This window comes from Miscanthus floridulus, chromosome 2 (genome assembly GCF_019320115.1).
Source record: "Miscanthus floridulus cultivar M001 chromosome 2, ASM1932011v1, whole genome shotgun sequence".
Classification (NCBI taxonomy): domain Eukaryota; kingdom Viridiplantae; phylum Streptophyta; class Magnoliopsida; order Poales; family Poaceae; genus Miscanthus; species Miscanthus floridulus.
The window spans coordinates 115,912,935-115,984,566 of record NC_089581.1 but is presented as its reverse complement, the minus strand read 5'-3'; the positions used below and the strand labels follow the sequence as shown (position 1 = coordinate 115,984,566).

Genomic DNA, 71,632 nt, shown 5'->3' with positions numbered 1-71,632 from the left:
GACTTTCTCCGGTGGATCTTCACTAGGCGAGCCTTGTTGGAGGGGAAGTTGCTTAGGGTCGTGCTGGTGGAGGGTTCCATGCCTATAGCCGCTCAGGTTGGCTAGTTCATAAAGTTTGATGAGATCTCTTCTAGCCATGGCGATCATACCTCGGTAGCAGCGTCCCTACCTAGGAGCTGCCTCGACTGCATGAGAAGGTCAAGAGCTCTATGTTCTGCTACTAAGCATCTATGGGTGTGATGCCCTTGAGGTACCCATTGCAACACCAAAGTCGAGGGAGTGGAATCGGGTGGGTCCCTAAAGGTACCCGTTGCACTCACCGAAGTCAAGGGAACGGAACTAGGTGGGCCCCACTGGTGGTGGTTATGTCCGGCGGCGTGTGCCATTGTTTCTCCTTTGGCATTCAGGAGATGTTGTTGAGCGACCGTAGTAGTATTTGAAGTAGTAGTAGAAAATGTAATGGTTGAGTTTGTGGGTGAGTCCCTATGTGAATAGTTTTTTGTATCAATGAATACATCAGTACTATTTTGTGATACAATCACAATTTCTGTTCCTTGTTTTTTATCTAGGCATAACTTTAGTTTTTTCCTTTTCTTTTTTGCACCTTCCCATTAGTACCATAGGCTACAACTTTTAAGAACCTAGGCATGGCCTATGGGCTTAGCTGTTTGTAACCGTAGGTCATGGCGGGGTGCGTTCGGTTGGGAGTAAGAATAGAGTTACATAGGGCAATCAAAGGAATGGAATGTTCTTCCATTTGGGGACAAAGTTGTTTACCATGTGATAGTAAAAAAGAGAGGTAATATTCAGTATTGTACCCTCATGGAGCCCCCGAGCAACCCGGGCTAAAAATGTTCGGGCTGGGGTGCTTTTACAGGAGCAAGTGTTGACTAAAAAGCGATAAGACCAATTTTAGGGGAAAAATGACGTAGCTGTTCAATGTTCCAAGTGTTGGTGAGGAGGTTGTCGTTGTTGTCCTCCAGTCGATAGGTGCTCGGTCAGATTACTTCGGTCACCGTATAGGGCCCTTCCCATGGTGGAGAGAGTTTGTGTTTTTTCTTCGTTGATTGGGTCCTCCAGAGTACAAGATCGCCAACTTCGAGTATCCTCCCCGTGATCCTCCTTTCATGGTACATGCATAGGGTTTGTTGGTAGCGAGTGGAGCGGATGATGGTCATCTTGCGGGCCTCTTTGAGCAGGTCAACTACGTCTTGCTGAGCCTCTATAGCTCGGTCATGGTCAAAAGCCTTCACTCTTGGCGTGCCATGGTCAAGGTTGGAGGGCAGCACTACCTCAGCTCTGTAGGCTAGGAAGAAGGATGTGAACCCTATGGATCGGTTTGGGGTCATTCTCAAGCTCCAGAGGATCATTGAGACCTCTGCAACCCATCACCCGACATACTTGTTGAGTCGGTCAAAGATGCATGATTTAAGTCCTTGGAGGACCATGTCATTGGCACGCTTGACCTGACCGTTAGTTCATGGATGTCTAACCGAGGCCTAGTCGGTCCTGATGTTGTATCTATCACTAAAGTCTAGGAACTTCTTTCTGGTGAAGTTAGTCCCGTGGTCAGTGATGATACAGTTAGGAACGCCAAATAGGTAGATGATGTTAAGGAAGAATTTGACCGCCTCTTCTGAGCGGATGTTGGTGAAGGGCTTGGCCTCTATCCACTTGGTGAACTTGTCGACTGCTATGAGTAGGTGAGTAAAACCACCTAGGCCCTTTTTGAGGGGTCTCACCATGTTGAGGCCCCAGACCATGAATGGCTAGGTGATGGGGACGATTCAGAGCTCATGTGCCGGCAAATGGGTTTGTCGAGCATAGAACTGGCATCCTTCACACCTACGGATGACCTCCTCTGCATCTCATAGTGCGATGGGCCAGCAAAAACCTTAGTGAAAGGCTTTTCTGACTAGCAACCTTAGGGCCGTGTGATGTTCGCAAATCCTGGCATGGACCTCGAGGAGGAGCTGCTTCCCCTAGTTGGTGGGGATGCACTTCATGAGCACCCCTGATGGACTCCATTTGTAGAGCTCACCATCAAACATGATGAAGGTCTTGGCGCATCGAGCGATCCATCAGGCTTTAGTCCTTTCATGTGGGAGAACCTCCTTGAGGAGGTAGGTGAGTGGTGGCGCTCGCCAGTCGGTTTCATTGAGTGCCAATATGGCAACGTTTGTGGGTGATGTCATCATGGAGGTACTAGGATCGGAGCCCTCGAGCGCTGGCTTGGCATTGGGATCAGAGCCCCCGAGCACCAGCTAGGCATCGAGGTGTGTCTAGATCGGACCTTCTAGGATGGCGGCAAACAGCTAGTGGACATCATTAATGAAGACCCCGCTTGGGGATGGATCCCGCCTGGTGGCCAACTTCGCAAGAAAATCGGTGGCACCATCATCCCTTCGAGGGACATGATGTAGCTCGATCCCCTAAAATTTGTCCTTGAGCTTACACACCTCTTGGCAGTATGCTGCCATAAGGGGGCTTTTGCAGGAGGACTCCTTCATGACCTAATCAATGACTAGCTCTGAGTCACCACGAATGTAGAGTCGCATAGCACCGAGCTCAATGGCAATGCATAGTCCATTGATGAGGGCCTCGTACTCTGTGGCATTGTTTGAGGCTGAAAAGTGGAGGCAGATGGTGTAGCGGAACCTACTCCCATTTGGGGAGATCAGAACCACTCTAGCCCCCGAGTCGAGCACCATTACGGACCCGTCGAAGTACATTGTCCAGTACTCGTGGGTGACGTCCAAGGTTGGTAGCTATACCTCTATCCATTCAGCGACAAAATTCACGAAAGCCTAAGATTTAATGGCAGTATGGGGGATGTACCTCATGTCGTGTCCTATGAGTTCAAGTGCCCACTTGGAGATCCATCCCATGGCGTTGTAGTTGTGGATGATGTCCCCGAGTGGGTATGAAGTGATGACCACGACTTCATGGTCGGTGAAGTAGTGTAGGAGCTTCCAGGTTGCCATCAGCATGGCGTATAGAAGTTTCTACACTTAGGGCTACCGGACCTTAGGGTTGGTGAGTACTTCCCCAACGAAGTACATGGGACGCTGGACCTTAAGTTGGTGTCTCGGCTATTCCCTTTGGACGACCAACGTGGCGCTTACCACATGGTTGCTGGCCACGATGTAGAGGAGAAGGGGTTCTCCCCGTTTAGGACCAATGAGGATCGGTGCTGACGTCAGGGATGCTTTGAGGCTCTAGAGGGCCTGCTGAGCTTCCTCAGTCTAGACGAAAGTGTCTATCTTTTTGAGGAGCTTGCAGGCATCCCTTGTTTGCCAAGCCAGGAGATGAACTGACTTAGGGCAACCAGATAGTCGGTGAGCCTTTGTACGCCCTTAACATTGTGTATAGGACCCATGTTGGAGATGGCCATGATCTTTTTGGGGCTAGCCTCGATGTTGTGCTCAAACACAATGTATCCTAGCAGCTTCCCCTTCGGAACCCCGAAAACACATTTTCAGGATTCAGCCTGATGTTGAACCTTTGGAGGTTCATGAACATTGTGGCCAAGTTTGTGATCAGGTTGCAAGCTTGAGTTGTTTTGACCACTATATCATCAACATAGATGGCGATCATTGGTCTTGGCCGCTCGGCTTGATCAGGCTAATCAAACGGGTCGATTTGGTCGGCGAAGCATTGCTGCATGCACCTTTGGTAGGTGGCACCAGTGTTCTTCAAGCCGAATGGCATGGTCACATAGCAGTATGAACCATATAGAGTGATGAACAAGGCTACGAGATGATCAGACTCTTTCATCATGATCTGGTGATAGCACGAGTAGGCATCTAGAAAGGAGAGAATCTCACAACCTGAGGTGGAGTCGACTATCTAGTCTATGTGCGGCAGAGGAAAGTGATCCTTTGGACACGCTTTGTTGAGGCCACTGTAATCAACACATATTCTCCACTTCCCGGTCTTCTTCTTAACAAGAACGGGATTGGCAAGCCAGTCGGAGTGGAATACCTCTCTAATGAATCCAGCTACCAGGAGTTTGGTGATCTCTTTGCCTATAGCCCTACGCCTCTCATCATCAAAGCGATGCAGGCGCTGCTTGGTGGGCTTTGAGCCTAGGATGAGGCACAGTGCGTGCTTGGTGACCTCCCATGATATGCTCGGCATGTCAGAAGGCTACCATGCAAAGACATCATGATTATCACATAGGAAGTCGACGAGCTCGCATTCCTATTTGGCCGGGAGTTGGGTCCCGATCTGAACCATCTTGGTTGGGTTGGTGGGGTCGATTCCCACTACCTTGGTTTTCTTGAGCGGATGATAGGCCACCGAGGAGGTTGGTTTGTTGCAGTCTAGGACTACTGGGGCCATCGATTCCCCAAGCCGTGGGAGCTCGGACGAGTTGACGACCATAGTGGCGAGCTTGTAGTGCTCACGGTCACACGTGAAGGTGTGCAAAAAGGCGCTGCTCACGGTGATGACACTGTTCAGTCCTGGTATCTTCAACTTGAGGTAGGTGTAGTTGGGGACTACCATGAATTTTGCATAGCACGGCCGCCCCAAGATGGCATGGTAGGACCCTAGAAAGTCTGCCACCTCGAAGGTGAGGACCTCCAAGCAGAAGTTGGCCCAGTTGCCAAACATGATGGGCAGGTCGATCTGCTCGAGCGGGTATGCCTGCGCTCCCGTGATTACCCCATGGAAGGGAGAGGCCACCAGGTGGAGCTCCGACCAAGGGATGCGCATGGCGTCGAGGGTGTCGATGTAGAGGATGTTGAGGCCGCTACCTTCATCCATCAGCACCTTGGTGAGGTGCTTCTTACAGACGATGGGGTCAATGATGAGCAGGTAGCATCCCTATCTTGCAATGTAGGAGGGCTAGTCCCTCTGATCGAAGGTGATCGAAGATTCTGACCAGCTGAGGAAGGAGGGGATGGCCATCTCGGCGACACATGCCTCTCTATAGCAAACCTTGTGCTGGTGCTTAGACCAAATGGCATCGGATCCACCGAAGATCATGATGCATTCATTAGTGTCGAGGAAACCATCCCCATCCTTGCCCGTCGTGCCTCCTTTCTTGGCTACCGCCTCTTTGTCGTCCCCTTCTTTCGGCCCACCGACCTGTCGTAGGAAATGTTTGAGGAGCTCACACTCCTTGTAGAGGTGTTTGATGGGGTAGGCAAGGTTGGTGCATAGACTATCCATGAGTTTGTTGAAGTGGTCAGGTAGTCCCTGTTGGGGCTGCTTGGCCGTGCGCTCAGCCACGGTGACCAACGCGGTGCTGTCCGACTAGCACCGATCTTTTTTGTTTTTCTTACCCCTCTGTGTGGAGGGGCACTCATCTTGGTCTGTGCGCTTGGCCTTGCCTTTGTCCTAGACCCCGTTGAAGACCGCTCCGATTGCCTCCTCATCGGAGGCATGGTTAGTGGCGACGTTGAGTAGGTCGTGGGTGGTACAGGGCTTCAGGCATCCAAGCTTGTGGATTAAGGACTCATAGATCATCCCAAAGAGGAATGCACTAATGATGTCCGTGTCGACAACATCAGGGAGGGAGTTGCATCATTGGGAGAACCTACGGATGTAATCCCATAGGGACTCGCTGGGCTCCTACTGGCAACTCTTGAGGTCCTAGGAGTTTCTAGGGCAGACATACATCCCCTAGAAGTTTCTAATGAAGACGCTCTTGAGGTCTACCTAGTTGCGAATGCTGTTGTGCGGGAGGAATTCGAGCCATGCCTGAACGTGTTCCCCCACGCAAATGGGGAGATACTAAATGATGAAATAGTCATCATCCACCCCTCCAGCTCGGTAGCAGAGTTGGAAATTTTCGAGCCAAATACCAGGGTTTGTCTCCCTAGTGTACTTAGTGATGTTGGTGGGTGGTCGGAAGCACTATGGGAATGGTGCTTTCTAGATACATCGATCAAAGGCCCATGGTCTTAGGCCCTTAGGGCTGGGACTCTGATCGTTCGACTAGTGACCGTACCTAGGGTGTGTTTCACTGCTCCCCTCGATGGTTTGGCTAGGATCTGTGTTACCTATTCTCGCCACCGCCCGATGGATGTCATCATCGTGCCAACCCTGATGTCGGTTGCTGATGACACTGCGAGTGTCCTGGTGCGGACCGGGCTAATCATGTATCGGTGGTCGATGTGGAGCAGGTGCTAGGTCGGACCGAGGCACGGCTACTGCCTCCCGAGCCACACCTAGCGGCTATAGCGGCGAGCGAATGGAGTGATCTGTCTAGCGCGTCCCTGTTCCCCTAGTGGGGAGAGAGGGCACGTGTCGAAGTCATGATGCGGAGCTTTCCGGCTATTGAACAATGGCGGCTTCTACCAGAACCCAGAGGTTTCAGTAGACTACCCGCTCCTAGGGGTCGATGGGCTCGAGAATGCCACGCAGAAGCATTGCGGCAGCAGCAATGTTCTAACTGGCCCGAGTGAACTGTGGGAGAACATTCCCCTCATTTATGATGTCGTGTGGGACTAGACGAGTGCGACCCCGAGCGCCGCCTGCTAGGCCATGTGCATGGGGCACAATGTGCTGTACCAAATGCACCGGCGCAGGCGGCGGCTGGTTTTGTCACAATTATCGTAATTCCTCGGCGTGCGCTCACGCAGACATAAGGGCCCCCGCATGTAGGTCCAGAGGGGTGTGAGTTTGCATAGATTCCACAACCATCGGCGGCTGTCCTGGAGCGTCCGCCATAGCGCACTCCCAGGACAGACGGTGGTGAGGTGCTATGTCGCTGATGCAGGAGCCATCGCTCTCACCCTTATCATTTGGGAGTTCGTGGAGAATGGCGGGAGCGTAGCTTGCCATCCCCACAAATTCAGATGTGACGGGGATGGCACCAGCATCCTTCGGAGCCCCCAAGCATACGCATCCATGGGGGACATGAGGCCATACTGGAACCAATCATATGGTGTTTGTGGCGCGGGCAGTACGGTCCCTCCGGATGATCGGAGGGAGATAGTAGATAAAGAGTAAATAGTACACATATTACTTACAGCGGGGCTTGAGCAGAGAGTTTGCTCGGAATGAAGCGTAGGTGCCGCGTCATCGAAGTCGTGCATCCCAGAGTCGATGGAGGGCGCCCCTCCAATGGGTGCTGAAATGTGAGCCTCCTTGCGGAGGTGTACTACGTTGAGCCAGTCAGCGACGAGGCCTAGGCTTCTGAAGAGGAAGGGCTGGGATCGCTCGAAGACAGGTGGAACCCACATCTCAATAGGTGAGAGTGCAGGAAATTCCTATGAGCCAAAGCGAATCGTATCGCCTAAGCCCACCACAGCGAGGGTGGTGGAAAAGTGGGCCATCTGATGACCAAAAAGTGTTGAACGTACAACGTCTTCCCCATGGACGGCGCCAACTGTCGGTGCAGAAAGTGACCAATAAGTAAATATTTTTAGTTTTGCCATATGTTGTGATCGGAGGTGGCCTAGAACTCAATGACATAGGGTTTATACTGGTTCAGGCAACATGCCCTATGTCTAGTTTGAGTCGGTCGGTGACTTTATTCCTGAGCCTAGGTGCTCGAAGTTTGTAGTGGGGTTACAAATGAGAAGGAGAAAGATGGGGGGTACAAGAGGTTCGATCGGCTATGGTCGAAAGGGCCAAGAGCAATAAGAGCTCTGTTATGAGATAAGTGTTCAAGCGTGTGCTTGAGGTTCGAACCTGGTGGTCCTATGGTTGTGAACTAGTGAACTTGATCGATCTAGTGAAAATGGAATGACTTTGATCAACTTGGATCAACTGAGTTTCTTGGGAGAGAGCGCATTCCCTTTTATAGATGAAGAGGAGGGCTTTACAAGTGAGAGGGAGAGAGTATGTACACTTCTAAACCTTGTTGCCCACGCTAGCAGGTACGGGATGATGGTAGGTGCCCACAACACTATTGGATGTTGGAAGCACGTGGGAGGTTACGTCGTCTTGTTCAGGTATGGCAGATGTCGATACCTGCTATACTGTTGATGCCTAGAGGCATGTGAGGAGTTTCACCATGTTCACTCGGTACGGTAAATGCCGGAGCCCACAACACAGTCGATGCCTAGAGGCATGTGGGGGGCCTGACCATATGGGAGTTTATGGCGCCCACAATACTATAGAGAAAAAATGTTGGCACCTACAATACTGTTTGTATTGGGGCGGTTGCAGAGTACTATTCCTACAGGTGTACAGGGTATGGTCCCTGGTATCATGGTTTGACTTGTGCACCTTGCCTTGCTTTTCTCCGCTCATCCCCTAGTCCTTTTCGGCTGGGCATCCCCGGTCGGTTGGTTCCAGTTGGCTCTGGTTGCGCTAGTCGGAGAAGAGCAGTGAGCAGGGTTTTTGCATACCCCGGTCGGAGATGTGGGGTCAGAGTCAGAAGTAGTGCTCTTTCTAGGCCTTTCGGTTAGAGAGGCCATCTGGAGGTGAGCTTGAGACCAAAGCGAGTGCTTCGGTCAGAGAGATGGGCCAGAGTCAGAAAGTAGGTGTTGTTCCTCCTCGATCAGGCCTTCTGGTCGGTGATTGGATCGCCGTTCTAGCTTGTTGTCCGGATATTTGGGCCGGCCCAAAAGTTGTGTGTTTTCTACTTGGGCCGAGCCCTTGCGGGGAAGCCGGTCTATGAGGGACCCTGGGTTTATGAACCCGACACATTCCATCACCGATCAGTGCATAGAGTGTGCTTCATCGTCACTGTCTATTGCCATTAGATTAAACAGCTACAATGCACCTCTTTGTTTTTGAAACAGATACTTAACTAGGCCCTTAGTATCTAGAAATCATAGGCTTTCCCATAAACTCATGTCGACTATGTGTTCTATGAACACACTAGGTGGTTAGCCTTTGGTAAGCGGATCCACAAGTACTTACTCGATACTTATGTGCTTAATGCTTTTCAAAATGATTCTAGATTTTCTCTTTTACAACATATACCTTAGTGTCAATATGTTTGGTAGCACACTTGACTTGTTGTCTTAGGAGTGAACTTACTTTAAATGGTTATTGATGTTGTCTACCATTTTAAATCCGGGTACAAATTCTCTTATCCTCCTTTTGCCAGTTCCTTAAGCCTCATGACAAGCTATACTATGGTATGCATCATGGATGACACCACAACTATTTCTTTAGAGCTTTTCCACAATAATACTTCAACTGCGATTGTTAGCAACTGTTGTGGATTTCACTACATATCTCGCCAAGATTTAACATTTGTACCCTCAACTATTTTAGGGTACTTGTTCTTTCTTACTCAGCATGAGGCCTATGATACTTTGCAAAATTGCAAGACATTCTCAACTCCATTCTAGCGATCTATATGTGGACTGGACTTCTGCCAAAATATCCTGGATACGTAAACTACGTCAGGGTAAGTTCTTACTTGTACTTGTACACTCATCAAGCTTCCAACAACTGAAGCATATGGAACCATGTTCATTTGATCGATCTCATATTGGTTCTAGGAACACTTAAAGTTTCCAAAACTATTACCCTTGACTATAGGAGCAGACGTAGGTTTACTCACATGCATACTTTACTTCTTTAGAATCTTTTCTAAGTATGCCTTTGCGATAGTCCTAATACCCCATTTTCTTCTATCTTGGTGAATTTCAATTCCTAGAATCAATGACGCTTCACCAATATCATTCACATTGAAACTTGAGGACAAAACTTCTTCTTCTCCAATGACAGATTAACATCACTACTAGTGAGTGAAATGTTATCTATTCATAGGATGTGGAAAAAGAATTTTCCATTCTTGAACTTCACATAAACGCTATTGTTCTTCTCATTTTTCTTAAAACTGAAACTTTCTTATCATTTCATCAACATCAAATACTACTGTTTAGAGACTTATTTTAACCCATAAATGGATTTCTATAGGTGGCATCCCATACATTCTTTTCTTCCACGACAAAACCTTTTGGGTTGTGCCATGTAATCGTTTTCTTATAAATCCCCATTGAGGAATGTTGTCTTTACATCCATCTAATGTAACTCTAAATCATAATGTGCCATTAACACTATTATAATTCTAAAAGAATTCTTACATAAAATAGGAGAGAAAACTCTCATTGTAATCTATTCATTCTCTTTACGTAAAGCATATTGCCATAAGTCATGCTTTATATCTTTCTACATTCCCTTTGAAGTCAAATTTTGTCTTGTAGACCCATTAATAGCCTACTGTTTTGGCTCTATTAGGAATTTCTTCTAAATCCCAAACATCATTGCTATTCTTCGAATTCATTTCAACTTCCATACCTTCTTGCCATTTAAATGAGTAAACGCTTCTCATGGCTTCTTCAAGTGAGGTGGGATCACCCTTCATTTGAATTTCTTTATTAACATTGACTTCATTGTCCTTAGAAAAACTGGTTTACTAATTCTTTGAGACCTTCTGGAGGCCTCAACAACTGGCACTTTCATATGGGGCTATTGTTGCCCTTCATTGCCAAGAGGCAATTGATTCTACAGGCTCCTATATCACAAGATCCTTGTTTACATTATTCATCTTCTTCGAAGAGACAACAACAGGTGTTGTATAAGTCATACATCATCAACAGGTATTGAGAAATTCATTGTTTTGAATAACTGAAGTGGGCATGCAGTCCCGCTTCTCTTCAAGTCTTAGGTCTCTACATACCATGCTCCCCTAGATCTTCCTATCTTTTCTAAAGATAGTGTATCTTCAAATATCTTATTTTGGGTTTAATCTATTAAAACCTCATATGGCGCTTTAAGCACCACCTTAACATCATTGAGGCTGACTACGCTATCTTTCTATTGAAATTTTAAAAGGTCTAGGAATTTAACTATTTTTCTGCTTAGGGGTATTATTGTTGTGACCATTTTACTCCTCCGACAGTCACATTCATCTTAATTAATCTTTGTCTCACTCTTAATGAAGAGTATCTTTCTTAATTAATCTTTATCTCACTCTTAATGAAGAGTATTTTTCTTAATTGATCTTAATATTCTCCTCCTCGAAATATGGCATGAACTTTACTGCCATAATTTCTAGAACTATTCACAAAACCTATGAACTAGGAGTCACTTATAACTTACTTCATTCACATGATTATGTCATATAAACAAAGTTATTTCTTGATCCGTTTAAGAGTATACTTTCCTTATTTCATTTCAAGAACTCAACGAGGTCTTTTATTAGTAGTACTTTTGCAAGTCACGCTTGCATCTTTTCTTATCTTTAAGTTAGTATTGACCATGATGATGCATTTCTAATGTGCCACGGACAGCATAAGAGCTACCCAAACTTCTCTTGCTATGCGAGATACAAATCATGTGAATCATCATAAAACTTCTCCCGCCATGCAGAATTGACTAGCATAAGTACTATGTCAAAACTTCTCTCCATGCGGGATAAATCTACACAAAATCTTAGTCATGACGACTAAAACATTCACTTATACTTCATTTTTCAATTAAATCTTTCCGTTGGTTCCAATTTAATCAGAAAAAAATAGTAAACTAACAAAAAACTATCCTGAATTGGCTTGACTCAAGCATGTCCATTCACATACCCGGCATCGTAGCCCGTTGGCACACAGCCGAATGATCTCATTGGTTAAAAAATAAAATATACAATATGCTTCTGCATCAATTCTACATCACCGTTGGGCGAAAAATAGAATTAATGCATAAAACTCATAAATTAACTTGAAATCCATATAACTACTCTTCAAAATTAAATTCTCCCGTTGGTTTGAATTTAATTGAAAGATCATCATCTTCATTGTAGTGGAAACTTGATAATGAAATACATTCTTTTAGTTCAGGAGCATTTCTTGGTCCTTAACTACTCTCTAAAAAATTGACCACGTTGGTGTAAAATTTATTAAAGATTTAAATGTAAACCTTAAATTTATTATAATATTGTCATCATCAACGTTGGTCAGAAAAAGACAATACCATAATCTTATTTAAACTTCAAACTTAAGTTAATTATAATATTGTCATCGTCAACGTTGGTCAGAAAATGACAATACCATAATCTTACTTAAACAACACCGGACTACTCCTCTAATTTAAATTTTCCTGTTCGTTCTAATTTAATTAGAGGATAAACTCAATCATAGTTTACTAAATATAACTGCTCTTCGAATTAAATTCTCCCATTAGTTCAAATTTAATTAGAAGATAATAAACATTAAACTTTGCAACAGAAACTTAAACATAATTTAGGAATTTAACCCACAGGAGAAATTCTTTTGCTAATTTTCTTGAGCGATTAATCATTTTCTAGGAAATAAACATTTACTGAAAAAAACAAAAAAAAATTGATTCATTCTTTACTGTATGCTCGGCCCAGCAGCAAAAACCGCCCCGACATGCTCTGCTTGCGCGCGCTGTGCCTCCTAGGCCGTAACCTGGGCCTGGGCCGGCAAAGCCGCCCACCTGCTTGCGCCCGCCTAGGCTGGCCTATGGTCCATTGCTTCTATGCTGTTCGATGGAGATCAACGGCTGAGCGCGCATTTCGGATGAACAAAACCCGACGACGGCATCATCACCCCCAAACCCTAAGTCATTTGCTCTCTCTCCCTTGCCTTCTTCTCCCAATGCAGCCGAGCGGTAGCAGTGACCAAAAGGTGCCCACGATGGAGGAATGGCGCCGTCATCGGCCCCCTCGCCGACGCGCGCACTCCCCAATGGGTGAGTGCACCGTCATCGAGCGGCCTGGCGACGGTGCCCTAGCACAGCATGGAGCCATGCCCTAGCGAAGCGTGGAGCCCTTCCCGAAGTACTCTAGTGAGTTGAGGCCGGCAAGGTAGGCCGCCTCCCTAGCCCTTCCCTTTTCCCCTTTCTTCTTCTCTCTATTTGAATCTTCTTTTCTCTTCTTCCCGGAGCAAGTCCGATCTAGGGTTAGGGTTTCGGTCGGGTCAGGTTAGGGTTAGGGTTCAATGCGAAACCTCTGCTACTATTTTTCTTCCCCGAATGGATCTACATGGGTTAGGGTTCAAGTAAGAGTCAATTAGGGTTTGGCCGAACCCACTGCTACTCTTTTCTTCAGTTGTTCTTCCCCTTCTTTCTGTAAGGTCTAAATATGGCTAGAGGAGGGTGAATAGCCTATTTAAAAAATCTACAAACAACTAGAGCAATTTGATTAGTATAACAAATACCAAAATGCAAACTTGCTCTAGTTCTACAACGGTTGCAAGCCACCTATCCAACAATTCTAGGTACTATGATCACTAGACATTCAATTTGCTAAGTCACTACTCACTAAGAGCTCTCACACTTGCTACACTAAAGAGCTCCACTAGATGAACTCAAAACAACAAAGCAAGCTCTCAATTCTAACTACACTAAAGAGCTTGCTACAACTAATTTGCAAGAATATAAATGAGCGAGTAGGGTGATTATACCGCCATGTAGAGGAGTGAACCAATCACAAGATGAACACTAAATCAATCATCAGGAGAATACCAAAGGGCAAGAGACAACCAATTTTCTCCCGAGGTTCACGTGCTTACCAACACTTGGTGGTTCGGCGGCTAAGAGGTGTTGCACGAACCTCGTCCACATAATTGGACACCACAAGAACCTACCCACAAGTGAGGTAACTCAATGACATGAGCAATCCACTAGGGTTACCTTTCGGTGCTCTGCCAGGGAAGGTATAAGTACCCTCACAATCATCGGGAGATGGCCACGAATAATCATCAACTCATGCCAATCCTCCTCCACTGCACCAAGCCGTCTAGGTGGTGGCAACCTCCAAGAGCAACAAGTGAATCCGACAGCAAAACACGAACACCAAGTGCCTCTAGATGCAATCACTCAAGCAATGCACTTGGATTCTCTCCCAATCTCACAAAGATGATGAATCAATGATGGAGATGAGTGGGAAGGCTGAAGGGTCGAGATGGCGACTAGAGGGGGGGTGAATAGTCTTTTCTAAAACTTAATCGCGTCGGCTAACCGAAACAAATGCGGAATTAAAACTATTGGTCTAGCCAAGACTATACCCCACTATATATGTTCACTAGCACCTTGCAAAGATAACAATTATGCAACAAAGGTGCCGGGCTAGTTAGAGCTCTCCTAAACAATTCTAGGAGCAAGGTTACACAAACCTATGCCACTAGTACTTTAAGCAACAAGGGAGCTCCTACACATGCTAGTAAGCAAAAGCACAAAGCTAACTAAGCTCACTAGCAATGCTTAATAACAAGGCAACCAATGCCTAATTAGAGAGCGCAAAGACTTAGCTACACAAACTAAGCAATGTGACTAACAAGGTTACTAAAACCAAATTAGCCACGCAAGGGAGCTACTTCTATGCTACACAAGCAATAAGGTAATTAGCAAGCTACACAAGCTATCTAATTACAAGAGCAACTACACAAGCTTAATATGTATAAAAGTAATTGCAAGCTTGTATAATGGGGATGCAAACCAACGGGAAGAACAAGGTTGACACGATGATTTTTCTCCTGAGGTTCACGTGTTTGCCAACACGCTAGTCCCCGTTGTGTCGACCGCTCACTTGGTGGTTCAGCGGCTAATTAGCATCACCGCTAAGCCCGCACATCGGGCGCCGCAAGAACCTACCCCTTGAGTGAGGGTAGCTCAATGACACGCTTTACTAGAGTTGCTCTTCACGGCTCCCGCGGGGCGAGCACAATGCCCCTCACAAGCACTTCTCTGGAGCGCCGCACAAGCTTCTTGCGCGCTTCAACGGAGACCACCACCAAGCCGTCTAGGAGGTGGCAACCTCCAAGAGTAACAAGCACCACCGGCTTGCAACTCGATCAGCTAGTGCCACTCGATGCAACCTCACGATGCAATCGCACTAGAATCGCTCACTCACATAATCGAATGATCACTATCAAGTATGTGTGTGATGGAGGACTCCCAAGCACTCTCAAGCATGGACACAAAGTCCCCCAAGGTGCTCAGCACCAGCCATGGCCGAGGGCCACTTCTATTTATAGCCCCAAGGGCTAAACTAGCCGTTACCCCTTCACTGGGCAACGGTCGGGCCGACCAGATGCTCCGGTCGTGTTGACCGGACGCTGGACCTTAGCGTCCGATCGCTCGTAGACGACCATGTGTCCCGATTCTAACGGTCACTTGACTTGACTGGACGCAGCAGCTTCAACTGACTGGACGCTGAACCCCCAGCGTCCAGTCGTTTCTAGTAAGCTCCCGAGCATGACCGGACGCGTCCGGTCGAACGCGATCGGACGCAGCCAGCGTCCGGTCACTCTCCAGCTACTGCTACACTCCACGTCAGTGCGATCGGACGTAGCCTGCCAGCGTCCGGTGCATTCAGATCCAGCGTCCGGTCAGTTGACCGACGCCAGCATCTTCTCCATTCTCTTCACCCTTGCTCAAGTGTGCTAACCACAAGAATTTGCATCCGACGCAATAGAAAATAGGCATTCCATTTTTCCGAAAGCGCCGAATCCTTTGTAAATGTGCCAACACCACCAAGTGTACACCAACATGTGTATGTGTGTTATCATTTTCACAATCATTTCTCAAAGGATGTTAGCCACTCAACTTGCCACGCCACTCGATCCTAGCGACAATGCAAAGTTAGATTACTCGAGTGGCACTAGATGACCGATATGCAAACAAGTTTGCCCCTCTTGATAGTACGGCCATCTATCCTAAACCCGGTCATAAACTTCTCTACACACCTATGACCGGTGAAATGAAATGCCCTAGGTTATACCTTTGCCTTGCGCATTCCATTCCATCTCCTTCAACGTTGATGCAACACATGCACCAACACGATCAACAATGATATGATCCACTTCATATCATCACATGATCATATTGGTTCATCGATCTTGACTTCACTTGCTCTTCACCGTTGCCATCGTCCATTGGTGCCAAGTCTTGCTCAAGCTTCACCGCCACGCGGTCCATCACTCCAAAGCCTTCGACTTGCCCTTCATGCTTGCAACCGATCCATCAAGCCAAGTCTTGTCTTGATCTTCTCCACCTTGATCACATGACTCAATGTCATGTCTCATGTGCATTTAAGCTCCTTCATCATCACATGTGTGAGCTTCGCAACATCTCCAAGCCATTTTCACCTCCATGGCATATATTGCTCACACACATGTACCTGTGGACTAATCACCTGTGTATCTCACATAAACACAATTAGTCCACCTAAGTTGTCACTCAATTACCAAAACCAAACAAGGACCTTTCAAAGGCTTTGGCTAAGCTCACAAGGTTGTTATGTCAATGCAAATGGCCAAGAGAGTGAGCTTGAGCCAGCCATAGGGCTTAAATAGAAGCCCCTACGAAATAGAGCAATTGGTTCTCTGTTCTCTAAAAAGTTGGGGCGATCGAATGCGCCGATCATATCGACTGCACGTAGGACCCCAATGTCCGATCACGCGATGCACGCCACGTGGCCCCTGCTTCAAATGTTGATCGCCCGATCTCAACGGTCATCAATACATTTAAGTCATGACCGGACGCACTGCTCAAAGTGACCGGATGCAGGACCCCAGCGTTTGGTCATTTCAAGTAAGGTTCCACTCTCGATCGGATGTGTCAGTTTGATCTCGATTGGACGTAGGACCCCAGCATCCGATCACTTCCAGTAAGGTTCCACTCACGACCAGACACATCCGGTCAAGCCCGACTAGACTCACCCAGTGTCCGGTCACTCACCGTCTCCTCTGTGTGCTGCCACATCAGCACGACCGGACGCTGAACTATGTGAAAGCATCTAGGCCTCTAGTTGGGTTTTGGTGATTAATGACAATACAAGATTACTATGACTAATGTGTATTTTGCAGATACAATTAAGTTAGGTCATGGTAATGACAATTGATTGGGCAATCATGGTTGTCATGCCCCTACGATAGAAATCATTTCGGTTTTTAAAGGATGGACGACAAGGTTAAGGATGGACTAGTTCTAAGTGTCGTTTGGTGTTGAAGAGACACTTAGAGTAGTTTAGGACTTTGTTTTTCCTTTGGCCATACTATTAAGGGGGTATGGATGGGTAGCTTGACCTAGGTGAGTCTTCTGGATTAGGTGTGGTGCACACGTGTCAAATCTAGCACTAGGTAGCTCCTAAGTAGCCCTTAGATTAATTGGAGCAAACTTCATTCATATATGATTGCGAGTTGGAAGTGAATGGAGGGTCAAATGTTGACCAGACGCTGGTTCTGATGTGACCAGACGCTAGCGTAGAGTCTGGTCAGTTCATTTGATCAAGGTGAAGTCGTCTGGATGCGACCGGACGCTGAGTAAAATGTGACTGGACACTGGGTGCTAGAGTCCGGTCAACTCTAGTAAGGTTCTAGAGAGGGAGAATCCTGATTGGACACGTCCAGTTAGTGTTGATCGGACACTGGTCGGGTTTCAGCTACTGACCGGACGCTGAGCAGCAAAGTGACCGGACGCTGGGTTCTAGAGTCCGGTCAACATCAGTAAGGTTCTAGAGAGCAGTTTTTGTAACTAGACGTGTCCGGTCAGTGCTGACCGGATGCTGGTCAATGTCCGGTCACAACTTAACTGCTCGGTGGTGGGGAGAACTGACCGTAGCGTCCGGTCACCCCCACAGTGGCACATAACAGTTCATTTTGAAAGAGGGGTTATAAATACTTTCTCTATTCACTTAAGGGATCACTTTTACTCATTTCAACAACTGAGAAACACCCTTGAGAGTGCCAAGGAGAGCAAGGTCCTAGTGAGGTGATTGAGATTTGAGAATTCAAGAGAGAGGCCTCATTAGTGAAAAGAGAGTAGCAAGTGTGCATCCACCCTTTTCATTAGGCTTGTTGTGGTCAAGTGAAAGTTCTTGCTTGTTATTCTTGGTGATCGCCATCACCTAGATGACTTGGTGGTGATTGGGAGTTCGGTGATCATCCGATGGAGCTTGTGGATGACCCAACTCAAGTTGTGAGCGGTTGTGGGTGATTCACCGCGATGGAGTATTGAAGAATCAACCCATAGAGAGCACTTGATCCTTGTGCGGATCAAGGGGGGGCTACACCCTTGCGTGGGTGCTCCAACGAGGACTAGTGGGGAGTGGCGACTCTCTGATACCTTGGCAAAATATCGCCGCGTTCCTCCTTCTCTCTTTACTTTAAGCATTTACTTTGAGCAATTCAATTCTTGTCTTTACATTCATAGAATTGTCATACTAGAGTAGGATTGGAACTTAGGTTGTAAAACTTTTGTGCGGTAGAACATTAGAAACACATTCTAGGCACAAGGGGTGAAGTAGGCTAAGTGTAGGGTTTAATTATTGCAAAGAATTTTAGAATTAGCTCAATTCACCCCCCTACTGGGCATCTTGATCCTTTTATAGTGTTCAGCCAGATTCCGATCACCTGCATCTAGTCAAGAGACCGAGGGTGGCCTTCACTGCGCCATTGACTAGACGCAAGACCCTAGTGTTCGGTCACTCTGTGAAACCCTGTCTTTTCTGTATAAGGCGTCGGTGGCACCGTCGAACTGTCCGCACTCTACAGGCAGACACTCCGCCGGTGAAGTTTCGAACCCTTGCTCCTAAGTACTAAACACAATGTGTATCACCTTTGTACATGTGTGTTAGCATATTTTTACAAACATTTTTAAGGGTGTTAGCACTCCACTAGATTCTAAATGCATATGAAATAAGTTAGAGCATCTAGTGACACTTTGATAACCGCATTTCGATACGAGTTTCACCCCTCTTAATAGTATGGCTATCGATCCTAAATGTGATCACACTCTCTAAGTGTCTCGATCACTAAACCAAAAAGCTCCTATCAATTTTACCTTTGCCTTGAGCCTTTTATTTTTTTCTCCTTTTCCAAGTCCAAGCATTTGATCATCACCATGCCATCACCATCATCATGTCATGATCTTCACATGCTTAATCACTTGGAGTAGTGCTACCTATCTCATAATCACTTTGATAAATTAGGTTAGCACTTAGGGTTTTATCAATTCACCAAAACCAAACTAGAGCTTTCACTTTCTTTCTCTTACCCCACGCGCCCACGGCGGCTCGTGGTGGCTTCCTTCCCATACACCGTCGAAGCGGCGGTGCGATCTTCTTCCCGCGTGACGGCGGTCTTTATCCTTAGAGTTAGGGTTTCGGTTCTAATTCTATTTCACTTTTCTACTCAGATCTACAATCTATACAGTAGGATAACCTGGCTCTGGTACCATTGAAAGATCATAGTACCTCTAAAACATAGATCATGGGATATACTGCTCTTAGATGGGGAAAGTGGTTCCTGTACCTCGCCCTAGCACAATTGCGTCCATGGCGCCGCAGCGATGTGGACGCCAGTGTCGTGGCAGCGTAGGCGCGGTGGAGTCCAGAGTGCAGGGGGCTACCGGTGGCGCTTCCCGTCACTTGCAACGCTGCCGACGATCGGAGGGGATTCTAGGGTTCTTCGGTAGGGCCCAATGGCAGCGGCGAACCTCGTGTCTAGCGCTCCGGCCTCCACCTCTCTCTTATAGCGCTGTGTGACAGGGCCCGCCGACCAGTGGTTGGTTGTGTGTCCCCGATCAGGACACGGTCAACTTCTCGTGACAGGAGAAGCTATTCAATCAAATGGTTTGCTAAAACGACTTTGCTTCACCGGAGAATCTGCTCCACCAGAGCTATATCTGAAACTGTTTTAGTTGGAGCTAGAACTCTGCCCTGAGTGTGTCGTCTTCACAGTTCCCGTGTTCGATGATTAACAAAAAAAAAAGTTCACTTGCTTGCTCGGACACCAGTCGAGCTGAAGTCGAGCGACGCCCGAGTCCGGAGTATCAATTGGGCCTGCACGCCGCGTTTGTGTGACTTTGAACATGTCAAACTGGCCCTGCCGTGTTTGCGTGCGAAACGGCCAAAGGGAAGTCGATTAAGAAAAAATGCAGTGAGTTCGGTGGGAGAGCACATTGCGTCGACCATTTGTGCTAAAGTTGTGGCAGTGGCACAAACGCACAACGGTAGAAGTGTATAGGAGCAACACAGTGAACAATGATGGTACAAGTGCAAGCATAAACGTATATCGTTTTGGCTGATTTATTGTGAGAAAAAAATACAGTTTCAGTTGGTACTATGCTTTAAACTCCCTACTCACCTTGCGGTCCTGCTAGCCGTCTGAACGTATATCACGGGTGAGTCCATAGACACGAACCGCACGGGCACGGCGCGGAAACCCAAAATCCCGGCCCCAACAAACCAGGCCCAGCCCGGAGAATCAGAATCAGGGGCAACAAGTTAACAAAAACTGTCTCCTCTCTGCGCGAACCCAGCCGTGGCCGCACGCCTTTCACACTTGACGACTTGATGGGTTGCTGCCTCTCCTCGCTGCGGGCGGGGCCGGGGCCCCACGCGGCGGAGAAGCCGCCCCGCCACCGCCACCGCCACCGCCCGCCGCCGCCACCGCCGAACAACGGCCCGTCCTTCTCCCTGAACGCGAACCAGGCGGCCGCGCCGCCCCCGGCCCGGGCCGCCGGGGGGGACGTCCCGGTGTTCGCCGAGTTCTCGCTGGCGGAGCTCCACGCGGCCACGGCCGGGTTCGCGCCGGAGAACATCGTCTCCGAGAGCGGAGAGAAGGCGCCCAACCTCGTCTACAGGGGCCAGCTCAAGGCACCCCGCGGCGCCGGCGCCCCGCCGCGCGCAATTGCCGTGAAGAAGTTCGCCAAGCTCGCGTGGCCCGACCCCAAGCAGTTCGCGGTAGGCAAGCAAGCAAAAGTTCGATTGCTTACTTTTGGCCTCGTTCGCGTGGCCTTGGTGTGCCTGGGCTTTCAGTTTTCACAGGGACTAGTTGATTTGGCTGCAGGAGGAGGCGAAGGGGGTCGGAGGCCTCCGGCACCGGAGGATGGCCAGCCTGATCGGCTACTGCTGCGACGGCGACGAACGCCTGCTCGTCGCCGAGTTCATGCCCAACGATACCCTCGCCAAGCACCTTTTTCACTGTGAGCCCCGCTCGTGCTCTGCAATTCGTGTTACCAGTGTATGCACCATTTGATCATGTTCCAAAGACCGGGACTCACTACTATAGTACTATGCTAATGTCTTCTCTTTTTTTTGCGACTTAGTACTATGCTAATGTCGTGCAATTTTGGTAATGGTGAATAAGTTAGATATTTGGCAGAAAACAGGTGAAATGTTCTGCTTTGATTCTGATTATTACATCTGTTTTCTGTGCGAGCTGTTCTGATTCTGATCATTACATCAGTTCAGAGGGAAACTAAATTGAAATTCGTGAGTTTAGGAGTTGATTTGGAGTTTGATCGCTTATTTTATATTTATTTAGTAACATGAAGAATACTGATTGCATTTACCAGATGGTTTTACTTAATATACATGAAGAAGCAAATAATTGGAAACAACAATTGACTTCTTCTGATCTATTGGTCACTGTGGTTTTGCTCATGTGCAGGGGAAAATCAGACTATTGAATGGGCTATGCGTCTGAGGGTTGCATACTACATTTCGCAAGCATTGGAATACTGTAGTATCAAGGGGCGGCCTTTATATCATGACCTAAATGCATACAGGGTCCTCTTTGATGAGGTAAATGGGCAACCTGTGCACCTTGTTTGAATATAGGGTACTGCAAGTGGTGCATAAAGCCTGATTAATGCGCTGGGTTGATGACCATTTGGCACATGTCCTTGATAATTATATCCACGACATTTTTACTAGTTATATTTATTGTGTCTGGCAATACCATTAGTATTAAACTGGGATTGGCAGAACTTATATTGGACTCATATCATGGCATGTATTGTGTTATTTTGTAAACAGTTTTGAAAATTATGTTTTATAAATTGATACTCCTAATTGCATCCAGCAGTTGAATATGTCATTTTGTACTAATTGTCTTATTTTCAAACGAAATTTTGTAGTTATAATGAACTTTCTGATTGCAGAATGGTGACCCTCGTCTGTCATGCTTTGGTCTGATGAAAAACAGCAGGGATGGAAAAAGCTATAGCACAAACCTAGCATATACACCTCCAGAATATCTGAGAAATGGTGCCTATCTCTTCACTTTCATCCCTTTTTTTTTCTGCAAGCAATTTTTAGTTTCATCTTAAGTAACGAAATATTTCACCTTTTTAAGTATCTCAGTGGTTTCTCTTATTAAACTTAGTTATGTTTATAACACTGTCTTTCTGATTGCCATTATTCTACTGCACTTACCAGTGGAAAATATCTTTTTCAACACTTGCTCAATGCTGAGTATAACTGATAGATTCCGGCAAACAAACATTTTTTTGTTGTTACTATTATAGTGACATGATTTCTGAAAGTTGAGTTCCATAATTGTAGTGTTGATTTTTTTCTTTTAAAAGACAAAATAGCGTACATCTGGAATTTAGCTTTTTGGTAGGACCAGTGACTCAGTTCATGGTTTTCTGATTCCCCTGTATGTGCTGTTTAAATTGAGTATATTGCGCCCTTGGTAAGGTAGTTACCAGGTGCTTTGAGATGGTCTGGTACTCTGGTTAGTGGGTCCTTGGTCTCTGTATGTTATTGAAATCAATAAGTAATGACCAAACAAAACAGCAAGAAACGCTTCAAGTGTATATTTTTCTGAGGAAAGTTTTGTTCTTGCAGGCAGGGTTACTCCAGAAAGTGTCATATTCAGTTTTGGCACTGTACTCCTTGACCTTCTCAGTGGGAAACGCATACCGCCTTCACATGTAAATTTCTTGCTAGAAATGTCTTATGCTTCGTTAGATATGAGGCCTGTTTCAAAAAATATAGAAATACACATGCCTGTTGGATACAGGCAGAACACCCATGCTTGCAGATTGCAGTGATTTTTTTTTCTCAAACTGAATCTCTGGCACATCTTGAGCTCATATAATTTGAGCACAATCTGCACTGTGGAAATGACACCCTGCACAATTTGTTATCCAAGCATAAAACTAAACACACATACATTACATGTATGCACGCTGTTTTTTTTTTCTCGATGTATGCATGCTGGTAATAATGCATGTATGCGTTTGTTGCACGCAGGCACTTGATATCATGAGAGGCAGAAACATCCAAGCAGTTATGGATTCACATTTGGAGGGGAACTACTCAACTGAGGTGGCTACTACATTGGTGAACCTTGCTTCTCAGTGTCTACAATATGAGCCAAGAGATCGGCCTGACATAAAAAAATTGGTTTCCATTCTGGAGCCTTTGCAAACAAAATTAGAGGTAACTCAGTCTTTGTGAAAGGAGTATATTTAATGTCCTAGCATCACACTGGTTCATGCATTCGGTCAAAAAAAAAAAACACTGGTTCATGGTAATAACTGTAACTTCCACAGGTACTATGTGATATTGCTCCATTCCTTGCCTTGTATAGCAGTAACTTAATACTTGGCATGAGACAGTAAACGTTAAAACTGAACTGAAATCCTCACTACTGTGTGATATTGCTTCACTCCTTCCCCTGTGCTGCAGCAACCTAATACTTTGCATGGTATAATAGTAAAGGTTAAAACAGAACAGTGAAATCCTCATTGTGTTCACTTTGTTAGACTGTGTATAGTAGATGTTTTTCTGCATTACTGCACAGATAGATTATGTTACCATGTTGTCTTTGAATGCTATCTTTGCAAAATATTCAGATAAACATAAGCAAATACCTGTCTTACTAGTATGTTTGTTAGATATATTATATCTCTTACAAAAGCGTATGGTTTACCACAAAATTCTAAACACACTACATGGACACGGGTGTGGGTGTCTGTGTCCGGGTCGGGCTCGGGTGTCCAATTCGGCAGATCTTTTGGGGATACGCCATGACGCCAAATACCATTTGGAATCCAAAATGGGTGTGGGTGTTTAACATAGCTGAATAATTAGGACATGGGTGTCTAGATAACACCAAAACAACCCTGATGATTCCTGCTGTTTACCTTGAAAAATATGGAACAGGTACCGTCCTGTGTGATGCTTGGAATTCCAAAGCCAGTGGAAGAACCACAGGCACCTCCTACTCCACAGCACCCTCTTTCTCCCATGGGAGAAGCCTGTTCCAGAATGGACCTAACTGCCATCCATCAAATCCTATTTACAACACATTACAGAGATGATGAAGGGAACAATGAGGTAAAATAAATGAGTGCATTCTGGTTCCAATCTTTCTGTTTTGTAGGATCTGTGAAACCAGCATCATTCTCCATTCTGCAGCTATCTTTTCAAGAATGGACACAGCAGATGAGGGATATGTTGGATGCAAGGAAACGTGGCGACTCTGCCTTCAAAGACAAAGATTTTAAGGCAGCAATCGATTGTTACAGCCAGGTGGGCATGCGTTTCTTGTTCATGAAAAGCCTTTAATAGCCCCTAGATAGAGACTGGGATAGTTTGGTTTATTCCATTTATCTAAAATAAAAAGAACACTCTAATGTAGCTGATTCTTCCTTCCCTGTGTCTGTTTCCAGTTTGTCGATGTGGGGACAATGGTGTCACCGACTGTATTCGCCAGACGAAGCTTGTGCTACCTTATGTGTGACCAACCTGATGCTGCCCTCCGTGATGCAATGCAAGCACAGATCGTCTACCCTGATTGGCCGACAGCATTCTACATGCAGGCAGTTGCACTATCCAAGCTAAACATGCAGAGTGATGCCGTGGACATGCTGAACGAGGCATCACAGCTAGAAGAGAAGAGGCAAAAGAGCACAAGAGTTCCTTGAATGACATCGTTAGCTCAGTGAAGTGGCACCCCTTCTATATATAACATAGATTTGCAGTCTGTAGTACAGTAGTATATTCACCGACCTTTCCCACCCTGTAAAAAGTGCTTAGTATACTGCGTGTTTAGAATTAGAAGTTAGGAAAAGTGAAAACTGCAGAGGAGATGCTCTTTGATCTCTGGACTCTGGAGCCATGTGTTGGAAATCCATTTGGTTTGGCACTTCTGTGAGAGGTTCTTCATTTTTTGGGCCCATGTATATAACATCCGTTGTATGGGAGTTCAGAACTTCATATAGGTTGCTGGTTGTTCAGGAGGGCCCCTGTCGCCGAAGTGTTAATAAACATGTCTTTGTTTGTGAAAAACTATTTCTCTGGGCATTGTTTCCATTAATCATATCATATCATATTTTCTTCATTGGAGCCATTTTTCTGACCTGTTGGATTGCAACTCCGGGTCTGATGTATTTATTGTTCATTGTCGGCAACGAGTCATTCCCTGCTCACCGTGCTGTGCTCGCTGCCTGCTGACCAGTCTTCAGAGCAGACCTCTTCGGCTCAATGACAGAAGCCACGGTGCCATCCATCATGCAGCAGGACATCGACTTCGCCACTTTTAAAATTATGGTACGGTTCATGTACACAGATGCCTTGCCTGCTGAATTCATAGCTAAGTTGTACAAATGCCACGGTACCACCCAACTGAATTAGTATGCCCTATGGTCTGTGCCATCCAATACCTATATTCATAGCTAAGTTGTCTGTCCTTTTTGAAAACTCAAAACTATGGTGTCACCCCTGACTTCATCTGAAAACCTTTTTGTAGAGCACCCGCACCTACAAGGAATGTGCAACACATTCTCCGCTCTGTATTATTCTTACAATTTAAAGCAAACATGCCAACTTTCTTCTTTTGTATTAGAAATAGTTTGGATGGTTTTGATTGCGCAATTGTATTATCCCATTTTGGCTACGAATACCGAGAACTCTTATCTCTGTCCATACATTGGTTACATGACATTAGCTAAAGCTGCCTTCATCCAAGCATTCCCATTACAGAAAAAAATCTCCTCAAATATCTATAGCAAAAAAAAGGGCCAAGTATACTTTGATAGCTCAAATCTCTTATTCTCATTGTTTCTCACTAAACAAAAATAATATGTGTTCCTTACATCCTTTTCCCTACAATAAAATAATGTGACAAAGAAAGGTTCCTCTTTGCTGAATTATGTGTTCTCTATTTTTTTCCTTATATAAAACCATGTGATAGGTGTTTATAGCAGCCAAGAAAGCCATCAGCATGCGGCGAAGCGCGGGGCACCACTTAGTCAGCCTGTTCGCTTATTGGTTTCAGCCAGAGCTTATCAGTCATGGTACAGTGTTTTTCTCCCACAACAAACCAGCACCAACTGGGCTTATCAGCCCAGCGAATAGGGTGAGTATATAGGAGACGTTTATTAGAATAAAACATGCACAGACAGAACAATGCCATCGAAATAGTAGCCATAATAACCCTTTATTGCACTTTCAGTGATACAAGAAAGCATAAGCATATAGAAATACTACAATGCAAATACCGTACAATCAAACCGAATACAGAGTTTTCAGCCGTGTAAATCACTTTTCAGCGCATCTGTGACTGACGTGTCAGGCCTGCTGCCTCATGAGCTCCATGGCGGAGTCGACGAGCGAGGTGACGCTGACGGCGCGGCGGCTGAGCCCGACGCTGCCGGAGAACACGTTGAAGCACTCGAGGCCGGAGGTGGTTTCCGCGACGCGCCTCTGCTCGGCCTCCATCCCGAGCTCCACGAAGAGCGTCACGAAGCGCGCGTCCGACCGCATCAGCGCGATGGCGAGCTCCAGCGTGTACAGCCGGATACGCGGCACCAACAGGGACGGCCGGCTGTACTCCCGAAGGACCAGCACCAGCGTCCGCGCCAGAGCCGCGTCCGTGACGCCCGCCGTGGCGAGGCTCGCGCGGAGCTCCCCAGGCTGCATGAACCGGAGCATCTGCGCCGCGAGGCCGAGGGAGATGTTGAGGAGCTTCGTCTTCTCCACCATGATATTGCGCAGCACCTGTACGTCAGCCGTCAGGAAGAAGAAGAAAAGATTAGGAAATGGTTGATGGCCAAATCAATGACACCATAGCCGATGCACATGCACAGAAACTACCTTGGTGGCGCTGGCGGTGACTCCTCTCAGTGTAAGCTGCCACTCGTCCCCAGCGTAGGTGCACAGGTTGCGCAGGATCCTTGCGGCGCTAATGACGACGATGGGATCACTCAGCGCCTCGACGAGCCGCTCTACACCTCTTCCGAACGCCATGATGATCGCGCCGCAGTTCCTGCGGCTGCCCAGCGCCAACATTGCCAAAGCCTCGCCGGCCTCCACCCGAACCGCGTCCTTGTGCCGGTCGGGCGCTGCCTCCTGCTTTTCCGGCAAGAACATCGCCACCAGCGTGCTGATCACACCCCCTGTGGTGCCGATCATCTCCCTCGCCTCCTCGTCCATGGCGAGGTTCGTCAGTATCTCGATCGCCAGGCGGTGCAGCTCGGACACGTCCTTCTTGTCCTGCTGCTGCTGCTGCAGCACCTCCCTGACGTTGCTCACGGTGAACACAATGTCAGAGAGCTCCCTCCGAAGCAGCTTTCCGGTGGTCCCCGTCGTGCTCGCCAGCCTCTTCACAACGCGGAGCGACTGCTTCACCGCCTTGAGGCGCATGCCTGTCGGCGGCCCGTTTGCTACTATGCCCGAGTAGGAGATGATCCTGTCGAGAAGGCCCCTGGTCTTCCCGATCTTGTCGCAGTTGTCGTGGTCGCGCGCCAGCTTGTTGAGGATGGACAGACCGAGGAGGTTGAGCTCGTCGAGGTCGGCGTAGAGCAAGGAAGCCACAGACTCCATGGCGCCTGGAATGCGGGTGACGCGGAGCGCGTTGAGCTTCCTTCCGGTGAGCATGAACACGACGACCGCCGCGGAGCGGCGCACGTCCTTCTCCGAGGCGTTCTTCCAGCTGAGCATCTCGATGAGGCGCTCGATGCTTGGCCCGGACGTGCCGATCTTGCGGAGCGTAGCGTCAGCGAAGCGGTCGGACTCGACGAGCGCCGCGAGGATGCTGGCGCCGAGGCGCTGCTCGTCGTGCGAGCCCGCCGTGAGGAGGTCATCGGCGTAGAACACGAGGTCCATGTGCAGGCCGTCGAAGATGCTGCCGTTTAGGCACCGGGAGTAGGAGTCATAGAAGAAGCGGCGGACGGCGACGGCGCCGCAGTCGGTGGCGAGGTGGCAGTCGGCGGCGACGCGCTCCAGCAGGCGGTGGTGGCCCACCGTCCACTGCCACAGCGCCTTCTCGACGAGGAACAGCACCGCCTCGGCGAGCGCGAGGCCGTAGAATATGTCGAGCGCCGAGTGGCGGTTGACGCGGACCAGCTCGCTGCCGCCGTAGCGCTGGTGGACGAGGCGGAGTAGCGAGAGCGCGGCGCAGGAGGACGCGGACAGCAGCTGCAGCCAGTGGAAGACGCGGCCGACGGCCCACGACACGGGCGCGCGCCCCGTGGTCTCGTGCTGCCACTCCAGCTCGTGGCTGCGGCCCAGGATCCGGACGCCCTCCACCAGCAGCAGGGTGGTGATGCACCAGAAGTCGGTCTGCCCCAGCGTGATGGCAAAGCCGGCGAGCAGCACGACCGTGGCCCAGATGAAGCCCAGCGTGCCGAGCCGGCTGGCCGCCTTCTCGAGCACCGCGAGCTGGAGCGCCAGCATGGTCAGCCGGCGCTCCGGCGGCGCCGGGTTGTCTTCGTCGTCGACGACGCTCGCGCGGACGCGCGGGGGCGGGGTTATCACCGCCTTCTGCGGCTCGAACAGCGTCGGCAGCTGGTCGTGGTCGGGGATCAGCACGTTCACGCTCCCGGTGGCAAGGCTCACGCGGCGATCCATTGCCGACTGCTTTGCTAGCTCTGGACACGAGCTAGCTAGGCGTAAGAGCAGTGTGACGCGCTGACACGAGTCCACTAAGCTTGGTTTTGCACACTGGCATGTGCCGACCATTTATAGGCAAGTGCAGGTGCTGCGCAGCATGCGTGGAGATATTTGGAAGCGGGATGCATGATACGTTCATGGCGTACTTGCATTCTTGGAGTTTAATTTGAAGGAGATTCATGGCAGGCAGGACGCATGTCTCACGTTGACACGTGGTCGATTTCTTGCGTGTTATTTCAGACCTTGTGGGGAAGGAGATGCTCTCTCCTTTCTTCTTGTTACAGAACTCGGTTGCCGACTGGGGCAACAGCGCGCCAGACGCATGCTCTGGGCGTAGGGGATGCCTGGTCGTTGCAATCTCTTACGTGTTCTCTCTCTATTATTCCCGTTCCAAAAAAAGATGCACTTAATAATCAAATTGATTTATGTTTAACCGAATTTATAGAAAAAAATATCACACTAGCTTGTGGCTCTAAATAGTTGTATCATTATAAAAAATATATTCCGCAATAAATCTACCGGTACTTATTCAGCATACTAAAAGATTTATAGTTGTTTATATAGATTTGGTCAAATATTTGGGAACGTTTAAAATTAGTATTATTGTGGGGTTGCCTCTTTTTTTTTGGGACGGAGGTAGTATTTGTGTTGGTCCTTAGCTTGCTTGCGCAACCTGCTCTAGAAACAGCAGGATTTGTATTTTGGAACCGGGCAGAACATGTGAAGCTCGAGTAGGGGGGTGAGAACCAGGTGATATCATGCACTTGGATCGTCATTTCCAATGATCACCAGGCTGTACTCTGTAGCGGCCCAAGCAATGATGATCCAAAGGTTGGGTGAGAGGTTAGAGACCGTTGCACAGCCGCTGCAGATATTATTGCCTTCTTCTGCCCTTGCTTGCTGAGCTAGCCATCGCCTCTCCTTTCAGTCGTCCTTTCTGAGAACGGAAGTATGTTGAACCGAAACAGCAAGCATTATTGTTTTGGCAGAGCCGAGACATCATGCGATACAACGGCCTCGCAGCTGGCCGTGATGCTGTTACGAGTTAACGCGTAGCGGTGTGTTTCGTTATATATATTGATGTCAATTGCTTGGGAATTAGATCATCTATTCGATCAAGAATCCATTTAGACAAATAGGGCAGCAAATTAAAACACTAGTATAGATTGTTAGCACTCGAGCTGCCTGTCATTACTGGTGTCTGCATGTGTTGTCTCTGAGGATCAATGCTGCTGTGCAGATGCTGCGGCAATCTATGCAAGCCTGGACACACTCCTGTTAGAGCAACTCTGACAAACTATGTAAATATATTCGTGAAGCCATTTATAGCTATTTTGTTAAAAAAAACATTCTAACTTGTCTATATTGTTTTTCATTTTTCCTAGCTAGGTATCCCACCATTCTCGCTGGCCATATTTCCCTAGCGAGTCCTGCTTGCTATCTGTGTTTTTTAATTTAGCTAGGCTGTTGTAAAACTTTACATTTTAGATGGGCTTTCTATTTTACATAATGGCTAAATCTCATAATTTAGCATCTAATTTTACAAAGTCTCTTGAGCCAAAAAGAAAATATAGCTAGGGCGAGTTCTAACACGAAGATGAACAAAAAAGCTTATGGCGCAAATTGCACCGTATTCACCTACTAAGATTGCACAAATTATAGCGAAAAAACCAGAATCACATAAATTATGGTGAAAAGGTGGGCGAACAACACAAGATGTTACCCCAAATTTGCATAATAAAATGAGGTAACCGGCAGAGCTACTTCCTTGCTCTGCTGCTAACCTGTCTGCGGCCGGCCCCGGCGCCAAGTTCCTCTCCTCCTCCCTCCATCGCTCTTGGCACTGGCGGCGAGCGGACAGGCAGTGGGCCGCGCTGGCGCCTGGCGGCGGCCGGCGAGTGGGGTGGCGGTGAGCCGCGGCTGGCTCCTGACAGCGGGTGGCGGCGACCGGTGAGCAGGGTGGCAGCGAGCCGCGGGCGGCGCCTGGCAGTGGGCAGCGGTAGGGGCGGATCTGTCGGGGGGGGGGGGGGGGGGGCTGCCGGGGCTCAAGCCCCCCTACCCTGGCCGCGCCATTGGAGCCCCCCCCCCCCCTTAGCCCCTCCATAAAAATTTCAGCCATTAACCACTAGGAAGGAGGCGCTGGAGACGTTCCCGTCGCTGGTGACAAAGGTTGAAGACGAGTGGTGGAGTTGGTCTGCTTCATGTGCCAGAATGTGTATGTTTCACTTTCAGTGGCCCACTAATGAAGAGCCCATCAAGAAGACCAACATTTTTCCTTCGTTTCTCTTCTCATTCTGTCAGTCACGGGAGCAGAGGAGTCGCACTCGACTCGAGTGACTAGGCCGGCGAGTGGGCGAGCGGCGGTGGCTCCAGCTAGGGTTGGCTGGCTCCTGCCCAACGGCCGACGGACGCGCTGGGATCCCGGTGGGTGGAGGTAGCAGGCTGGCAGTAGCGGCGGCACCCACACAGCCGTGCATCGCAGGCTCGTAGCAGCCAGCAGGGGCGCAGGGCTGTCGGCTAAGGGCGACGCCGACGCAACGCGCGGCGGTGACTCCGATGAGGGGCGACGCGATGGCCGAGTAGGCGGCAGGCCGGCAGCAGGCACTGGGCGGCAGCACCACAGCACCAGCAGGGCAGCAGCCAGTAGGTATACTCTTTTTCTTTAGATTTGCCTTTTGAACTGTGTAATCGTTCAAAATTTGATTAGGATTTAATAAATTACAGATTATTCAAAATGTCCAAAAGAACATTGCACACATATTTTTCTGGTACAAGTAGTACATCAGCTCCAGGCACTAATGACCGCATAAATCAACCAATTCGGCGTAGAGTGGAGTTTAGTCAATCCGATGTAGTTGGTGATCCAGAAAATCGCATACCAATTGAAGAATATCCACCAGAAATTAGAGACCAAGTTAGAAGGGCATATGCTTTGAGATGTCCGACCCAACCTCGTAATCTTACCTTTTGGTCGTAAATGGCAAAATGGTCAATGGAGATTATTTCAGCAAACTTGGTTTGACGAGTTTGATTGGCTAGAGTATAGTGAGTCGAAGGATGCAGCTTATTGCTTATATTGTTATCTTTTCTTTGATCCGGGGAAGCCTAAAAAATTTGGTAGTTCTATCTTTGCAAAGGATGGTTATACTAACTGGAAAAAGCTAAGGACAATCTTAATCAGCACGGTACTTGCAAGACTCACAATAATGCTAGACTAAAGTGTAACGACTTTATGAACCAAAGAACAAATGTGGCTAGAAGAATTGATGTAATTAGCAAGAAGGAAGAGAAAAGATATGAGATTCTCTTGAACTCTTCTTTAGATGTAGCAAGATTTCTCATAATGCAAGGTGATGCTTTTCGTGGACATGATGAGTCCTCTACTTCCAACAACAAGGGTACATATAGAGAGATGGTTGATTGGTACAAAGATAAAGTTGAGATTGTTAAGGATGCATATGATAAAGGTGTAAAAAATTGCACAATGATATCTCATCATATACAGAAGGACCTTACAAAAGCTTATGCACAAGAAGTCATGTCAGTGATTATGGATGAGATTGGAGATAAAAATTCTCTGTATTGATTGATGAGTCCCGAGATGTATCAATAAAAGAACAGATGGCTGTAATTTTGAGGTTAGTAGATGACAACTCTATTTTTTTACCTCGACTTTTACTTGTACACTTGTACTAACATGAAAGAAAATATGGTTTGCAAGTTTGTGAATGATGAAGGGAAGGTGATGGAGAGGCTCCTTGGACTTCAGCATGTTGAGAGTTGTACAGCTGTTGCATTGAAAGAAGCTCTGGTCAAAATGCTTAACAGTCATAAGCTACCAATCTCTAGGCTTCGTGGGCAAGGTTATGATGGAGCTTCCAATATGAGAGGTGAATTTAATGGTGTGCAAAAATTGTTCGAGATGAAAATCCTTATGCATTCTATGTGCATTGTTTTGCCCATCAATTGCAATTAGTGGTTGTTACCGTTGTAACTTCTACTCTAGCCATTGCAGATTTCTTTAACTATGTTCCTCTAATAGTCAACACTATCGACGCATCATGTATGAGAAAGGATGCCTTGCTTGCAAAGCATCATGATGTGTTGTTAGAAAAGTTAAAGAGTGAGGAGATTATCACTGGAAAAGGTTTGAACCAGGAACGTAGCCTAGCAAGGCCTGGAGATACTAGATGGGGTTCACATCTTAAAACTTTACTTCATATTTTGGTGACGTGGGAAGCTATTATAGACATTCTTGAGATAGTAAAGAAAGACTCTGTTAAACCAGGAAATAATGGTGGAGCATTTGGTTTAATTGGTAAAATGGAGAGGTTTGATTTTGTATTCATAATGCATTTAATGATAGAATTGTTGAGCATCACAGACAGTCTGTCACATGCTTTGCAAAGGAAGGATTAAGACATTGTTGATGCAATGCAATTGATCATAGATGTCAAAGAGCAGTCGCAGGATATGAGGGACAATGGATGGGATCCCTTATTCAAAAGAGTGAAAACATTCTGTGATAAGAATGAGATTGAAGTGCTAGATATGGACAAGGAAATAAATGCTAAAGGGACATCTACACGTAGAAAGCAAAAGATACCAAACATGCACTTCTACCATGTTGAGGTTTTTCTTGCTGCCATAGATGCCATTTTGTCTGAGATAAATCATCGATTTGGTGAAGCTAGTTCAGAATTATTAGTTTGCATGGCTTGTCTTAACCCAAGGAACTCCTTCTCTAATTTTGATGTGGATAAGCTTGTGAGACTTGCTGAAATTTATGCTGCGGATTTTGACGTCGGTGACCTTCTTCTTTTGCCTGGTCAACTGAGAGGACTTGTTAGTCGTGCTAGAAGAACTCAAGACTTTCTTGGATGTACAGAGCTTGAAAAGGTTGCTGAAATTATGGTCAAGACTAAAATGAACACATCTTATGGATTGGTGTATCGGCTTATTGAATTAACATTAATTCTTCCGGTGGCAACAGCTTCAGTTGAGAGCATATTTTCTGCTATGTCTATTGTAAAGACAGATTTGCGTAATAAAATGGGTGATGAATGGCTCAATGACTTAATGATATGTTACACTGAGAAGAAGATATTTAGAAGCATCAAGAATGACAAAATCATAAAACGATTTGAAGACATGAAAACCCGACGTATGTTAGTGCCTCAGAACAATTTAGTGGTATGATACATGTTCTCTTCTACCTTCAAAACTTTGAAGTTAAATACTTGAAATTTGTGTCACTAATTTATTTTTTCTTGTATAGATTGCTTTTAATGATTCATGAAGAATACAACAGCGTGAATGCGTCATCATGTATCGATCTTTTGTTGGTTAGTTCTAAAAATCGTATCTTTTATTTTTTCTTATGCGTTTTATGATGCACTTTCGATTGTTTATCATAGTTATCATGTAAAAGATTTAAAACTGCTATATCTTAGCTTTGTATGGGATATAATTGAGTAAAGTTGATCTAGTTTTTTTTTTATCCAGTCCCTTCTAAATATTTTTTCTAGATCCGTCACATGGCGGCGGTGGCGGCGTCAATGCGGAATTGGGGGTTTGGGAAGCTGAGCGCGAGCGCCAGACGGTGTTGGTGGATTGGAGGTTTGGAGAGCCAAATTGGGCCCTTTATTGGGCACTTGGACTAATCTTTAATCTTTAAGTAAAAAAAAAGGCCCAGTTCCCACTGCCCAGCAGAACCGGTCATCTCCGTCTTTGCTTCTCGGTGCTCGCAGCTCACTCTCGCTCGGCGCCATGTCGGCTTATCCCGGCGGAGCGGCTTGCTTGGCATGTCGGCAGCCAGAGCTAAGGAAGAAGAGGGGGTCCGGGGGTCTCGGACGACGCCGACGGTAGCTGCGGCGGCCGCCCCAGCCCGCCCCTAGGGTGGCTCTATTTCGCTAATTCGCTGTGTCTGCGAGGTGGTAGCAAGGATATGCATGGAGTTCCACTTACACCGTAATTGGTCTGCATAGTGCATAGGCCCAACGACGGAACCACGCATTTGATTGTAGTTCAGTCATGGGTGGCCCGGCCCAAAGTTCAGAATTCCAGTAACCAGAACAAGAAATCAGATTTGGGTTGGGAAGTCGATACACACGGTCCGCACCACATTGCATTCAGCCTGTCATCAGCACCAGACGTGTCGGTTTGGGACTTCGGCTAGGTTAGATGTTGTCCATCTCGCGTGAAATGATCAACATTCCACGGCGAGCTGCGAGGCTTGCGGCTACGGACGAGGATGAGCCGATGAGATCAGTTTCATCAGTACAGCCGAACTGCAGAAGCTTATCTGAGCCGTGACCGAAATCGAGGACGAATCATCACAAGCGCACGCGCCAGGGAGGCACGGATACTCCTGGCTTCCAGCTTCCTGCCGGTGCCGGGCACGGCAGAGCAGCCTGGCTCCCTGCCGGGCACGGATATACTCCTGGCTATATATATGCCACTGCACGCTTCCAAGACAGTTAACAAAAAGGGAGCTGAGAAAATGGCGAAGCTTGCAGTTGTGTTGTGCGTGGCCGCGGCGCCGCTGCTGGCCGGTGGCGCGGTGGCGCGGCAGGGCGTGGGCTCGATCATCACGCGCTCGGTGTTCGACGACATGCTCAAGCAGCACAACAACCCGGCGTGCCCGGCAAAGGGGTTCTACACGTACGACGCCTTCATTGCCGCCGCCAAGACGTTCTCGGCGTTCGGGACCAGTGGACCACCGGCGACCTGCCCACCAGGAAGCGCTGTTAGATTGATCTCTATCAACTTGGCCCAACGGCCAATTGAGCCCTTTATCCGCGCCCTGATTGAGGGCGCCTAACCCTATCTATGGTTGGTGGGTCTCCGTCGCACAGCGCCATAAAAAAGGAGGTGGAGCCGGGGCACAAGGCACAAGGTTAACCTGAGCCGCCACAAACCCCACCTATATCCTAACCCTAAGCCGATCTAGAGAGGGAGCGCTCCAGCGATGGGAAGCCGCCACCGCCGCGTCTTTGTCGCCGCCTCTGCGACCGCGCCTCCACTGCGACGTCCACACCGTCGTCGGACTCCGCTGTTGCTCTACGCCTTCACCGCGTCACCGATATTGACGCCATGGCCAGCTTGTCTACCTCCAAGGCAACCGATGGTTTGTTAACACCGCATCCCTTTCTCTCTGTTTCCTAGCACTACTTCATGTTCTAGGGTTTACTATATCCTAAATGCAAGTTTATACCCGCTAGATCTACTGCTAGTCGATCTTAAATTCTATCAATGGTATCAGTCGCCTACACTTGCGTGTAGATCTAGATCGGGGTAGAAAGTAGAAGGAGGTGATTCGTTTTCGCGATTCAGATGAAACTCTAACCCTAGAGAAGGGACCGCGTGGGAAGGAACCTACCCGGGTTTCCAGCGCCACCGTGCCCACCACCGTCGCGCGGGAAGTTCACCTGAGCCACTGGCTCGCCGGCACTCCACCAAACCATGCACGTGCACTCCACCGAGTCGCGCACACGCGCTCAGGGTGTCGTCGCTAGACCGCTCGACGGCGGCGTGCTCACCCTACGGTGGGCACGCGCATCGGCGAGGGGACCGGCGGCGGCGCCACCATCTTCCCTCGGGGCGCCATGGTTTTGGGTGAGAAGGGGGGAGAGAGCTGGCCGCCGCGGCATAGAGAGAGAAGGGGGAGGAGCAAATGAGCTAGGATTCTGGGGGACCGCGGCTGGCTGGGGGGTTTTGATCTGGAGAAATGCGCGGAGGTCCGTCCCATCGCATCCAACGACTGGCAGCGATCGGACCGATTTCGGCCCAGGCGGGGAGGTGAAATCCCGGCCTAGGCCCAGGTTGTGGCCTAGGCGCAGGGGAGCGCGGTAGCGCGCGTTGGGCCACGGGCCGAAGCGCAGGCGCACGATCGAGTGGGCCACAGGCTAATGCACAGTAAATTCTCTGTTTAAGTTTTATTTTTTTCAGAAGCAGTTTTGATGAATTTTGTTAAATTTCGATGTTAAATCTCTGTCAAAATTTGAACCAACGAGATATTTTTTTCAGAGAGTAGATGAGTACAGTAAAATGCTTCTGAAAAATAGATAAATTATTTTTTCATGTTTTCGCTGCAAAGTAGATGTTTATTATCTTCTAATTAAATTCGAACCAATAGGAGGATTTAATTTGAAGAGCAGATAATTTTATTCAGTAAATTATGATATTATTATTTTTCTGACCAACATTGATAATAGCAATATTATAATCTTTTTTGTGAGTTTTTCCATGCATTAATTCTATTTCTGTCCAACGGTGATGTAGAATTAGTATAGAAGAATGTTATATGTTGTATGTTTTAATTTTGATCAACGTTAAATTAAGGCATGCAATTATTATGTTATATTTTCTCACTATCTCTGATGGTGTTTTTTAGGACTCAACCCTATGGTATTTATCTCGCACATACCGCATCTTGAAGGGGGCAACTATCGTGTATGGCGAGTGAAGTATGAATTAGCACTTGCGCTGTCCGAAAATGACCTCGCGCTTACCTCTCCGTGTCCTACTGAGCCAGTAGATCCGGTGAGAGAAGAAAATAAAACTGATGCTAATTTCACTGCTCGGCAATGAGATCTTGCAGAAGTGAGAATGAAATACAATCTCGAACGTAAGAAATGGGACATTTCGAACCGCAAGTGCTTGATGGTGGCTAAGTCCACTATTTCAGATGTAATAAGGTGGTCTATCCTAGATTGTGACACCGCCGTAGAGTATCTCAAGAAAGTGGAGAGTCGGTTTAATGGCTCTTCAAAGGCTTATACCAGTACCCTGATAAATAAATTATTTAATGAGAAATACTCTGGTGGAGGGATAAGAGAGCACATACTGAAAATGAGCAACACGGCTTTCAAGCTGAAGCTATTGGATTTGGGGCTCAAGGATGAGTTCCTGATTCATTTGGTTTTTGCTTCTTTGCCTAAAGAATATGAAACTTTTGTTGTAAATTACAACATCCAGTCCGATAAATGGGATATTGAGAAGCTCATTGCAATATGTGTGCAAGAAGAGAAGAGGCTGAAAAGCTCACATGGTGACTCTGCTAACCTTACGAAGGACAACAAGAAAAAGAACTTTAACAAGAATGCCAAATCTCAAAGGAAAACCCCCTCAGAATGACCACCATTAGAAGAACAATAATGCTCAAGTTAAAAAGGATCAGTGCAAATGGTGCAAGAAGCATGGACATTACCAGGATTATCTAGATTTCCTGAATAGCCTTTTGAAGAGAGGTGAGGACTTCATTACATTCATAGATGAGTCCTTGTATTTAAGTTATGCAAAATCTACTTGGTGGATTGATTCAGGTGCAACTATTTATGTTACAAATTCATTACAGAGATTCCATACGAGGAGGACCCTGCAAAGAGAAAAAAGAAGAATTAAAGTTGCAAATGGAGTTGAAGCCTTTGGAGACCTCTCTCTGGAATTAGATGATAGTTTTATACTTTAGCTTTCAGATATTCTTTATGTACCCTCTTTGCGTAGAAACTTGATAAGTGTTTCATGACTAGACGATGATGGATATGATTGCCATTTTGGTAATAGCAAATATCAGATTGTGTTTAATAATAAGTGTGTTGGTCTTGCCTTCCGACAAAATAAGCTTTATTTGTTATCACTTTCTGAGAATGTGAATGATGTGAGCACTGAGAATGAGAATGTTTCCTCGTCTATGAATGCAACAAATAAGCGAAAGAGAATTCATGATGTATCATCAAAATTATGGCACTGTCGTTTAGGCCATATTTCAAAGGGGGGAATAGAGCGATTGATTAAGAAATTAATTCTTTCGCCTTTAGAATTTTTAGATTTAGAACAATGCATTGATTGCATAAAAGAAAAGTATGTTAAGAAAATAAACAAAGATGCCAAACGAAGCGCAGGAATTTTAGAAATAGTTCACACAAACATCTGTGGTCCTTTTCCTGTGAAGAGTGTGGATGGTTATGATTCAGTTATAACATTCACAGATAATTATTCCTGCTTTGGCTATATTTATCCAATTAAAGAAAGATCAGAAGCATTGGATAAATTTAAGATTTTTAAGGCTGAAATAGAAAATCAACACAACTTAAAGATTAAAGTAGTAAGATCCGATCGTGGGGGAGAGTACTACGGTCGACACATCCCATATGGTCAAGTTTCTAGACCTTTTGCAAGGTTCTTATAGGAAAATTGTATAGTTGCCCAGTACTCTACACCGAACGAGCCTCAGCAGAATGGAGTAGCTGACGTAACCGTACCTTAATGGATATGGTGAGAAGTATGATAAGTCACTCTACTCTACCGATAAGTTTATGGATGGAGGCGTTAAAAACTGCCATTCATATTCTTAATCAAGTGCCAAGCAAGTCGGTGCCCAAAACACCATATGAGTTGTGGACAGGAAAGGAACCATCACTTAACTATTTACGCATGTGGGGTTGTTCAGCTGAGGCTAAAGTCTTTAATCCAAACATAGAAAAGCTAGACTTCAAGACAGTCAATTGCCATTTTGTTGGCTATCCAGAAAAGTCAAAAGGTTATCACTTCTATTGTCCTGACAGACATACAAAGTTTGTAGAAATAAGACACGTTGTGTTCTTGAAGGATGATATGGTCAGGGGGAGCATGGTAGCATAAGAAATTAATTTTGAAGAGAAGCAGATATACATGCCCACTCTGATGGTTCAGGAGCCATTCTTCACGCTACCTGTTATTGTTGTACCAACAGTGCAAGACACTATAGTGACAACACCTGTTGTTAGTCCTCCTGTGACAACAATGAATGAACATAAGGAACCTGTCGTTCAGGATCCCATAGAACCCATTGTCATACATGAGGAAGAGCAACAACAGCCTCATATAGAACAAGCGTCAACTAACGAGGTCCCTAGAAGGTCTTAAAAAGTCAGGAGATCAGCTATTCCTGATGACTACGAAGTCTATGAATATGAAGAATTTCAGATGAAGGGTGATCCCACCTCATTTGAAGAAGCCATGAGAAGCGCTCACTCATCAAAGTGGCTTGAAGTCATGCAAGATGAAATAAGATCAATGAATACCAACAGAGTTTGGGACTTAAAAACAATTCCTAAAGGAGCCAAGATAGTAGTCTATAAATGGGATTATAAAACTAAATATGACTCCAAAGGAAATGTAGATAGAGTTAAAGAGCGACTTGTGGTGAAAGGCTTCACGCAAAGAGAAGGCATAGATTATAATGAGATAGTTTCTCCAGTCTCATATAAGGATTCTTTTAGAATTATAATGGCACTTGTAGCACATTACGATTTAGAATTACATCATATGGATGTAAAGACGGCATTCCTAAACGAGGATTTGGAGGAAAATATTTACATGGCACAACCAAAAGGTTTTGTTGTGGAAGGAAAAAACGTATGTGATGCCGCTTGAAGAAATCCATTTATGGATTAAAATAAGCATCAAGACAGTGGTATTTAAAGTTTGATAGTACAATAAAAAAGTTTGTGTTTCAGAAAAATGTAGAGGACAATTGCGTTTATGCAAAGTTCAAGAATGTGAAATATATTTTCCTAATCTTGTATGTGGATGACATCTTACATGCTAATAGTGATGTTAATCTACTACTAGAAACGAAGAAGTTCTTGTCCTCAATGTTTGATACAAAGGATCTCGGTGAAGCTTCGTTCGTTCTAGAAATAGAGATTTACCGAGATAAAAAAAAGGGGTTTTTAGAACTATCACAAAAGGCATACTTAGAAAAGATTCTAAAAAAATACAGTATGCAAAATTGTAAGCCTTCACCTGCCCTCATAGTCAAGGGCAATAGATTTGGGGAATTTCAATATCTCAGGAACCAATATAAGATCGATCAAATAAAAGCGGTTACATATGCTTCAGCTGTCGGAAGTTTATAGTATGCTCAAGTGTGTACACGCCCTGACTTAAAATTTGTTACCGGGTTACTTGGCAGATATCAGAGTAATTCAGGAATAGAACACTGGAGACTAGTAAAGAAAGTTTTGCGTTACTTGCAAGGCACAAAAGGTCTCATACTAACATACAGAAGATCTGATTCCCTACACATAGAGGGGTATACAGATTCAGATTATGCGAGAGATGATAGAAAATCCACGTCAGAATATATATTAACTCTGGTAGGAGGAGCTATATCGTAGAAAAGCTCAAAGCAAACCATCATTACATCATCTACGATGTATGCCGAGTTTGTAGCGTGTTACGAGACCACAGGACATGTGAATTGGCTGAAGAAGTTTATGCCCGGATTGAAAGTGGTAGACGACATACATAAGCCACTCAAGTTATACTACGATAATAATCTAGCAGTATGTTATGCTCGTAACAATAAGTCAAGTGGTGCTGTCAAACACATTGACATAAAGTATTGTGTTGTGAAAGATAAAGTCCGAGATCATATATAAGTACAGAAAAGATGCTCGTAGATCCGCTTACAAAAGACTTACCACCCAACGTGTTCAGAGAACACATAGCCGACATGGGTTTAAGAGAAAGCCTATGATTCCTAGATAATAAGGACCTAGATGAGAATCTGTTTCAAAACAGAGAGGTGCATTGTAGCTGTTAATCTAATAGCAACTGACCGTGACAATGAGGCACGCTCTATGCACTTATCTGTGATGAAATAGAAAAAAGATAAAGTAAGTTAAGTTTAAGTCATAAGGTGAGATCAAGGGAGAGAATGTTAGATCGATCTCTACCAACTTAGCCCAACGACCAATTAGACCCTTAATTCGTGCCCTAATCGGGGGCGCCCAACCCTATCTATGGTTGGTGGGCCCCGTCGTACAGCACCATAAAAAAAAGGTGAGGGCCAGGGACAAAGCACGAGGTTAACCTGAGCCGCCACAAACCCCACCTACATCCTAACCCTAAGCCGATCTAGAGAGGGGGCGCTACCAGCGACGGGAAGCCGCCACCGCCGTATCTTCATCGCTGCCTCTGCGACCGCGCCTCCACTGCGACGTCCACACCGTCACCGAACTCCACTGCTGCTCTACGCCTTCACTGCGTCACCGACACCGACGCCATGGCCAGCTCGTCTACCTCCGAGGCGACCGATGGTTTGCTAACACCGCATCTCTCTCTCTGTTTCCAAGCACTAGTTCATGTTTTAGGATTTACTATATCATAAATGTAAGTTTATACCCGCTAGATCTACTGCTAGTCGATCTTAAATTTCGATCTTAAGTTCTATCGCGAGCTCGCCGCCTTCTTCGGGGTGACCTTTGACAAGACCACCGGTCAGCAACTAATTAACACGCTTCGAAGCAAGAAAATTTGGTTCAGCGCGTCAGTTTTGGAAGAAATAAGCATGATCAGTTTGCTGACGGAGCTGTCTTCACGTGCAGGAGGAACAAGAGGCTGTCCCAGTGGGGTTACTGCTTCAAGGAAGAGCAGTCCAAGACGGATCCTCCCTTCTATTCTATGGACGGGGACCTATTCAGCTGACCCAGTAAGCACAGTTTTCTCCAAACTAAACCTTCGTCCATAAGCAAAACCATAGACCCATCGCCATCAGCAGTTCAGTGCCATGTTTGAAAATTCTGATCACCATAGTGACAGTACTCTCACGACCTCATCAACACTAACGATCTTATCTTGTCCACCGATCACCAGGTCACCAGACATGGCTAGATTTGACAAGAACACCGTCGAACCTGCTGATTGATGTTTTCATCATCATAAAAAAAGAAAGCTGATGACTGGTGCTTTTTCCGTACGTGGTTTTGCCAACCCAGCCGTTACAACTACGAGGCGGCGGGGAAGGCGCTGGGCGTGGACCTGGTGAGCAACCCGTACCTTGTGGTGACCGACCCGGTGGTGTCCTTCAGGTTCTCGATGACGACGCAGAGCCGCCCAAGCCGTCGTGCCACGCCGTGGCCACGGCCCACGGGGCAGTGGACGCCGACGGCGACCGACCGTGCAGCGGGGCGGGCGCCGCCTGGCTAGAGCGTGATCACCAACATCATCAACGGCGGGCTGGAGTGCGGGGTGGGAGAAAACTTCTCCGGGGCGGACCGGATCGAATACTACTGCAAGCGCTACTGCGACATGCTCGGCGTCGGCTACGGGAGCAACCTCGACTGCTACAACCAGCAGAAGTTCTGAAACGTCGTCTGGGTAAGGATATGTATATGTGTAACGAATACTGGTATGGCACACACGCGTCGCGTCAATGAATTGGTTGCGCAATTGTAGGCTACCGTGACAGTGTTGCGCACAGAATGAACTGCTGTACGTGGCTGCAGTGTTATGAATAACACCGGAGTGACGATGTATAGAGAACTTTCATGACATATAGCCACAGGAGTAGAAATTTCATACGAGAAAAAGGACATGTTAGAAATAATATAATCATCAGGTTTCAAATTATACATAATTTGTACATCTAATCAACAACATATCAACAAGTCATACGCTGCTTGTCTCCCAATGTTTTCAGACTTCCTCTATTACCTGAAAAATAGATGGATACGACAAATGTCAAATAAAGGACACAAATATAAGAAATATAACACTTGTTCAAAACACAAGACAATACCTTTTCATGGAGTTAGGACCTCATATGGTAACTATTTTTATCAAGTTACTTATTCTCAATTCTCATACCCAAGCAATAATTTGGAGCAAGGGGAAAGGAAATACTTCACTGCAGTCTGATTTGCTCCCCTGGGTTTTCTGATTTCTTTTGCACGGGGGATCAGACAAAAAAAAAACAAGAACATGAAATAATTCTTATCCCATATGAAAATCCCACTGTAAGAGCAATAAGATTATCTGCAGATTAGAGGCCAGCAAACAAAACCTAGCAAAGGACAAAATCCACCCAGTACAATTTTTGTGGGGCGGGGAGGATTAAAGAGCCATCTTAATTTTTGCAAGCTTAAATATGAGCACATCTCAAGCCTAAATGCCTTCATCATGACAAATACTTGACTACTGAGGTCAGCACAAACTACACATAATAGTATTGGCCAACTGTAGGTTCAATAAAATACCAACTCATTTAACTTTTAATCTAAATCTGCACTAAATATTTTCTGTCACATAGGAGCACCAAATAGCCACCAACCTGCAAACTCAGCAGTAGGCATAATTATCCGCCTGTTGTTTATGTTTTATATATTCTAGAGGCAGGGTTGGGGGAGGGGGGGGGGGGGGGGGGGGGGGGGGGGGGGGGGGGGATGCCGACAGAAGTGTGGACATATGTGCTCCACATTTTTTTTTAGCTGTAGAGAAGAGATTCCCTATAGTGCATAACCAAATCATCACAATTTTATAGGCACTATTTTATAGCCAAAGTCATCAATTCTTTTGGTAGCATATACAAACATTATGCCTGATAGTTGATTTCCTACCTTGCAGCAAGGTTGCTACATGCCTATTTTGTAGGTAAAGACCCTTCAAGATTGGAGTAAAGGTCTGTGATTCTACAAAGTAAACCCATGGGATGGGTTTGGACTGCATTTGGGCTGTGCTGGCAGTGGCGGCGGACTACAATGCTGAGAAAACAATGACACGTTACTGCTAATGCCCAACATCAAGATGAGAATTGATACTTACTGCAATAATTGGAGGAAGAAATATCGCACAAGATGTTTAAAAAAATAAAAACCCATGCTGTGTAGTTCAAAAGGCTTAAAATGTTATCGTAAACAAACTTTGGTTATCATAATTTTCAGACAATCAGACAACAAACTTTCCGCTGTGTAGTTCAAGTTGGCATGCATCAGACAGACATCTGCTCATGTTAGCCTTGCCTGCGCCTTCATCTGCACCTGCACTGCATTCGTGCGATCGAAAACAAAGACAAGTTCCTACAGTAGGTACGAGTACTTGTGTTGGGCTTGGCCGCTTGGGTCTCCTGACCTGAACTGAACCAGCTGCCGCAAGGCCCGCAACCTGAGCCACGCATTCAAATGCACCGATCCACCCCCACCCCGCTGAATTCATCCGGTTCCTTCAGCTTCAGGCATTGCGTTGATTCCCTGAGGAGGAGAGCAGGTGATCGAGCAGCCCCTGCCCAGCCATCAAACCCGCTGCATCATGCCACTGCCGCAGCACAGGAGAACAGGCTAATAACAAACATTTGTTTCCAACCAATATAATCTTAGTGTTATCTGTAGCGTCTCCCGCTCAAAACCATGCAAATCTCTGGCACACAGCCTTGGACACCAGGTTCTTGCCAAGTGGCATGTTTGGTATGGTCATATTGTCGAATCTCTATTTTTTCACAAAATATGAATCAACAACAACCAGCCATTAACACAAGGAGAAAAAACATGTGGTGGCCTGGTGGGGGTTTGGACCTTAACTTGAAGAAATCGCCCAGACTCACAATTTGCAAGAGAGTAACTGACTAACATTACTCCTCGAGTTAAACGCAATATAATTGTATGTAGTATATCTTAACACAAAAATTAACACACAAGGACAAGCTAAGCCGTAGATTGGATTCAATACCAATAATCACACATATCATTAATTTAAACAGGTCCAACTTTTTATATAGCACGAGATAATAACAAGTAACGACATCAGGTCAAGGAACGTCAATGAGAAACCATCAAAGGCACATGATGGTGCTGGGAAGCTTTTCACAGATGAACTTATTCTGAAAAGGCCGCAACAGCATATGATGGTGCTGGGAAGCTATTCACAGATAAACTTATTCTGAAAAGGCCGCAAAAATTAGAGGTAGCGTCTAGTCTAGTGAAAATTGCAAACCAAATCTTGCTATTGCAAACCAAACCCCGGGGACGCGGGGAAGCCTCTGTAGCTCGCACGCACACTGCAATGTCGATCGTATATATAGTTCTTCCTTTGGTTTCAAGAATCTTTGCAGTCTGGTCGTGCAAATTCTTGTGCAAGTATTTCTAGCTACATTCATGTTCTAGTGCAAGGCTACAGACTCATATGTAGATTATTACCAGCCTTGCTTGTTGCAGTCAAGCGAATAATTGGATCATTATTCCTATGTTCCCTATCATTGCTTGCTATAAACATTGCTCTTGAAGTTGTAATAAGGGGCAAGAACCCTTCAGGTACAAGGGCAAGAGGTGCCCCAATCACCCCCCATACACCTCCCGTCCTCCCCTAGAAAATGATGATTGCAAACAGAAATACCGAATGCACAATCGAAGCATCAAGCAGCGTGAGCATACCTGTTGAGACAGAGAAAACAGGGAGGAGGAGCCGGGACGTCACGGTGCCAGCCGCGGAAGGATACCTGTGGGGTGCTCGTCGCCGGTGAAGGGCCCGATGAAGACCTGGCGGAGGGATCGACGAAGGCACGAGCTCGTGGCGTGCGACAGCGGCGGCGCCAAGCAGCGTGGGCGGAGACCTGTGCGACTAGCGCAACGGTGTGATGGCGACGGCGGCGTTGGCGCGAGAGACGGCGACGAGCGTCGGCGGCGGCCGAGGCCCCCGAGGCTGAGCGGGCCGCGGCCGGCCACGGTCCGGCGGAGGCGCGGAGCTCCGGAGCCGCGACTACGCCGCGCGATGGCTGCGGCAGGGGCGAGCGGGGGCTGCGTGACGGCGATGGTGTCCCGAGGCCGAGTGGGCAGCGGCGGGCCACGGTGCCGCGCGACGGCTGGGGCAGGGGGCGGGCCGCGACGTGGGAGGCGTGGGGGTCAGCGGCCCAGGCGGGTGGCACATGCCGGCCCAGTGAGGCGCGCGGCAACGGCGCGCGCAGCCCAGTGAGGCGGCACAAGCCGGCCCAGCGGCACGCAACCAGCCCAACTGGGCAAGTCCAGTGGGCGCCGACGGTTTTGCAAAAATGTCCCCAAGTTTCTATCTATTTAGAATGCTACCGTTTCTACTATTCATTTGAGTCACGTACTTCGCAATAAGAACCCTGTATAAATTTTCTACTTTACTTCTTATCCTTCTCCCTCCTTTAGTGAAACAGAGGAGCAGAAGAACGCGTGTAGAAGCCTCACCGACGGCCGGGTCCGGCAGGGGAGGATGCCATGGCGACGACGGGACGGCCGACTCCCAACGCGGTTCCCTCCGTGACCCCAAGGCAACCGCGGCACAGCCGGAGGCGGTGCCAAGCGTCGGGACCACGCACAGCGGCGGCCGTAGAGCGGAGCGGAGGAGCGCCGGGGCGAGGTCGATCCTGGCGGGGTGGCCACCGACGGAGACGCGGAGCGGGGCTCATCGTGGTTGCGCGCGATGGTGGCGGAGTCGTGCAGGTCGCGGCTGGTGAGGCGGCTCGAGCGCGCGGGCACGGAAGGAGCGGCGAAGGAGCAACCGGTTCGGCGTGACCACTGGGACGCGGCGTGGGACCGCGAGTGAGGTGCAGTGGTCCAGAGCCAGATCGAGGACGCGCGCGGTGCACGGTGCAACGCAGTGGGACTGCGGCACGGGGAGGTGCGCAGGCCGATAGACGCTGCGATTCGACGCGTGGAGATTGAGATGAAGGAGCGGCACTGAAAGGGGAAGCGCCATGGAGTAGTAGGCCAGCGTGGGCCGGGGGTACGCGCGCTCGCGAGGGGAAAAGGAAGGGCGACGGACGGCGGCGGTGCTCACACCCAAGGCTCATGGCCATGGCGGACAGAAGCGGGCACGGCCCTAGCGTGCTGTGGGACAGCGGCGTGGTGCTGCGGCCTAGAGCGGGGAAGGGAAGGGGCGGCGCTGAGAGCAGCAGGCCCAATGCGGCAGTGGGACTCGCGACAGACGGCGTGGCAGAGGCGTAGCAACGGCGTCCCTATGACGGCGCCCCTGGGGCAAGCAGAGGGAGTTGCACGACAATAGAGGGGGAGCGGACAGAGGCAAGGGGAAGTAGTACACGACAGCAACAATAGAAAAGGAGGAAAGCAGCTCGAGGTTTGGCCGAACTTGGTTAACAAACAGAGGCAGCAGCACCAGCTCGGAGATGACCCAGCATAGACATGTCGGTGATGGCAAACAAACTGGCGTACACGGCGACGGGGGAAGAGCAGAGGCAAGGAGGAAAATGTCTGCTACTGCAGTGAAGGCTCGACTGCTTGTGCTGTAAAGTGCGCTGGCCTTATCTTACGTGACGCGAGTGAGCGGCACACACTAGCACTACAGACATGTCGGGTGCTCAGCACAGAGACAGACAGCAGCAGCAACTTGACCTCGGCACAGAGACAGACAGCAGCGGCAGGCAGCAAGGACAAGCAGAGACAAACATAGCTAAAGACGACACAAGCAAGGAGTCACATGCGGGCTCGGTTACTTGTTAAACATAATGGCAGGACAGCCTAGCCCAACGTGGGCGGCAGGGCATGTCGGTTGGCACGGACAAGACTGTGGCCTTCATTGCAGCAGAAACAATGTGATGAAAACGGGCAGTCGAACGGTGGCGCTCATATAAAAATATCAGATGCGACACAAACGAGGGAGAGGGAGCAATGGCACGACGATGGGACTCGACGACACGGCGCGACACAAATGTGAACAGTGATACGTCGTCGGCACTCCAAAAGATTTAAATCCTATCGATCACCATCCCTAAACATTTCATGCGACAACTCCTACTCCATACCAAGCCATAGAACAAAATATTAGGTGTTATGTAATTATTTTGCGCAAAACAATTCGCCACAATTAGCGATTTAAAATATAATTTCCGATTTTTACCATTGACGCGAAAAACTATTTTTTTATTTTAAAATCCAAGAAAATCGGTTCGATAATTTTTCTTAGGCCTAAATCGTGGTGCTAAACGAGCTCATAACACCAAGGGTGTTACAACCAACCCCCTTAAAAAAGAATCTCATCCCAAGATTCGAAGCAAGAACCGGAAGGGGGGAAACGCGATTACATTACGTAGCTCAGGGATTACACGACTTCGAATGCTAACCACATGGGGATCTAGAGATACATGGTTAAGAGCAACCTGGTACAATTGAGACTTAGTCTAGAAGTCGAGATAGGCGAGGGCAATGGAGAAACAACAAGATAATGACTATCCAAAACATGACGTAGCACCAACAGATCCAAAAATAGTCGACTGAGAAGTAAAACATCATGAAACCTAAGACCAACTAATCAAAGGAAACTTAAACTTCTTTGAAAACCGGATCCTTCTTCTTCTCAAATTTCACCATCACCTCAGACTGACAAACCTAGTTCCTCGGATGACGACAGGATCTCGTAGCTCTACTCCGAATGTGAGGGGAATGGGGATGAAGAAGAAGAGCGAGGACCAAAGGTATCTTATAGAGATGAACGGAGGTAGGGCACAACACACAGGAAGTGGAGAGGGCATGGAGGAGATACACAAATGGTTCATGCTATGGGGATAAGCACAGCCATGGTGCGCTTCCTGCGTGAGCGGGCAGAAGATAAGGGAGAGGAGAGGAGAGGGGTCCGCTCGACGAGGCAAGTGTGTGGCGACCATGTTTCCAAGAGAAAAGATAAAGGGAAAGGGGGTCTGGTATGAGGGATGAGGCGTGAGAGTCGAGAGCCGACTGGATGCTAGAAAAAGGAGAAAAGCATAGTGCCCAAAGACGGCGAGTGCGGCACGACGCCGAGGCCATGCGAAAATGGAGTGTTAATGGGTTCAGCACTGACGGCGTTCACAGGGCATGCAACGAAGTGACCCATCATGTGTAGCATGGTCAACTAAACATAGGGCTTGGGACATAACATCCACTCAGACTTTTACAATCACTCTCGACTACCCAAGGTTAACTTTTCTTACTACTCTTCTTTTTCTTTCCTTCCTTGACCACATCCATCTCTCATGTAAACTGAAACCATGCCATACATTCTTCCTCCAAAACCTCCTCCTCTGGTTTACCTTGCGAGAACACTAATTCATCAACCCGTTGTGGATTTCCCGTTTGAACACCTGAATATTTTAAGGTGAATATTTTGTAGCAAAAGCGGTATGGCAGTGTAACTTGGTAAAGGTACTTGGTCAACAACCTCGATACCAGCGCGTGCCGAGCAGCGTCACCATGTAGTAGTTGTTCCATAGGGAGCCCTCGGTGTTGTCACGGCACCATAAGCTATTAACCAGGCAACTACTACCAACTTACACGCCATGCAGGCGGTGGGGCCATAGACTGCAGAATAAGGGGAGTATTGCAAGGAAAGATTCAAACAACAAGGTTTCCCTTCACAACAAGAGACAAGGAATTCAAATCCAACGGCGGCTTTTTTTAAAGAGATTCAAGTGTTCTGCTGGGACATCCACAATTAGCCAATACAGTGTCCAACGTTCTCCAACCACGACTGATCTGCTGGTATCTGAATAGCAACTTCTCTTGTAACCTGCTTAACATCGCCCTTGAAAACTTAGAGCACGTCTAACGAGACTTAAAGTAGATGGACGCAATAAACACAGCAAAATAACACAATGCATATTCCGAACGGTCTTATACGGGTACAACATATAGGCATTTAGTCTCCCATTCTCGGTACATCATTCACCTTCCCTATGGCGGATGATCTCAACACTATGGACGACAACAACGGCAAGAGTACAACACTGGAGGATAGCTACGAAGAGCACTACTACTACGGTTACAGCAATCCCAAGACGACTAATCTACTCGGGACCATGCATCTTTATTTCTGGGCTCGGCGGATTCTTCTACCGCCCAGGCTATGGATCTGCATCTTCTTGAGGCAATGGCTGAGTGAGAGGAATCCCTTCCAAGATCGGGGCATCCTACCTTTGAACAACCTTTTGTTGACGCAAAATATTAGGTGTTATGTAATTATTTTGCACAAAACAATTCACCACAATTAGCGATTTAAAATATAATTTCCAATTTTTACCATTGACGTGAAAAAACTATTTTTTTAATTTTAAAATCTAAGAAAATTGGTTCGGTAATTTTTTTTAGGCCTAAATTGCGGTGCTAAACGAGCTCGTAACACCAGGGGTGTTACAAGAGCTCTCCCAACCTTTTGTTTCAACCAAGGGCCTAAGGCAAGGTGATCCTATCAGTCCATACCTTTTTCTTCTATGTGCAGAGGGGTTATCTTGCCTATTGAAAAAAGAAAGATGAAGGTAAAATTAAAGGTGTAAAAATGGCAATAGTGGACCAGCCATATCCCATCTTCTATTTGCGGATGTGTCGGTGCAGAATGTGACCAACTAGTGAATATTTGTAGTTTTGCTGTACGTTGTGATCGGAGGTGGCCTAGCACTCAATGATACAGGATTTATACTGGTTCAGGCAATGTGCCCTACGTCCAGTCAAGGTCGGTTGGTGACTTTATTCCTAAGCCCAGGTGCTCGCAGTTTGCAGTGGGGTTACAAACAAGAGGGAGAAAGATGGGGTGTACAAGAGGTCCGGTTGGCTCTGACCGGAAGGGCCGAGAGAGACAGGAACTTTGCTATGAGCTAAGTGTTCAAGCGGATGCTTGAGGTCTGAACCTGGTGGTTCTATGGTTGTGAGCTATCGATCTAAGGAACTCTAATCTACTGGAATCGGTCTCCTTTTGTTGGAGGAAGCACACCCCCTTTTATAGATGAAGGGGTTGTCAATGCCTACAATACTGTTTGTGTCAGGGTGGCTATAGAGTACTATTCTGTGTAGGGTATGGTCCTTGGTACAGTGGTTTTGACTTGTGAGCCTTACCTTGCCTTTCTCTGCACGTCTTCTAGTTCCTACCGAACGGGGCGTCCCCGGTCAGATGGCTCTAGTCAGCTTTGAGTGCGCTAGTCGAAGAAGAGTGGTAAGCAGGGTTCCTATAAGCCCCGGTTGGAGGGACGCGATGTCGGAGTCAAAAGTAGGGCTCAGGGTAGGCCTTTCGATTGGAGGCCGTTCGGAGATGGCTGGAGCCCGAATCGAGCGCTCTAGTTGGATAGGTGGGCCAAAGTGGCCAACGAGCGGGCGTTGCTCTTCTTGGGCCTGGCCTTCCAGTCGGTTGCTGGACCGCCCCTTTGCCCTATTGTTTTTAGACTCTTGGGCCGAGCCTTGGCGCAGAAGCCGGTCCCCAAGGGACCTCGGGTTTATGAACCCGACGGGATGATAGTATTTTCTTCACTAGAGGGGATGCCAAGAACCTTCAAGCTCTAAATGAGGTGCTGCACACTTATAGTGAAGGATCAGGGCAGTGAATTAATTTTGAAAAATCTTCAATTTTCTTTGGTGATCATTGCCCAGAGCATATCAAGGATAGAATAATGACATGCCTCAATGTCCAGTGTGTGGCGATCGACGTGATCGGCCGCTACGTGCCCGCATGATCAGCCACGGCGACCGACATGAAGTTGGCCGGTTGGCAGCGATCCTTTCTGTTTTTTTCCCTCTGCGTGGAGGGGCCCTCGTCTTGATCCTAGTGCTTGGCCTTACCTTTGCCGCGAACTCCGTTGAAGTGCGGTGGGAACGGCGCTTGCTAGAGGTGTTGGACAAAGGTCGGTGGTCCTAGGCTATCAGGGTTGGGACTCTGGTCGACGCTATGCATATCTCAGTTCGGCCCGAGCCGCACGTGGACAGATGGTCAGAACGGAGCGGTCGTGAAGTCAAGGTGAGGTGCCATTGTGGCTTCCTAGGCCACACTATATGGCTGTTGCAGTGATAGGGTGTAGTGCCCTATCTGCTACGTCCCTATTCCCTAGACGGGGAGCGAGGTTGCGAGTCAGCGTCGTGATATGGATCACTCTGCTTGTTGAACGGCGGCGGTCTCTAGCAGTGCCCAGAGGTTCTGGTGGATCACTTGTTCATGAGGGTCATTTGGCTCAGACAGGTCACGCAGGAGCATTGCCACGGCGGCAATGTTCTGACTGGCTCGAGCAAACTATGGGGGATCGGTCCCCCTAACTAGGGTGTTGCGCTAGGGCTGATGGGCATGACCCCAAGCACCATTCACAGATCTATGTGCACGGGGCGCAGTGTGGTGCGCCGAGCATGCTGGTACAGTCGATGGCTGATGCGGCCACTATCGTCGTAGATCCTCCCCGTGCTCGCATGTGAGCTCAAGGGTCTCTGCGTGAGGGCCTGGTAGGGCATGGGTCTAGAAGGACTCCGTTACCCCTGGTGGCTATTCCAGAGCGTCCGCCACAACATACTCCTAGGACAAACGGTGGCTAGGTGCCACATCGCCCATGCTAGAGCCATCACTCTCCTTGTCATCATCCATGATGTCAAGGAAACAGGTGGGAGCATAGCTCGCCATCCCCACAAACTCAGACGTGAGAGGGTGCGGTGCTAGCACCTTTTGGAGTCCTCGGGCGTATGTGTCCGAGGAACACACGAGGCCATAGGGGAACCAGTCGTATGGTGGTTGCGTTGGGGATAACAGGTTTCGCCAGGTATTTGGCAGAGGATAGAACGTAGTAAGTGAATAACAGCATGTATATTACTCATAGCGGGGTTTGAGCAGAGTGTTTGCTTGGAATGAAGCGTAGATGCCGCGCCATCGAAGTAGTGGATCCTAGAGTCAATGGAGGACTTCTCCCTAATGGGTGTCGAGTCGCGAGTCTCCTCGTGGAGGTGGATTACACCGAGACGGTCGGCGACAAAGTCCAGGCTTTCGAAGAGAAAGGCCTAGGATGGCTCGAAGACGGGTGGAACCCACATCCCGGTAGGCAAGAGTGCAGGGAACTCCAATGAGCAGAAGCGAATCGTATCGCCCAAGCCCGTCATAGCGGGGGTGGTGGAAGAATGGGCCATCCGATGACCAAAAAAGTGTTGAATGTACAATGTCTTCCCCATGGACGGCGCCAACTATTGGTACAGAATGTGACCAACTAGTGAATATTTGCAGTTTTGTTGTATGTTATGATTGGAGGTGGCCTAGCACTCAATGACACAGGGTTTATACTAATTCGGGCAACGTTCCCTACGTCTAGTCGGGGTTGGTTGGTGACTTTATTCCTAAGCCCAGGTGCTCGAAGTTTGCAGTGGGGTTACAAACGAGAGGGAGAAAGATGGGGTGTACAAGAGGTCCGGTCGACTCCGACCGGAAGGGTCGAGAGAGACGGGAACTTTGCTATGAGCTAAGTGTTCAAGCGAATGCTTGAGGTCTGAACCTGGTGGTTCTATGGTTGTGAGCTATCGATCTAAGGAACTCTGATCTACTGGAATCGGTCTCCTTTTGTTGGAGGAAGCGCACCCCCTTTTATAGATGAAGGGGTTGTCAACGCCTACAATACTATTTGTGTCAGGGTGGCTGCAAAGTACTGTTCCGTACAGGGTATGGTCCCTGATATAGTGGTTTTGACTTGTGAGCCTTGCCTTGCCTTTCTTCGCACGTCTTCTAGTTCCTACCGAACGGGGCATCCCCGATCGGATGGCTCCAGTCAGCTCTGAGTGCGCTGGTCGAAGAAGAGCGGTAAGCAGGGTTCCTACGAGCCCCGGTTGGAGGGACGCAGTGTCGGAGTCAGAAGTAGGGCTCAGGGCAGGCCTTTCGATTAGAGGCCATCTGGAGACGGCTGTAGCCCCCGAGCCCCCGGGTAGTTCGGGCGGAACCATCGGGGGGTTGTTTTAGCAGGCGTGTGTGCGTGTTTTTAGTCTAAGATGGAATTTTGTCAACCAAGGTGACATTTGTGCAGCCGAGGCATTTTTAGGTGCAAAGATTGGATTGAAACAGAACTTACTGATCTCGATACCGACGTGCACCATGGATTGGGCGAGGAAGTTAGTTTGGACATGAGAGAGCTCATTGATCCTGGCGTTGATGTGCGCCGTGGAATCGGGTGAGGGAGTTAGTGCGGATATACCCTGGCGTCGGTGCGCGCTGTGGTTTTGAAATGGTTAGTTCTAGGGACAGACGAGATGGAGCCCGTGGGTCCTGGTGTTGGTGCGGCCTAGGCAGCCGAGGTAGTTAGTTCAGTTAGTTTTCACGTGAGTTTGGAGTCGTGGTCCCTGGCCAGGGTTTTTTGGAGTGCAGTCGGAAGTGAAGCCGTTATGCGAGTTTGGCATCGCAGTCCCAAGCCATAGCTGGATGTTGTAGATCCTGCCGATGCAAGTTTGGGGTCACGGTCCTAGGGTTTTTGGAGTGCAGTCGAAAGTGAAGCTGTTACACGAGTTCAGAGTCGCGGTCCTCGGATGTTTTTGTAGCACAGTCGGAAGTGAAGCTGTTACGCGAGTTCGGAGTCGTGGTCCTTGGATTTTTTTGTAGCACAGTCGGAAGTGAAGCTGTTATGTGAGTTCAGAGTCATGGTCCCAAGCCATAGCCAGATGTCATAGATCATGTTGACGTGATTTCAGAGTCATGGTCCTAAGCCATAGCCGGATGTCATAGATCATGTCGACGTGAGTTTGGAGTCGCGGTTCCAAGGTTTTGGCTTATGCCCCCGAGCCCTATCGGGCCTTCGTGGGGGTCGATGTGAGTTTGTGTGCGTTACCCCATCCGGTTCCTCATAACTAGAGGGGCTGAGTTTCGTCGCTTGTCCCAATCGCTCGGGCTCGAGGACTAGCTCGGTGAGCTCGCTAACGAGTGTGATCAAGTGGAATCTAGGTCCATCGTTCATGATGGGGTCGGCATAGCCCTCTTGTGACATTCCACTACTCCTTTACCTGCAACCCGGTAGATGCCTAGGTCGTTCCAGAGACCGACCCGGGTGGCCTAATGGGCTCCCCTCGATGGAGATTCTATGGGCTTGGCGAGAGGTTCAGGATCGAACGAGAAGGTTGAAATGACCCAGTTTGTTGGACTAGGCGAAGGCCGCACGATGCTCATCTACGGTTTTCTCCCCCTAGCTCTGTTGTTTGCTCATGTCGAATGAGGCAACCGCCGCTTCATGACGCAACACGGAGCGTTCTGGTGCATTTCGCTGCACGTGCGATGCTTAGTTCCTGAGCCCCCGGGCGATTTAGGGCCCGAATCATTTGGGAGGCACGGGCGTATGGAATGAAATGTGCATATGGATGTATGAAATGATTGTAATGAAATAGAGGGGGTTTGATAGTGTTTACCTTGACCACTGGAGTGACGGGGCTCGGAGAGCCTCAGTCGGAAATGTCCGACCAGGACCTGAGCTTGTCAATTGCGGGTGAGTCCTTGTGTGAATAGTTTTTGTATTAATGAACACATGCTCACCTTGATGGCCTGAGTGATGGGGTTTTGGAATGCTTTGGTTGGAAATGTCCGATCAGAACCTTAACGACCTGAGTGACGGGGTTTGGAGAGCTTCAGTCAGAAATGTTCGACCGGGACCCGTGCTCGTTGTTCATGATGGAGTTAGCGTGGCCTACATGGGGCACCCCTTCGCTTCCTTACCTATCATTCGGTGTTTATCCTTACCTGTCATTTGGGTTCTTTTAGGTCTGGCCTGGGGAAGCAGGGAGCCGCCCGTGTGTGGTGGCGCTTCGGTTCCTGTGCTCGTCGTGTGGTAGTGGTTGATCGTGCGGTAGTGGTGGGCCATGGCCAGGCCACGTCCCTTTTGATCAGGAGCCATTCCGTCAGGCAGAGCACATCTCATCGGTCAGGGCACGTCTTATCTACATTAAATGGAAAAGAGAGAAATTCTCGCTCCGTCGTTCTAGCTTCCTCAATCGACGCGTCCATCCCTAACCACTATTCCCTTTTCCTTAAGTAGGAGAAGGGAGAGGGTTTTCATTCCGTTCTTTTGCCTGTTCTTCATCTGCCGCTGCCTTCTCTCTTCCTTTTTTGCCATGAGCGTCCCTGAGAGCCGTAGAGGTTTCTAGGGAAGGAAGGGGAGAGAGCGAGGGAGAAGAGAGGAACTAACCGAAATGTCGGACTGGAGGTTGTCCACTCTGAGGGCGTCGGTGCTGGAGGCTTTCATCATGAAGGGGTTTCTACCACCGTTGGAGGTGGCGCACTGGCGGGTCCCCAGGGGGAGGAGTTCCCGCTACCTCGTCCCAACGAGGTGGTTTCTTTCCTTACCTTTCATGAGCGTGGATAAGGATACCCGCGCACTAGTTCCTGCATGGGCTCCTCAACAAGTGGGGTCTTGAGCTGCAGCACCTTAATCCGATGGGGGTGCTGCACATCGCTAGTTTCATCACCGTCTATGAGGCTTTCCTTGAGATAGAGCCGCACACAGATCTCTTTCGGCTTTTCTTCTATAGGAGAGCTATAACGGTGGGGAATTTGTCCGAGACCGCACTGGTGGGGGGGGGGGTTCGCCCTGTAGAAGAAGCCGAGCGTGGGAGGTGTGTGTCCTGCGTACTCCCCATGTGACTCCAAACAGGGATGGCATGGGGAGTGGTTTTACATCCAGAATCCATCAGAGGCGCCATTTTCGGCGTTCACCGGTTGGAGGCCGGTGAAGCAGAAAAGTTGTTCGTGGGGTTGCGCTCGCACGGAGAGGCACAAGGTGGAGGTCATTAAGGAGGAGCTACGGAAGCTCATAAGGCTTGGCCTTAATGGGGTGCGGGTGTTCCACACCCTCTTCCACCGCTGGGTTGCGCTGTTGGCGGAGAGGATGCGACTGATGTGGATGTACGGTGGCCGGTCGGACCCGGACCGTGCATCGCCGGAGGACCTATCAGATGATGAGGTCTAGAGTTGCCTTGGCCAGGTGCTACAGTTGAGGCCTAGGGATACAGTTGTGGGGAAACCCATACCGTTTAATGCCTTGGTCATGTCTAACCTAGTATGATCCTTTATTTTGTTCGTGTTTCTTCCTCTACTTTTCCTATTTTCTAATACTGAGCCATCCATTCCATAGGGGCTTGAAAGGTACAAGTCCTGGTCACACCTTCCTAGGGGACCAGAGGGTAGGGCCCGGCAGGCCACCTAGAAGGAGGTGGCAGACGCCTAGAAGAAGAAGAGAACCAGGGAGGTTCAACAGAAGGAATAGAAGAAGACGGAGGTCGCCAGGCGCGTGAGGGCCGGGGAACATAGGAGCGACGTTGAGTCAGAACTTGCATCGAATGATCCTACAGATTTGGATGACATGACCTTCTCCAATGAGGAGGAGAGTCAGGAGGTCGCTATGACCTCGGCGGAGTGTCGTGACCCTACGGCGACGTTCGCTGGTGAGGAGCAGGAGGCCACGTGGCGTGCGGAGGTTCCTACGTCGAGGAAGCACGCAGCAAGCACGGACGTCGTCGGCGAACGAGTGACGAAGTAGACACGGTCACCATGCCCCTTGGTGGCGTCGCTAGTTTTGTCGTCGCCTGTGGCAGACGTGGCTGAGCGAGCCGAGCGATTCGAGAAGCGAATTGGCCCTTGTGCGCCGATAGGACCGGTGCCAACGCCTAGCTCGTAGCCAGAGGAGGCCCTGCCTACCATGGGTGCGGTTGAGCAGTCTAGGCGGTCTGAGGAGCAGATTAGTGCTCGGATGATCCACGACTTGCAGTCGGAGGATGCTCCACCTGTTGCTTCGATCGGGCAGTCCTGAGCCGGAGGTCGTAGTGACCCACCGGCCGGGCAGGAGCCGGTCGGGATGACTCCACCCCCATCTAAAGCGAGGGGGCATGGGTCATAGTCTAGGAGCGGCCATCATCCCATAGGTCCGTTGTCATCGGGGCTTGCCTTCAGGGTCGTGCCACTCACCTCCCAGTATGTTTCCCTTTGTTGCTCTTTGATCTTTTGCCAGTCGAGTGTTTTTTAGAGGTTGACTTACCCATACTTTCTGTTTAGTGGCTGGGGGATGCTAGGGTTGAGCATTGCTCTGACCCCCGTGTAGGAGACTTGAAGGCCTACCCTATAGCGTTCCCTCCCGGGGTGGTGCCCCCTAGGACGGCTACTGATAAGGCGGCAGTGACGGTGTCGGTTTGGGGGCAATCCTGGTGCCGATGGCGGGTTTGCATCGGAGGTAACCCTCTTGGCCCCTCCTCCACTGGTCGCATTGGAGGAGACAAGGGAGGGTGAGCTCCCTATCTCATCGGGTGGAGGACCGCATGGCTTATCCTTGTCGTTAGAGCCGAAGGCACCAGAGGGAAGGGCGGTCGGGATAGAGTTGGGATGCCTAGTGGCGTTCCACGCAGATGAGGTGGTGGAGATCCCATCTAACAATGAGGTAGACGTCACGGCGGAGCCACCAGTGTCACCATGGGAGCTGGCGGTGTCACCGCAGGAGCTGGCAGCATCGCCGTGGGAGCTGGCGGCAGTCTAGTTGGAGGCTGGGCCCTTCGACAATTCACCAGAGGGTGACCTAGAGTGGCCCTGCCCTAAGGACCCATCGAAGGCGCGGTTCATCCTTCAGGATTCCTGGGAGCATTAGCTCTAGGACATTTTGGGGGGCAAGGGCATGCCGTGGTGTCCGAGCTCACCAAGCTATCCATGAAGCTTGAAAGCGCCCGGAAGCCGGCTTTAGTTCACTCGATAGTTGGTTAAGGGCGACCTGTAGCTCACCGCAGAGGTGAGTTTTTGGTACTCGTCCTTGCCCTTTGAATCTTTCATCGGTTGTCTTTAGCATGCTTGTTTTTCGTAGGATATAAGAAAGATGTCGTCCCACAAGTCTTACTTCTTCTGGGAGAAACATGCTCAGATGGTTGAGCTCGAGCGCTGAGTAGAGTCTACTCGCCGCAAGTCCTAGGACTGGGCGGCTGAGGGGCAGTGTGCAGCGGAGCGGGCGACTACCGCCAAGCAAGGGCTCGAGGCGACGAAAGCCCACCAGGCAGAGATTGAGGCAAAGTTGCAGGCATCCCTAGCGAGCACCGAGATGGCGCTTTAGGAGGCCTTGGTGGCCCTTGAGCCAGAGCGGAGTGCTTTGGCGTCGGAGCGGGTCGCCCTGGAGTCAGCATGGATGGCTCTAGAGGTAGAGCGGAGGGTCCGGTCGGAGGTGGACTGAGAGGTGCTCGTGCTTCGAGCCTAGGTGATAGGGATGGAGGAGGCAAACGCCTGTCTATGCGCACAGGTGACATGACAGGCAGAGGAATTCTCTGCCCTTGTGAACTCTTGCACTGGTACATCCCCTTTCTTTTTCTGTTGTGTTGGTTTCTTTCTTTAGCCTATTCCTGAGCTTGTCGCCCCTCCTTTAGAGCTAGATGGAAAGGTGAAGATACTAGAGCAGGACCTAGAGACGACCAAGGCGACCCTCAGCCGGAATGCGGAGGAGCTGGCCAAGTCCCATGAAGAGCGACGTGCTCTTGAGGGGGACCTTGACCTGATCCACAACGTTGCCTAGCTTGAGGGGGACCTTGACCAGATCCACAATGTTGCCTAGCTGGCGAAGGTCCTAGACATGGTCAAGGACCTTGTCAGGAGCGGGCTGTTTTACGAGGTGTCGGGGGTGCTAACCTCGGTGATGACGTACCACCCAAATCTAGACTTCGCCACTATCTATGGCGGGTATGTTGAAGGCCTGAGCATGGAGGACATCTAGTCAATCGGGGAGAGCTTGCTGTCGTACGCGCGGTCGGTGTCGGAGCAAGTCTCCGCCGAGTGGGTGATGGATGTTCGCCATGAAGACATGGCCCAAAGCATGCGTGGGGAGGATGCCTCTGAGCCTATAGATAGCATGGAGACTGGTTCGGGGGGGGGGGACGTTGCCTCAGCCCCGATCGAGCCAAACATCGTGCTGTCGGGGAGTGAGCAGCCTGCGCCTTCGTCGGTCGCACCATCAGCAGATGCCGCTGGGCCAGTTTAATACCTTACAGAATATAAGTAGTTAGTAAACGTAAAAAGTTTAAGTTCTTGGGGGAGCCCCTGTGTAAAACATTCGTGTGTGTTTTAATGACTGCAATCGGTTTTTGTTTTTGCGATTGAGTTGCTCCGTTCAGGGAAGCTTGTTCCCTTTCGTTCCTTAATTCTCCCTTAGCATAATTTTGTTTTTTTATTTCTTTCTTTCTCATACCTGCTTGTTTGCCCCGTAGGCTGCAACTTTGTGAGCCTAGGGCATGGCCCACGAGGCTCGGCCGGTAATAACCATAGGAAAAGGCGGGGTGCGACCAGTCAGAATGTTTTAAAGCAAAGCTACGTAAGGTAAATCAAAGGAACGAACTACCCTTTTGTTCGGGTAGGAAGGAGTTTCTCCATATGAAAGTAAAAGAGTACTTAAAGTAAAAACAAGACAGAGGGGTAGTAGAGCCCCCTAGTGGAGCCCCAAAGCGCCCCGAGCCAAAAAGTGTTCAGGTCAGGGTGCTTTTATAGGAGCGTTCGCTAAGTAAGTAAAGGTAAGACTGAAACTTAGGAAAAGAAAGAATGACATAGCTGTTCCAAGGTGCTCGAAGAGAGCGTCGTCATTGTCGTCCTTCAGTCGGTAGGCATCTAGTCGGATCACTTCATCCTTTAGTCATCTGGATCCTTGCCCGTTGCGCCCCCTTCTTTGGTTGCTGCTTCCTCGCCTTTTTCTTCTTTTGGCCTGCCAGCCTACCTCAGCAGGCACTTGAGGAGCTGGCAGTCCTTGTAGAGGTGTTTGATGGGGTAGTCATGGTTGGTGCACGGGCTCTCCATGAGATCGTGGAAGTGGCCTGGAGGGTCTTGCTAGGGCTGCGTGCCCACGTGATTGGCCACGACGATCGACGCAAAGTTGGCCGGTTGGCGGCGATCCTTTATGTTCTTTTTTCCCCTCTACATGGAGGGTCCCTCGTCTTGATCCTGGTGCTTGGCCTTACCTTTGCCGCAGCCTCTGTTGAAGCACGGTGGGAACGGCGCTTGCTGGAGGTGTTGGACAAATGTCCATGGTCCCAGGCTGTTAGGGCTAGGACTCTGGTCGACGCTGTGCGTATCTCGGTTCAGCCCAAGCTACGCATGGACAGACGGTTGGAATAGAGCAGTCGTCAAGTCAAGGTGAGGTGCCATTGTGGCTTCCTAGGCCGCACTCTGTGGCTGTTGCAGTGATAGGGTGTAGTGCCCCATCTGCTGCGTCCCTGTTCCCCAGACGGGGAGCGAGGTCACGAGTCGGCGTCGTGATACAGAGCACTCTGCTTGTTGAATGGTGACGGTCTCTAGCAGTGCCCAGAGATTCCGGTGGATCGCTCGTTCATGAGGGTCGTTCGGCTCGGATAGGTCGTGTAGGAGCATTGCCGCGGCGGTAATGTTCTGACTAGCCCGAGCAAACTACGGGGGATCGGTCCCCCTAACCGGGGTGTTGCGCTGGGGCTGACAGCCATGACCCTGAGCGCCGTTCGCCGGTCTATGCGCATAGGGCACAGTGTGGTGCGTCGAGCGCGCTGGTGCAGTCGGTGGCTGATGCGGCCACTGTCGTCGTAGATCCTCCCCGTGCTCGTGTGTGAGCTCAAGGGTCTCTGCGTGAGGGCCCAGCGGGGCATGGGTTCGATCTAAGGAACTCTAATCTACTGGAATCGATCTCCTTTTGTTGGAGGAAGCGCACCCCCTTTTATAGATGAAGGGGGTGGCTTTACAAGTGAGAGGGTGAGGGTACGTATGCTGCCGAGCCTTGTTGCCTATGCCTAACAAGCCTTGTTGCCCACACTGGCGCGTACAAGATAGTGGTAGGCGCCTACAATACTGTTGCTGTCGCTGTAGAATGTCAGATGCACACGGGAGGTCACGCTACCTTTTTCAGGGACGGTGGATGTCGGTACCTACAAATACTATTTGATGCCTAGAGGCATGTGAGGAGTCTCACTATGTTCACCTAGTACGGTAAATCCTGGTGCCCATACCGCTATCGATGTCTAGAGACACGCGGGGGGTCTCACCGTATGGGAGTTTTAGCGGCTCCTACAATACTGTAGAGGGAGATGTCGGCGTCTACAATACTGTTTATGTTAGGGTGGCTACAGAGTACTGTTTTGTGCAAGGTATGGTCCCTGGTACAGTGGTTTTGACTTATGAGTCTTGACTTGCCTTTCTCCGCACGTCTTCTAGTTCCTACCGAACGGGGCATCCCCGGTCGGATGGCTCCAGTTGGCTCTGAGTGCGCTGATCACAGAAGAGCGGTGAGCAGGGTTCCTATGAGCCCCGGTTGGAGAGACACAGGGTTAGAGTCGAAAGTAGGGCTCGGGGGAGGCCTTCCGATCGGAGGCCGTCCGGAGATGGCTGGAGCCCGAATCGAGTGCTCCGGTCAGATAGGTGGGCCGAAGTGGTTGACGAGCGGGCGTTGCTCTTCTTGGGCCTGGCCTTCCGGTCGGTTGCTGGACCGCCCCTTTGCCCTGTTGTTTTTAGACTCTTGGGCCGAGCCTTGGCGCAGAAGCCGGTGCTCGAGGGACCCTGGGTTTATGAACCTGAGAGGATGATAGTATTTTCTTCACTAGAGGGGATGCCAAGAACCTTCAAACTCTAAATGAGGTGCTGCACAGTTATAGTGAAGGATTGGGGCAATGAATTAATTTTGAAAAATCTTCAGTTTTCTTTGGTGATCATTGCCTAGAGCATATCAAGGATAGAATAATGACATGCCTCAATGTCCGGTGTGTGGCCATATAGACCAATTACTTGGGCATGCCATCTTGGGTAGGAAGATCTCCTACAAATACTTTTAATTTCCTACCTGACCATATGTGGAAGAAAATAAGAGGATGGAGTGACTGTCCCCTCTCAAGGGCTGGTAAGGAAATACTGTTAAAGTTAGTCATCCAAGCTATTACATTGTATGTTATGAGTTGCTTCCGTTTACCAGTTGCAATTTGTGATAGAATGAGGACAACAATATCGAACCATTGGTGGGGAATTGAAGATGGTAAGAAGAAATTGCATTGGCGATCCTGGGAATGGTTAACAACACCGAAAGCCATGGGAGGTATGGGATTTCGAGATATGGAACTATTCAATCAGGCAATGCTAGGAAAGCAATGTTGGAGAATTCTTACAGTATCTGATTCACTTTGTGCCAGAGTACTCAAAGGGCCCTATTTTCCAAACTGCACATTTTGGGATGCTCCTCTGCCTAGAAGCTCTTCGTTCACATGGCATAGTCTTATGTATGGTAAGGAAATCTTGATGAAAGGTATCCCTGTGGAGAGTGGGAAATGGAAAAACTATTCGTATAATTAAGGATAATTGGATTCAAAGCACAACTACTATTAAATCTGTTGTTCATCTGCTAGAAAATTTGAAGGTGCGTTCTCTTATAGATGAGGTTGCTAGCAGGTGGAATGGGGACATTGTCCGATCATATTTCAGTGAAGATGATGCTAAAAAGATCCTACAGATACCATTATGCTATACTTCATGTGAGGACTTTCCATCTTGGCCTCACACCAAATCAGGAATATATACTGTCAAATCAGCATACTCACTCACAAGATTGGAAAACCTTCATCACTTTTTAAGCGAAAATGGCAGAGGTGAATCTTCAGATCAACATGAGACATCTAAATTATGGAAGCGACTATGGGCAATTAAAGCACCACCAAAAATGAAAATAATCCTATGGAGAATGGCTCATGATTGTTTGCCAACAGGAGCACAACTAAAGTATAGACATGTTCCTGCATCTGATGCTTGTTGCTATTGTGGAAGAGAAGAAATAGTGGAGCATGCCATTTTAATGTGCCAATATGCTTAAGAGGTATGGCATCAAATTAGAAAGTGTTTTGTTATAAATTGCAAGCCTCATGCTTTTCTACACATCAAACAATGGCTTTTTGATTTTTTAGATAGAGCAAAGGATGATGAAGCCACCGCATTTACAATTACTGTGTGGCACATTTGGGAGGCAAGAAATGCAGTTAGGAATGGAGAGAAAATGTTTCATCCTCATTCCATTGCTGAACGAACAAAAGCTTACATAGAGATGGTATTGATGCACTCTATAAAAGAATCTGCCCCTCCACAGGTGCGAGTCTAATTGCTTGGCCTCTAAATGAACTCCACCGCCGGATGGCTGATTGATGCTCAATGTAGATGCAGCCACCTTTAAAGATCCCTCTCGAATCGGAATAGGTGGAGTGATTCGTGATCATCTTGGGGATTTCAAAATGGCATTTTGTAAGAAGATGCATAGAGTTGAAGATCCTGAGTTGGCTGAAATTTTAGCAATTCAATGTGGTGTTTTGTTTGCAAAAGAACGAAATCTTCAGCATATTATTGTGGCTTCTGACTATCAAAACATCATAAAAAAAATACAATCACCGCATCTAGATAGATCTCATGTTGGAGCCATTGTGTGTGATGTAAAAAACTTAGTACGTGAAGTTTCTGTCTCTTTCATGTACATTAAGAGAAGTTGCAATGAGGCAGTTCATGTAATGGCTAGGCTAGCTGATCAGTTCTCTGGTTCAGTTTGGTGTAATGAGGCTCCGGATGCAATTCGGACCCTCCTTTGTAACGATATGTTAAGATAATATATAATGCTGCCCTTTCAAAAAAAAATAATGTATATCTCACCACATGACGTGAAGTTGTTTATCAATAGGAGTTCTAATCCGATTCCACGGATTGATGAATACAATACTCTCACACAAAAAAATTATAATAAATATATTTTGCAATCCCTATCAAAGGCTGCCATGTAAAAAAGAGAGAAGTCTTTTATCATAATCATCGGTAGATAGATCAAATCCTTGACGTATCCACATTTTTATTTTGGGAAGAATAAGCCAGATTTTTTCTCGGAGAGCACCCAGCATGTGTTGAGTAGTGTATATGGTGTGTGTGTGTGAGCTGTGCTTGATAGACGTGTTCCGAGTATGCTCGATCATTCTCGTCCGTGTTTAATGTGTGGTCACCGTGGGTGCCCACTTAAGTTCTTGTACGATATATGCCAGTGCTCCTGATATTTTTTTTTAAAGAGAGATCAGTCCGTGTTGGTAACAAACTCTCTACTAACTTTAATTAGAGACTATAGTCATAATTTACTATAAATGATTGATGGTTTTTTCAGGGTTATTTGCTAGTATAAATATAAATAGTAAAATATGGTCCAATAAAATATACGGTAAGTACCCACCCTTTCCTATTCTTCTCTCTCCGTAGGACCTGGCGTCATGTAGGGGTAAATGGTGGGCCATTCTGTTGCTGCTTTTGAGGCAGGGTCGCGGTCTCCAACATTGGTGCAGGGGGCGAGGTGGGGTTGCTCGTGGGTAAGACCAGGGATGAAAACGCTACGAATATTTTTCGTTTGAAGGGGTTGAGATCTGTCCGTATTCGAGTCTGGATATCCATCATCTGATACCGTATCCGTATCCAAATACTTAAATCGCATATTTATGATATCGATATCCAATCATATCATATCCGACATAGTCCGTATTTGAATCCGAATCCGGACAAAAATATAAAAATAAATGTAGGTGATACCCGTCCATATCCGATCCGTTTTCAGGTCAGACGGTTTCAAGGCACAGGATCGCGGTCTCCAACATTAGGACCGGAGAGAGATGCGGCGTGTGGGACTCGGGGCGCGGCGATGCACTCACTCGGGGCGTCCCCAACAACTACCTATTTACGTGGATAAGAAAAAAATTTGAAAGAGTAGTTACTAGCGACGAATAAATAACTGGTCTATTTTACGTAGTCTAAGAATATGAGATATAAATATATGGGTCCAATAATACATAAAAAAAATAAGAATATATAAAATAATATTTGCTTTTTGTCTCTCACCTCCATGTAAGCTAACTACGTAAAATATGAGAGAGAACTATTGCGGACACCCTCATGTGCAAGCGCGATCGTCCGTGATGGATCCGACGCCTTGGATGAAGGCAGTGTTTAACTGATCTATAAGCCGCTTGTGCTAATTTATACGGTTGATTTGTTGAAAGAAAAATATACTTATCATAGCTGATAAGTCGGCTCATAAGCCGGCTTATTAGAGCAGCCGAACAACCCCGAAATTGAGAGGGCTCTGATAGTCTGATCGAGAAACACTTGAGTATGATATAGATTTATCGTATTATAATACGTACACTTCCTCTGTCCGCTCACTTGAATACGACTGGATACTTTTTCTAATAATGAAAGAAATGTCCAATTTCATCCTTAAGATGAGCAATCAGACTAACTTATTAAAAAGCCATCACACCACAAGATCATATCAATTCTACGAAACAAACTGACTCAAAACTTGATTTTAACAATAAAAAGGTCATGCAATGGACATCAAAAAGCATATGATGTGATTGGTTCCATGTTTTTCGCCTGACCTAGCCAATGGGGTGCACTAGGATCCACATGTTTGGATGCCTGGCCATCTACTTTCCTTAGGCTTGGACCCTGTTGTTCAAAAGCGCCTACTGATTCTGGTTCCTAGGAAACGAAAGTCGTTTCTGTTTCTCATGAGCCTAGCTCACGCGGGCATGAGGAGAGCGCATAACAGAGCAAGCAACGACGCGTAGGAGCGTTAGTGTTGCATCCTATTCTGTGCCATCTGCGTGTACCTTGAGCCGCCATTGTCCCCCATCCGCCCTCTCTCACTCATCTTCTCCTATTTTATCCAAAATAATATTTTTATTGCTAAGATCCTAAGAGCGATAGTTGAGATTTGGTACTCGACGGAATCCAAGATTCTAGCTCCTGATATTCCAATCTGTGACGGGCTTGAGGATATAACATAAGTTCCCTCTTCTACTAGACACCGAGGAGGAAGGAGACAATGGAGCAGACAATGATGGCGAAGAAGGAAGAACATGCATGATGACTGTGAGATAATGTACTGAAAAATGTTCTAAGATGAAACTAGCATTGCAAAGTGATTGGAATTATGGCTTAGGGTGATATGCATGCGTTGCTTATATATGCGCTTAGGGTGATATGCATGCGTTGCTTATATATGCGCTTAGGGCGATATGCATGTGTTGCTTATATATGCTTGTGATGTGGTGATTTTTTTTTTTTTTTTGCATAATATGCTTGAGGTCTTGTGCAGATTGATTTGAGTCAAGTTGTGGATGTGTGCTCGTAAGCGACTTCATGTTTGTTTATGTGGAGGTGTTGCTTGAAGCATAACATGGTCGATGACGCAGTAGAACTAGGTTAGGGAAGGAATTAGGGGGTTCGAAACTAAATTTAAGGAGGAACCAAGTCCTATGAACCAAAGAATAATATACGATAAGATAGTCACTTTGTAAGAAGTATTTGAGAGACGATACGATGAGATATTTGTCTTCCCAGTACGGTTTGAATGGTGTCACGTAGGCGTGTGATGGTGGTTCTCTGGTTGCAGCCTGATGATGTGTGAATTGCAAGGTGAGGTAAAACATGCGTGCATATCTGCCACCGTAAGGGGCATGTGGGCCCTGTTATTGCGTGAGACCCGTGCAGTTTGAGATGGACTTCATAATGTGCAGGACATGGACCATGCACATATGCTTTGTATGCCTGCGGTGACGCATGGGTGGGCCAGTAGTGGGCCTAGGTAACCAGGGCGAAGCCACGAAAATTGGTCGCCGGAGTCGATACTCACGGTACTAAGTCCTAAGTCATAGGTTACAATAATTAAGGTTTTCAATTTCGGTATTACAAAAATTTCTGCCACCCTCGAAATTACCGAATTTTATAAAATTTGGCCAAAATTTTTCTAGAGACTAGCACATGAAGTATGTTTTTCTAAGAATATTTAGATCTAAACAAATATTAGCATGATTTATGACTACACATCTATTGAGTAGAAGAATATGCAACATAAACAATAAAAAAATATGAGTCTAGAGTTATATAGCACATGTATCAGTGTATTACAAAAATTTGGATTTTCTTTCTGCCACCACCTAAATTCGTGAAATTTCACCAAAATTTTGAACCCTGAGGATAATATATATCATATATAACATCGCAATGATAAAATAACAATTGCATAGTGTGCAGTTACCTCCTATAGTTTCCCTCTATGGTTGCAATCCTCCATCTTGTGAATGTACTACTTGCCTTTCGAGTTAAGACTGTATAGCTGGAAAAAAAACCTAAGACTGGAGGGATACACACTAAGGAGAGGAGATGAGCGGAGAGCAACCTTATTGCTATCGCCGGAGCTGCCCACCGTCGCAAGTCGACGGCTCGCTCATCACTGGGATTTAAGTCTGGCCAGCCACCCAACTCAGATCATCACTTCACCACCTGATGGCAAGGAGGATTAGCGATGCGCTGATGGGAGAAGCAAAAAGGATTTGGGATGCAAGCAGCCGAGAATAACGAAGATGAAAAGGGGGCGTGGCAACAGTTTGGCATTCAGGCCGGCTGCCTGCCTGCCTATACTATTGCTAGCCTGATCACTCGTGGGCTAGGGAGATGTCGAGATGGGCTGTTGCTACTGGGCTACCAGCCTACCACCGGGTGCCCAACAAAAAAATTACCGGGGTCAATACCGGCCAAGAATCGCTAGGTGCAAGCGCTGTGGCAAAACCGTCGGGGTCGGACCGACCCCGATGGCTACACGTAGCTTCGCCCCTGTAGGTGATGCATGTGCATGATATCCAATAGGCCAATGCACCAGTAGTTACGTAGCTGGTTGGACTTGGATCGCCTCGAAAAAAAGTTGGTCGGAACTTGGAGATCGATCAGGACTCGCGATGGAGGTTAATTCAGGCCACGATGGAGGTTAATTTGGCCAGAAGATTAAAACGCTTTATTTCACCTAGATTCCTTTCACCGGTCAGGATTCTAATCGACCCCTTAATATTACTAGCGTATATGAGAAGCTTGATCCCTTTTTATCATATCATCAAATCAGACAGGGAAAAAAGTTATTAACCGCCCTAATGTCTCGTTTCACCCTAGGGTAGGTGATGCTCATAACTTATGCTAGCATATGGGTCCAAGAGGAGGAGAGAAGGATATCTCAGTGAACTGATCATAGATCAGTTGATTATGCTGACATGTGGGTCCAAGCTGGAGTGCACCGAGTGGTGGTACCAATGGCTAGGCCATGCCCTGCTTATAATGGCAGAGCGGTCAGTGGTCCTAGCGCAGTCCACCTTCAGTTCCTGTGCGGGGCCACTACAAATGAATCGATCGAATTTTTCACGCGTTCGAGGCGAGCGATGTCCGAGGACAATTAATGACTAGTACGGCTGCAGGGCAAGGGTCCAATAAGAGCGTAGAAAGGAGTACGGGAAGACGTGGGTCACAACAGGCGTGAACCACAGACGAACGCGAAGCATGAAGCCACAGTGCAGCCATAACTCCTGAACAAGGATGGGTCAGTCATGCACAATATGATTCGCGTGACATCTATGAATGATGCATCTACCAGCAATACGGTCACGACGACTAAGGCATTACTAGCGCGACTGACTTAAAGCTCGCATACTACGCAAGAGTCAGTCCACCGAAGAAAACCAAGTTAAACCTATTCTGGATGCTTAACTATAGCAATAGGGCTACTTATATACTTCATAGTTAAACGCCCTAACTTTTTGCAAAATAGGTTGTCAAATTTTAGTTTAGAAAAGGATTTTGAAGCTTTATTTCCTCATTTATGCTCTGATGCCACCTGTGGCTAGAACCGTCTAATCTAATGCCTCTCAAGAGTACCTGTCTTCCATTAGACACTAAGTACCCAAGAGAGGACACCAAACTACTGCAGTTCCAGTCGAGCACACCCCAAGGGAGAACTCGAAAATCCATATTTTTTCATCAGGATCATAAATGAGAGAATAACGCTTACAATATTCTTAAGTCATTTCTTACATCACTTTATTACAGTAGTAGAATATTACCTCAAGTGATTATAACAGCGGAATATAACAATGTTATTAGAGTTTCTAGAGGAAGCAAGATTAATTTAATGACATGGTGGAGCATTAACATAGTGAACATTTTTATACAAGAGATGCTAACAGTTTTTACATCTTTTCTTATAAAATCCCATTAATGAGAGTTATAAATAAACACTATGTCATAGCATGAAAGGAACCCTCTCTAATCTCACCAGGAGGCTTCCACACACAAGAGTCAGCTCTATGTATCCTCTGATCACCTGCAACAGGGGGAATAAACCCTAAGTACTCGATTGTACTCAGCAAGATTTACCCGACAGGAGGAAAATAAAAGACTTCCAAGGATATACAAGGCTTACTTGGCTTATGGGCTATTGCATCTACTGAAGCATTACTAAACGTGCGTCCTTATATTAAATTTTATTAGCAGTCATCATTAGTTCATTAACTATCCATTCTATGTAAGCTCCTATGCTACTTTCAAGTTGGTGGTAAGCAATCAGAATAATTTTACCATCTTTCATATTCCAGTTCTTACTATGGTGCTAGACCTATAGCCAAGTCGTACTGTCTCACGGAAACAACGATTCGTGAACCAATGTATCCTAGCTAGGTACCCTAAAATACACGCCCCATTTATACCCTAGGCACAAACAAGACCAACCCATTCCACTCCTATCATGGGTCTAGGTCCCCGTCTAAACTTGGACTTCAAGCCCCCACACTTGAGACCCGGTCTCAGTATGGTGCTTAGACCTCCACCTTTCCCCACCTCCAATTAGTCAGTCCGGAAAGAGCAAGAACCCATGACAAGAGCATAATGAGCCTTCCCACTCCCATAAGTAAGTATGTGCTAACGATAATAAGTTTGTGACCTGACTACTATCCTCAATAACGGATGGTCCTCAATCGACACAGGCGGAACACATGCAATCCGAGCCTCGCTCGAATGCCTAACCAAGTCCAGATCCAAAGTACCATTCTGCCCGGTCTCTAATTATCAGTCATATATATTCCATGTGATAGTAATGTAATAACAACAATAATATATTTCCTATCTCTTGCGAGTGACAGGTAATCACTCGACTTCTATTGGGTCCTATAGCATAGTAATCTGCACGATCCTAACATACTAGTAGGACTCATATGATAAGGATATATATATATGCAAGTGGGTTTCATTCAATTCCTCAGAACTTAATGCACAAGCATAAAAGATAGTGCAGAATAATAGGGGTTATGCACCGGGGCTTGTCTGGGTGAGATAGAACCAAAAGTTAGCATTCCATCATGGTGACATGATCATCAAGGCATCATCTTTTTTGCTACTTCGGTCGACTCCATGATCCATCATTGTTCCTATTATGATATACGTAGATGCAATACAGAGGCGTAAATAATCAATGGTAACTGCAACTTTTAAAATACGATTACGCTCCATAAGCTAACGAGCTAGCTTTAATGACTAACGTACTAGTCTACGTACCCACATCGTCAAGTAAGGCTTTGTCTCTGAAAAAGCAGTCGTAGAACCGACCAATTTATAAGAACACAAGTACAATGGTGGCCCACAAGAGGTCGCACTGTCATACTTGAGCCCATATAAACCTGGTAGTCCGACGAGTACCACGATGGGTCTCGATTAACGATCCACATATAACCAAGATCAGTACATGAT

At 47.6% G+C, this 71,632-nt stretch overlaps 3 protein-coding genes and 1 pseudogene across 3 annotated transcripts; 3 read left to right on the top strand and 1 right to left on the bottom strand.

The window, feature by feature from the left end:
- Positions 1–20,188: 20,188 nt before the first annotated feature.
- Positions 20,189–24,967, top strand: LOC136539424 (serine/threonine-protein kinase BSK1-2-like). The gene is made up of 9 exons (XM_066531378.1): positions 20,189–20,623; positions 20,730–20,865; positions 21,333–21,466; positions 21,826–21,931; positions 22,517–22,602; positions 22,925–23,113; positions 23,840–24,013; positions 24,095–24,208; positions 24,349–24,967. Exons 1-9 carry the CDS (start codon positions 20,234–20,236, stop codon positions 24,601–24,603), a joined length of 1,584 nt encoding a protein of 527 aa, XP_066387475.1. The 5' UTR covers positions 20,189–20,233; the 3' UTR covers positions 24,604–24,967.
- Positions 24,968–26,099: 1,132 nt separating this feature from the next.
- Positions 26,100–28,680, bottom strand: LOC136539423 (uncharacterized). Its single transcript, XM_066531377.1, has 2 exons — positions 26,774–28,680; positions 26,100–26,677 (listed from the first exon to the last, which is right to left on the bottom strand). The coding sequence occupies exons 1-2, from the start codon at positions 28,637–28,639 to the stop codon at positions 26,249–26,251; spliced, it is 2,295 nt and encodes a 764-aa protein (XP_066387474.1). The 5' UTR covers positions 28,640–28,680; the 3' UTR covers positions 26,100–26,248.
- Positions 28,681–32,315: 3,635 nt separating this feature from the next.
- On the top strand, positions 32,316–33,769 carry LOC136536909 (uncharacterized; annotated as a pseudogene).
- A 3,411-nt stretch (positions 33,770–37,180) lies between these two features.
- LOC136536908 (uncharacterized) lies at positions 37,181–37,708 on the top strand. Its single transcript, XM_066529044.1, has one exon. It carries the CDS (start codon positions 37,181–37,183, stop codon positions 37,706–37,708), a length of 528 nt encoding a protein of 175 aa, XP_066385141.1.
- Positions 37,709–71,632: the final 33,924 nt, after the last annotated feature.

Coding starts and splice junctions, on each gene's coding strand:
- LOC136536908 (XM_066529044.1), top strand. CDS start 37,181: ATGAAATACAATCTCGAACGTAAGAAATGGGACATTTCGAACCGCAAG.
- LOC136539424 (XM_066531378.1), top strand. CDS start 20,234: ATGGGTTGCTGCCTCTCCTCGCTGCGGGCGGGGCCGGGGCCCCACGCG. Junction 21,932..22,516: donor TCCAGAATATCTGAGAAATG/GTGCCTATCTCT, acceptor TTGTTCTTGCAG/GCAGGGTTACTCCAGAAAGT. Junction 22,603..22,924: donor AACGCATACCGCCTTCACAT/GTAAATTTCTTG, acceptor TGTTGCACGCAG/GCACTTGATATCATGAGAGG.
- LOC136539423 (XM_066531377.1), bottom strand. CDS start 28,639: ATGGTCGGCACATGCCAGTGTGCAAAACCAAGCTTAGTGGACTCGTGT. Junction 26,678..26,773: donor TCACCGCCAGCGCCACCAAG/GTAGTTTCTGTG, acceptor GCTGACGTACAG/GTGCTGCGCAATATCATGGT.